The sequence below is a fragment of the Aphelocoma coerulescens genome, chromosome 1, assembly GCF_041296385.1.
Source record: "Aphelocoma coerulescens isolate FSJ_1873_10779 chromosome 1, UR_Acoe_1.0, whole genome shotgun sequence".
Classification (NCBI taxonomy): Eukaryota; Metazoa; Chordata; class Aves; order Passeriformes; family Corvidae; genus Aphelocoma; species Aphelocoma coerulescens.
In genome coordinates this window covers 35,887,093-35,958,702 of record NC_091013.1, presented here as the reverse complement: position 1 = coordinate 35,958,702, position 71,610 = coordinate 35,887,093, and the positions used below count along the sequence as shown (strand labels likewise).

The following is a 71,610-nucleotide window of genomic DNA, read 5'->3' as shown; positions in this document are numbered from 1 at the left end:
TTTTTTTCTCACAGTTAGGGCAAATTCTAATGATGATTAATAGCTACATAATACTAACCTAAGCTAAAGGTGGATTTGATTTAAAAATAAGTGTTGTTATTATTTTCACTTATATTTACATAGAGATATTACTATTACTAAAACATTATATATTATAATAGCTAGATGTGTAAGCAATTGTATCATCTACATCTCATCTGATTTTCAACTGAGACATTTCTTTTATCTTCAGTGTTCATCTGAAGAGCATGTTAATCCTGAAAGCAGTTTATTACATTAAGTTGAAAAACAAGTGCTTTAAAGGAGAGGAAAAAGGGTCATAAACTTGTAAAAAAAATGTGTGCATGTGTGTTCCTGGTTCCTGTTCCTCAACTGTGCTGAAAATTTTAATTTTTATTCTTGTAAATAAGGTAGTCCTTTAAATGATGTTAAATTGATATGCTTGATTAACTACCTCTGAAATGAAGCTAGCAAACCAGCATACACCTATACAAGTTAAACTAAATTTGACATTTTTACTTGCCTTGAATACTACTGACTAATATTACATAAATATTAAGGCATGGTACAAGGACAACTCAGCCTCCTTCCCTGTTATACAGGATTAGAACTAGATCAGTCTTTCAAGCATCCTTGATAATCTATAAACAATTCTTCTTCACAATTGTCATTGCACCCAGAGGTGAAAGATAAATTATTATTTCCACCAGGGCAGGAATGGTAGCAAGATTTTTTGAAATGATGTTATGAACGTTCTTCACTTGATTGGGAATGATTGAGAGATTGGCTGATTCAAAGCGACTTCTTGTGTTGAATTTTATGAGATGGATAGTTCTGTGACTGCAGTAGGACAATGCTGACAGAATAACAACTGCAGACATTTCAATATATGTACAGCAATGCACAGTTAAATTGTGATCAATAGATCTTTATTTCTTGGGAAGAACATATTTTTACTAGATATGATTATTGTCTAATCTACCTCCCACACTATAGTATACATATAAAAAACTGGTAGCAAGCTGGAGAGAAGGAAAAAAAAATAGACTGATGGTTGAGCATTAAATTAAAACTTTTGAGAATTTCAAGATGAACCTGAAAGAAAAGTATTGAATGCAAGCATGAACAAAATGCCCTTGTGAAAACTATGTTTCTTTACACTATTTCCTCATGTGTTTGAATCCAAGTGCAGGCACTAATGGTCTGGATGGCTTGGGAAGAAATTCACACATTTTGATTAACTGAGGGAAGGCAATTTACACAACCAGTTGATCCACTCGACTGACATTGACATTCATCCAAAACAAAGGTTGCTGTCCATCCCCCTTTGTGTTGAGATAAATTCGGTTTTCTTTACAACAGCTGTACTCACTCCCTACATTTTTTTTTCAGTTCCATCCATGTCTTACCTTTTGACCAAGGTAAACTGTCCACAACCTTTCAAAAGCAGATGAACAGCATCACTGCTCTTTTCTGTGTGTGAATTTGTAGTGGGTTGATGCTGGCCAGATGCCTGGCACACAGCAAAGCTGCTCACTCACTCCCCTCCTTAACAGGACAGAAGAGAGAAAATTTAACACAGGTTCATGAGTTAAGCACCAGAAGAGATCACTCATCAAATACCATCACAGGCAAAACAGGCTCAGCTTGGAAATATGCATTGAATTTACTACTAACAAAATCAGAGCAGGATAGTGAGAAATAAAATAAACCCTTGAAAACACCTTTCCCCTATCCCTCTCTCCTTCCAGCTCTACCTCCTACCCCAGCAATGCAAGGAGGCAGGGAATGGGGTTATGGTCAGTTCACCATCCATGGCTTCTCCCACTGCTCACTGACAGGAGTCCTTCCCCTGCTGCACTGTGGGGTCCCGGCCACAGGAGAAACTTCTCTGTGACCTTCTCCAACGTGGCTCCATCTCAAGAGCAACAGCTCTCTGTGACCTTCTGCAGCGTGAGTCCATCCCACAGGTACACAGTCCTCCCAAAAGTGCTGCAGCGTGGGTGACTCTTCCGTGGGGTGCGGTCCTCCAAGGACAGGCTGCTCCAGCCTGGGAGCAGGGCCCCTCTCACCTTGGGTTACCCATCGGATCACAGCCTTCTCTCAGGCATCCACCTGCTCCAGCGTGGGGCTCCTCCACAGGCTGCAGATGGATCTTTGCATCCCCATGGACCTCCATGGGCTGCAGGGGCACAGCTGCTTCATCACGGTCCTCACCACAGGTGGCAGAGGAATCTCAGCTCTGGCACCTGGAGCACCTCCTGCCCTGACCTTGGTGTTTCCATGTTGTTCTCCTCACATGCTCTCACTCTGCTCTTCTCTGACTGCAATTAAAAATGTGCAACAACTTTTGTTTTTCTTTCTTCTTGAATATGTTCTCACAGAGGTGTTACCACCATTTCTAATTGGCCCACCTTGGCCAGAGGCACGTCCCTCTTTGGAGCCACCAGGGATTGGCTCTGATGGACATGGTGGAAGCTTCCAGCAATTTCTCACAGTAGCCACCCCTGCAGTGCCCCCGCTACCAAAACCCGGCCATGCAAACCCAATACAGTATTACATCAAGGGACACAGCTATTCCAGTACAGAATTTTAGGAAATTTGGCCGGAGTTTAGAGATAAGCATGTGTAAACACCATTTCCTCAGGGACAACATTTGTATGCCACTCTGGTACAGGAGACAAGCCTCCAAGACATCTGTATAATCACCACTGCCATCACTCAAGTTTGCCCTCATTCTCCATCTACTTCTGACCCTGAAAAGCTCCTCAGCTTAAATCCACAGCTTAAATTCCTCTCAGAATTGTGGTATTTCTGCAGCTTATTTTCTGTAAAGCTACTTGCTACAGTTAAGTATGTTCTGCACCAGGTTCTGGACTGCACCCACCCAGCCACGGTTCATCAGCCATTCTGTCCTAATTCATTGTTTCAAGTAGTTCCAACCTTAACATTTTTTAAATTATCAGTGGTTTGGGGGGGGATTTTGTTTTTCTGGGTTTTTGTTTTTTACAAGATACTTAATATGAAAGCATTCTGATTAATAGAAAAGACTCCAGCAAGTTACTTCCCTTCAGTTTTAGAACTTTCCAGGGTATTTTTATTCAGAAACATGTTTAGATCAGTGGTCACCAGAACAGGCTGTACTTTGCACTTTACTGGGATAGAAAGAACTGATAAGAACAGGCATTTGGGAATTTAACAGGGAATTTGGTATACCCTTCCATCACTTTTTTTCAGGATGAGGAGAAGCTGTTTTACATTTCTTATAAGATGCATTTGTTATTCAAGTTTAAAGGACTAAAGATCAAAAAATGTGCTAAAACTTTTGGAGATCAGACCCACCCCCAGCATGTTTTTCTTGGGTTACAGTGCTATATCTTCACCCACTTGGTATTTACTGTGGGGAATGCCCTTTTGAAAGTGGGTATCTATTTTGAGAGAATAGCCATGGTTACAAAAAAGGCCCTAAATTTTGCATTCAGCACAGCAAAATGGTCTTCCTTCAAGAGGAGAGATGTGCAGTGACCTTCCTCCTGCAACAACACATAGTCTGGTGGCTCAAACACTTCAAAAACATGACGTGTCATGAGGTTTAAAATGTGTCACGCTATGAAGAGCCTGTAGCTCAAATTACTCACTTGAGAATTCACATGCAACTACACAAATTGTGCTAAAAAGGAGATTTCCTCTCCTTCTGTCAACATTTAAACAAAGGGTCAGGTTTACGAAATGGGGAAACCTAATGTGAAGTTCTGAATCAGGGGCATAGGCTTTTGTATAAGTACTGAACCGTTTTACAGCAATCCTTGGCTCTTTATACAGAGAACAAGTGCCTTACTCAAACATCTGAAAGCACTTCTCTCTCCTCCGGCTTTGAAAGCCTAGGCACCTCACCTTAGCATATTATTGCAAAGGGCCTTGCATTCAGAACATTGTCACATCTGTGTCACAGGCCCAAAATATGTCTGTGTCTATGCACATTCTGGTCCTGAAAGTTTTTCCCTCAGACAGCTTCCACACTTCTCTCCGTGTCACATTACAATCTTCATTGCCCAACTGAACTCCTACAGTTTCTTTGACTCTCTACAGGCTATTTTTTCCCTTCTGCTTAATTCAATATCTCTAACATTTGTCTTATACTCCCTGCTTTTAATTTTGAGGCAGTTGGTGCTAAGAGATTAGCCTGTGGCAGATGTAATTATCCAGCAGCGTATTAGTCACTTGTTACTGCCACCTACCTGCCTCTTTCGTACTAGGGTTTCCACTGGGAAGGGAGAGATTGGAAAGCCTTTCATCTTTCTTATAATTATTTCTTCATAAAAAATAGCTGTGTGGAAGCTAGACACAAAAATCAGAAGTTTAAACCTGAGACTCATCAGTCCTGTTAATCAATAGATTTGAATTGCAGAACCTACCTCATGCTTTGCCTCTATTGCTGGCATCACCAGGTTGACTTTTTAAACTGAAAACAACAAATACAGTCATCTAGTTTAACCTTAGGCTTTCACTATTTACTGCAGACCTGTGCCTTCAGCTAGACTCAGACACATCTTTCAGTAACCCAAAGCTCAAAAAAGCTTATAAATCTGGAGTATAACTGAAGTATAAACTTTACTGTTTAGTTTTTCTAGTACTTTTGCTTCAGTTCCCTAGTTTCAATTTGCAGTCTTTGCATCTCTTTAGCAGGCTCTTCAGCACTGATGTAGCTGAAACTCACAATGCATTTGGACAAATAGATAATGCATCTGAGAACCACTAGCTCTCTTCCACCCAGGGTAGTGGAGTGGATTAGGACAGATGGGTAAGCAAGCAGGTAAACCACCCCAGATCATAAGGATGCTTGGCAACACTGTACAGAGGCTTCCAAACACCTCTGTGTAGACTCTTGCTCACATTAATCACTGAATCACTGACAGAACCTGAAATTACTCTTACAGTTGCTTCCTTGCATCAAGCTTCTGATTTCACAACAGGTTTACTACTTCAGATCCAGCACTGCTTGTGTCTTGGCTCCATTTTCCTCATTCTGCACCAGAAATGGAAAATTCTGTTAGCAAGATTGATGCAAAGTGTTTCTGCAGTTTCCCTCAGATATCCATGACCTCATTCACCCCTCCTCTGCACCAGCCATGCTGGATCTGCACTGGCTTTATGCAGCATCACTCTGGAGGCTCTGTGTCACTCTTCCCAGAGCTCTCAGTAATGGGAATGAGTGCAGGGAGATCAGGGCATGGTTTGCATGCCGTAGTTCAGGAGTTTCTGAATGGCACAGTTACTGACTCGAGTCCCAAACTATGTAAAGTGAATACTTCCAGACACACAGAGCCAGATTCATATGGCACCACACTTGAGTTTAGAAGCCCAGCTCACAGAAATTGGCTCTGCACTGAGTTAGCTCACTTTGCATGGATTAATGGAGTGATTAATCAGGAACCGGATAAATGACCCACACATAATTCACAGTTGATTATAGTTTCTTTTATCTGTCTCTGCTCCTGGACTGAAATTTTATGTAATGCACAAGCCAAGAGTGTTTCTGCTAAATTCCTAGTGGGCATTTGCAATCAAGATACCTTAACACAGCTTGGTACAAATGTTAACTTTTGCTCAAGGGAGTATGGAAATGTTGGGGTTATTGTAGGTCAGTATAAAATGAAACGAGGTCAGAGTAACAGCCCAGCTTCAGCCAAAGCTGACACTGAAATTTTTTAAGAGGTATGGACTTGTTTGGTTTTAAAAATGAGCCTCCAACATGGAAAAAGACAAAAAAGCTTCTTCACTTTCTGATTGAAACACATTGTCTGAGGAAAAATGTTTCAATTGTGCAAAACCAATGGCACAAAAGGATGGACATGGCTTATAGAAAACCTGTGCTCTCAAGTGCCCTTGCAGCTCTTTATTATTTCGTCCCCTGATGTTAACTCAACCAAAGATCCTATGGGTCTTACCTTTGCCATGTTTGAGCAGAACTGATAGCCAACAAATTATTTCGAGAAATAACACAACCTTAATTAGAAGATTCTGTGAGAAGAAAAATTACTTTTCTAAATTAACTGCTGGTTTTATGTACTTGAAAATAACTGTACAGCCTCCAAGAAGATGGCTCATTTAAAGACCATGCTGTGCTAGACTAATATCACAAGGGGAACAACCTTTAGACATATTGTATTAATGTAGTAAATGAGGGCAAAAAGGCCTTTAGAGACTGAAAAATAACCTATAAAAATTCACAGAACTCAGGTTTGCAGCTGTGCCTATGAGCTGCTCGACAAATATGTTTACTGCTTTATCACTCTTGTAGGCATTTGAAATGCCATGGTAACTATAATTTTATGGATAAACTTGCCCTAAATATCTGCTGCTAGCTTCACCCAGAATCAACTGCAGCCTAGAAGCTGGTAGACATCTTGCTGATTTTATTACCCATTAATTATACTGCCCCTCATCTTTCCTCTAGAATCCAATATGAAAGATGACATCAAAATACACCTCCCCAAAGGAAAATATAAAGTAGCTGTGCAGGGGGAGCTGCAGCTGATCACAACATCTCACACCCACTGTAGGAAACATATGTTCATACTCATAAAAAACTACCTCTGACAATAGAAGCAGGTATCTCACCCCCTGTTTTTCACATTGTCCCCATGACAGGAATTCATGGCCTTGTGGAGGTTCTCTCCCAAGGGCATGAGGACAGAAAGATGCAAATCTGTCTGAATGCATGTAAAGGGAAAATGAAGATGAGTGAAGAATCCATCGCAAAACACCACAGAAAGGTATCTTTTCTACATGGGATCTGCGCAGTTTCCTTCATAAATCACCTCATCTTATTGGCTGCATGCAACATGTATACACACATGTTGGGTTGGGGGTATTGCCGTAGGAGCAGCTAGTCTCTAGTCCCAGTGATTTTGGGATTACACCCAACTGATTCTAGGGCAAGGTTGAGGCACAGCTCCACGTGTGCAGAAACAGCAGTCTTGGGCCCCTAGTGGACTCTGCAACAGATAACTCTGTTATCAAGATTCAACTCATCCCAGTCTTAGGTAGCCACTAAAAGAGGATTATCACAATTGCCAGTTTGCTTTTACCTACTTAAATTCGATTTAGATCTTGCTTTAAAATACTTCTTCATATAAAAGGCTGTGGAATTAAAAGACTGTGGGATTTGTGGATGAAGACCACTCTGTAAGAATTATGTGATTTGAGTTATTTTTGGTAATATGTCTATAACTTGTCCATAAATGTCCCACAAGAAGTTAGTGCTGTAGTCTTGTGGCAAAGAAACAGGAAGCTTTGAAGAAAAAGAAGTAATAAGTACTCAGTTTTCTAATCTACAAGCTTTTAATACATTTACAGTAGTCGATTTCTTGCCCATTCTACTCATGTTCTTATTAACTAAGCTGCAGTCCTTCTTGGAAGTAAATATTTTATTTTAATAGCACATACTACCACCTGCTGTAAGCAACTGAAATTGCCTTTGCAATTTCAGAGCTTTTAAAGCTGCATAAGACAGCCAGCCTTAGATTTAAAACACAGCTAGATTGTTGGCATCTCTTTCTGATGCTAATTTAATTAGCTACTCATCCAAGTATTTTCTAACAGTAAAAGTTTCTTAGTTATATATGATTTGTAATATCAGGGGCTCAGCAGTCTCTAAGATGCATGGAAATTTAGGAAACAGTTCTATTGTAAATATGAAACTGATAATAAATTATTTAAGTAATAATTATGAAGACTAACTATTTCCAAATACAGTTAAGAAATTAGAAATTGATTCAATGTGAGCAGAATTTTTTAAATAAATAAAGCCATGAGGGATAAAATATTCAGAATATTAATTATGAAAATATTTACTTTTTTTACCCAGTTACCCACTTGATTCAAAAAAAGGCTAAGAAACGTTCAGGAAATGAAGATGTCTCTTTAATACTTGTTAGAATATTTTAGGGGCAAGGGATACACTCTATATGGATATTTCAATATGTATTTCTCTGTTTTGTTGGGGTTTTTTTCTGATATATTTGTCCAGCTCCAAAGAAAAACCTAATTATGAGTAAACAACTCTTTCACCAAATCCTCAGAAGGTATAAATCCATGTAAGTACTATCAAGGCATTGTCTTAGGCTGCTTGTTATAATCTGGAAAATGGTTTTTTATGTCCACTCAAGATTTTGGAGGAAGAACAAAAAAAGATTAAGTCTAGGGTAGAAGAGAAAGAAGGCAGAAGGAGGTTTATGTTGTATCAACAATTTGCATGTGTATACGTTGTGCTTATGCTACATTAGAAAGTACAAGTACAGAAGGAAATAGTAAACCAAACACATTGTCCTGCAGCAAATCCAGGGTTTTTTCTAGCTTCTACAGCTTGCTTTTTGTCAAAAAAAGTCATCTTGTCCCTGCTGCCAGTCATTCCAGCACATGGCTGTCTTTCAGCCTGTATAGAATTGTCTTTCTTCTCGGTCTGCACAGGGAGCCCAAATCCACACCAGCTGTGGGCTGCCAGGTGGTGATGCAGAGCAGAGTCAGCCCCATGCTGAGATGACCTTGGCTGGACACTTGTGCTGCACTGTTGTCTGGAGCTGAGGAACACTTTGTGTTTCCATGGTGTAGGAAAGTTTTGCCTGGAATGCAACAGGAGCCACCAGAGGCATAAGGACAGCAGGAGGCAATGGCAGCTCCCTCTAGATTCCCTTCACCTGTCCATGGCAGCAGCCACTTTCCAACAGTGAAACCCAGCAGGGAAAACTCTTTCCTAACAGCTGGCACATCTGGTGTCATAGCCACATCAGCAGACTGGTGGGAACAGGAGGAGCCTGTGCAATGCATGCCCAGCTACTGGACTTGCAGCACATCTTGCACTGGGGGTGATATAGGTCGGGAAGCAGAGAAATGGTTCTCCTGCTCCAAGTGCAGCATGAGCACACGCACAAGGGAGATTTGGGGTTAAGAGTAGTGCTAGAGCTGGGCACTTTTCTGCCTCCTCATCTCATGACCTAGGCAGCCCCACACTGCAGGAACACCAGTTCCCTCACCAGACCATGCAGGTATTCTATGAGGTTTTACACTGGTTAGAGTATAACTAAGTCACAACCAGAATCTGGCCCAAAACATGGAAAGGATTTCCCACCCCAGTGCAACCTACTGCTCAGGCCATTGTGCTCTTTTTCACTATCTACCCATGCCAACAACAGGAACAATCTGTTTAGTTCTATGTGCTATTATTAATAACAATGAAAGTAATTAATTATTCCTTTTCCTTGTTATTTATTTTGGTTTTATGATCACTGGTCTTGTCACTTTACCTTTTCTTTTCCTTACCAGTGACATTTGCTCTCATTGTTTTACCCATTAACCCCACCAAAAGTACTCCTCTTTGTCTTTTCTCCCTTTGTTCAGGTTGGGCAGCCCCTGGACATATTTTCTTGGTAATATCAGTCATTATTTCAGGCATAGCCTCTACAAAACCAAATGTCTTCTTTTTTCCCCCTAATATCACTGTTCTGTTTTTCTTCTTTTTTTCCCCCCTTTATATTAACAGACTCCAAATCTTTCAGTCATAACCATTATCTTGCTAGACTTGATTGATTTCCTCATGGTTTAGTAACTCTCAAAGCTCCCTTTTTCTAACTGTTACAATGTCAAAACATTTTGCTGTATGTTCGTGCATTGCTTTCAAAAGCCCCATTGCCTTCTCCTTTGAGCAGAGCCTTTTTGTATGAATACCATCTCCAGCAGCAGTGCTAGCATCTGTCATCCCTGGAACGGCATTGGAACACATCTCACCTGGGACTTGTCTATCCTGAACATTGTGGAAAACTGTACCTGCTGCCTGGGATCCACTGCACCAGGAAATGTAAAGGTCTCTCCTTCCATCTGTTGGGGAATGGGGAGAGGCAAGGCTATTTCAGTTTGCTTTACTTGCATATTTCCTTCAGTGCCATGCTGTGAGTCATCCTTCAGTCAGAATTAGCTTAATAAACTGGAGTAAGGAAAGATTCAAGAAAGATTACAAGCAAAGGGTCTGCTGGGGGACTCCAGGTGATTTGTGCTTCTTGCACCCTCTAAGATAGTTCTGTCAATAAGACTTTTTTGTAAGAGAAGAAATTATGGCTGAAAATTTTAGGCTGCCAAATTAAGCTGAGGAAACTTCCCTTGTAGGATAAGATGTAATGGCATTGCTGGCCACGCCTCCCTTTCCTAGCCAATAATGACAGTAATTCTTAACTTTCTGATGTCCTTTTGATGCAGTTTTCCCCATTTCATTACTGATCTGTCTCTTCCCAATATGTTGGTTGCACTGTTCCCCCTGCACAGGGATCTGGACAGGCTGGATAGATTGGCTGAGACCAACAGCATGAAGTTCAAGAAGGCCAGGTGATTAGATATTAGAATGGGCTGTCCAGGGAGGCGGAGGAGTCACCCTCCCTGGAGGTGTTTATGGAAAGGCTGGACCTGGCACTTAGTGCCATGGTTTAGTTGATATGGTAGTGTTGGGTCACAGGCTGGACTCAGTGATCTCAGGGGTCTTTTGCAACCTAATTTATTCTGGGTGATTCTGTCCCTAAATTAATTTCCTTCCTTTTTTCCACTCTCTCCTCCATCTTTAAAACACATGTTTTTCAATTATTTTTCTTATCTTAAACATGAAGCCTAAAACTACTTGTTCACTTAACACCTGCCCTGTATTTTGACTGACTTAGTCTGGGAATAAACCACATGTTTATTTATTCCAGGAAACAACTAGTGCTACAAACTGCACTGTCCTAGTAACAGATGCAACAATTAATTTTTCAGATTTTTTGAGCATGAAAAATAGAGATTGAGATATTTTGGTATAAGATTCTTTTCAGTTAAATAAATAAATAAATAAATAAATAAATAAATAGATAAAAGAGTTACTGTAAGACAGTGCCCCAGAAATCCCAACATGGAAATTAAGAAAACCTCACTTCTTTCTTCTTTAGCTATTGTCTCTGTCTTACTCTAAAAAATCTCTGCCTCTCTGGAGAGATGCCATACCTCTTTAACTCTGTAGGACATTTCTTGTCATCTTGTTGTCACTTAATAAATACTGTGTTTGTGGAGACATGTCTTGAAGCATTTGCCTTCTCTTTCACCTCTTTTTACATGTGTCTTATAATTTTTGAGGCATGTTTGTGTAGGTGCCTCATAAATTCAGTATTTTCATATTTATGGGTACATGTGTTTGATAACACATCAGTGGCAGTATATATACTTCTAAAGCAAGTACCCCTTCTTTCATTTTCAGACAAACACGTATACAAGATTAGTCAAGAGAATCTCTCTTAATGACATTCTTTCCATCCAAATATTTTTATCTTACCTTGTATTTTGCCTTGGTTTAGTCAAAACAGAGTGGCAAATAGTCTGCATTTCAGTTTTACTGCTGCTGTCTCTGTTCTGCTGAACTCTGCAGGTTGTCTCCTAAAATACTGTCTGACAAGGAAATTGTTTCCACACTGTTTTGTGCTTTCACTCATAGAATCTCTCAACCAAATCCACCAAAAACTGACTCTGCTGTAAATTAAACAAAACAGTTCGATCACAGCTAACGTAAAATGGTACCATTCAATCAAACTGTGCCAGGTTGACTTTTGTAAGTTAAAGGGTTGGCTCAAAATGTCACTTGTGTATAAAGATGCCCAGAATAATCTGTGCATATCAGGTGTGAAAACTAAAATTTAAATGCTTGAATACATGCCTTTTAAAAATGAATTAAAAAATACATGAGTCAGTAGAACCACTTCTACGCTTAAAATTAACCCCATTTTTAAGCAGTTGGCAAGATGAGAGCAACAAAAATGCTACAAGCCAAAGCACTGAATTCCTTTGCCATTTTTGATGGCCTTTGATCTTTTATCTACTATGAGGATGACACGTGAACAAAACTGTTTGCTCTTCATGCACTAACTGACACGGGGTTTTTTTGCCTGTGTTGATTTGACTTAGCATAAAGAGCAAATGCATTTTCAGCAATAAAAGAGCAAAATACCTTAAGGTTTTTTAAAAAGCAGAGAACAGAAAAGGTCAATTATTACTGCAGATGCACTGCTTCTTCACAGATGATATCATCAGAATAAAAGTGATGCTCTTGTCAAAAGTCAGCATTTTTACACAAAGCAACATCCTTCTAATTTCAAAGAAATATTTATACAGATGTGCAAAGCCATAAAGAACATGATTATCCAGATATGTTTCTCTCACCTTTTGATTTTCCTTTTCTTAAAATGTCATTTTTATAAACACAGTCATTTGGTTTTCTGCATGACACTAAGGTAAATTTTAACTCTTGATTTGTATTTCAAATATTCTGCAACTCTTTCTACACGTTAGTAATAGTCAGATGGGGCTTCTCACTGAATATTTCTTGAAAGCTCTGAGTATCTGTAATCCCTCTCTTAGTATTCATACAGGCATAAGGAAACAAAATTATACACAGGTGCATATAGAAAAAGGATTGCTTTTTCTATTTTGACTATGAAGGAGGCATGACACAATAAGCAAGGATGTGGGTGTGCCTGAGAGGTCACCTACCTCCAGGGCTTAGACACAGGACTCCAGGCTACCCAGAGGCATTTCCATCTAGTTAAAAGGGACAGCTGGAATGTCTTCTGGAGGAGGACACCAGTTTAATGTATGTGTACCTACATATACATATATACAAAGTTAATAGGTATATACCAGATATACATATGTGTGTGTATATATAAATATATATATAGAATGACAAATTAATCCATTAGCTTTGTGTTGGTTTAGGATGCAGAAGCTCTAAACTGAATCTACAGGTAAAGTACTGTTTTTTACATTCGGCATTAAGCTGTTACTGGATGAAATATATAACCAGCTCCTGAAGCAGAGCTGGCAATGCAGTGCTCCTGCACAGCTTCCACAGGTAAGGTAAAGAATGCCTGTAGTATATCAAGGCCTCCAGCCTGCTCACCTGGGTTTCCTCTGGAAAGTTGGCACAAGTGAGTCTGTAGCCTCTCAGCCACAGGATATTTAACACAGGTCACCCACATCCTGCATGTTAACATCTGTTATAACAACAACCAGCATCACTTTAAAGAAACAGTGAATTTCATTGCATACCAGGCTGAACCACAGCAGCAGGTTTGCTGGGAAGTGGTAACTGAGCCGAGTCCTTATGGAGCGGTGGATGGATTATAATCAGCCTTCATCACCAACAATGCTCAGTGATGTGAAAACTGACATACTGCCCTTCATATTCAGTAGCAGGAGACAAAATATTTTTTTTAAGATAAGGTACCAAGGAACTTTGAATCACAGAATCACAGAACAGTTTTGGTTGGAAGCTATCTAGTCCAACCCCCCTGCAATGAACAGGGATGTTCTCAAATAGATCAGGTTGCTCAGAGCCCAGTCCAACCCGACCTTGAATGTTACCAGGGATAACTTACAAAGCTTTAAAACCTTTTGGTAGTACTTAGAGAGGTCTTGCAGATGCTAATTGGAAGTCTAAACTCTGCCTAAGGTGAGTTTGTAACAGCTAAATCCTATTTTTGCAACTTTAACAAAATGAAGATTAAAAAGGGCTTTTGTGAAAAAGGACTTAGAAAACAAGAATGATACAAGGTGAAAATTCTCACATCATTGGAACTACTGGAAATTAGGAGGTAAAGGCCAGCCTATGCAAGCTGATTGATATCTTTCAAACATGCATTTTCTCATTAAATGTTTCACTCCAGAGGTGCCACAGATCATACTCTGGTCTTGTTCACTTCTGCACTTGGGAATGCTGACTGATGATTCAAGAACTGTGGATTGAATACCTCATTTATTTAACCTTTACAGAGACATGGTAATTTCAAAAACATAGAGTAATATCTTTGCTTTATTTTTGTGCTCAGGAAGTTAAAGTTATGTTTCTTCAGCAGATTTTTTTCCGTTATATGTCAGCTGAATTTTCATGTACAAATGTATTCCCTAAATTGAGTGATCATAAGACTTTAAATGTCAACTCAGTATTCATGAGGAATCTTTTGTCTGCATTAAGAGCCAGCTGCTGCCAGTGATATTGGGTTACAGAGCACAAGAACAGCCAGACAAAAAAAATAAAAAAGAAATCCAAAGTCATTGCTTGATTTGATTGTTATTCACTTTTAAGTACTTTCATTCAACTCTGATTGCTGTGGAATTTGTCTGCTTTATGAGTGTCTTTAAAAGGAGACATTGATGTTTTATGCTGTCTTAAGTGCTAACAATCATCACTGCTAATGAACATGGACTCATTAATGTCTAAATCATTCACAGCACAAGGGTGTTTCTTTCCCTCTTGAGTTTGCTTTTCCTGGGACAATTAATTTTTATATTAGCTACTACATCTGTTTCAAATACCCTCCATGAATTTTAGTTTGTCCTTTGGATCACAACACTCAGTTTTTCACTGTAAAGGTAGAATTTTTTATTCAGGAGAAGAATGTTTAGAACTCGCCTCTATCCATAGAAATATACATTTTTAGTTTTAGTTTTTGTTTAATTCTTAAATCTATGACTTACAGCTCTTTTAACTATTCCTTAAATGAAAACTAATATTATTTTAGTGTAAATAACATTACACTGTAAACCATTAAGGAAACAGATATACCTCTTGAGCACAGGACTATTAAAACTGACAATATTACACAATGAGATTATCAAATCATGTGGGAACAAGTTAAAGAAGAAATTGTATCAGCATATCTGTTTTTATATTTGGATCTTATATTTTGGATCCTGAAGAACAAAGCTTTCTTTAAAAAGTGATTTTGGTGACATATTATTGTGACCATTTCAGGAAAAGCACAGCACTGCCAAAGACTTGGACTGAACTATAGCTAAAATTTCTCAAGAAGAAACTGCAGTGTCCTGAGAAAAAGGAATATTCTGAAAACTCCATTACCAATAAAAATATAAAATTAATAGTTTTCCTGTAGGGTTGGGGAGTGCAGCAACCCTTCATGTCACACATTATCTGGTAACTCTGGTGAAGCATGGGAATACCACCTAAACCAAACCATAATCAAATCACAGGATTTTGATGGGGATGTGTGTTGGTGATCAAATCACTCTCCCTATGCTGTGAGCTTGGCAATGATGTAGTTTTTGGAACTAAAAGGAACAATCTGTGGAACAGTTTTTTGTCTATCTGTCTCTTTTCCTAATCTTTGGCTCTTTCTGTCCAGGTAGAAATTGCCTTCTCATTTGAGTACTCTTCTTTTATTTCCATCCAATTTAGATTCACTGAATATTCATAAAACAGATGTGATAGCATTACATTTTTAGTATCTTTCTCACTAAATAAAAATGACAAACAGCACCATATTACAGCAGACAGTAACATAGCAGGAGTGTGCTGGGTTCTGAGAGTCTGAATAAACAACACAAATAAAAATCATGGCATTTGCAAGAGTGGTGCACATCAGGATATACATCACACACTGCAGCAATGCTGAACATGCAGAGTTCTCTAAGCAACAGAACCAGATGAGAGTGGTTTCAAAGAGTTTGGCAGATTAAGGATTAGAATCTTTGATGCCTAATGAAGAATGAGATTTTCATGTGACTGGGCATTCATTGTTCCCTCTTCACGTGAGCACTAAGCAGCAGACTGGAGCAGGAGAGGTAGAGTCACAACCAAAGAAGCTTGTGTTACTCTATCTGTGCCTTGGGAGGATTGACTTCAGGAGAAGATGAGAAAACTGGGGGAAGTGTTTTTGTCACCTGAAGTATTTTCTTCCCAGGATAGGTACACAGACTCTTTCCCTCATAGAGGTCATTATCGCCTTCTCAGGCCTCTACCACACTGGAGCTTGGGCAGAGGAGTGGGCAGAGAGAGGGATACCACTATCTCTTTGTAAAATTTTGATAGAATTGGCCCATTGGTTCATAAGTTACTGTATATGAATAGACACAGACACAGGCATTCACACTTTGATTGCTCGATGTTCATTCTTTTCAGGCACCTTGATTGAAAATGTGAAGGGAGGGAGAGGGAACAAGTAAATAATCTGCTTTCTGTATAAAGAGGTCTGACTCCTAACAAGCTGCAGTCCTCTTCATTTTGCCTCTGATTTCTCACATAAAATTCTCAGAGGGAGAGGGAGAGCGGAAGGGGAAGGGGGAGGGGGAGGGGGAGGGGGAGGGGGAGGGAAGGGAAGGGAAGGGAAGGGAAGGGAAGGGAAGGGAAGGGAAGGGAAGGGAAGGGAAGGGAAGGGAAGGGAAGGGAAGGGAAGGGAAGGGAAGGGAAGGGAAGGGAAGGGAAGGGAAGGGAAGGGAAGGGAAGGGAAGGGAAGGGAAGGGAAGGGAAGGGAAGGGAAGGGAAGGGAAGGGAAGGGAAGGGAAGGGAAGGGAAGGGAAGGGAAGGGAAGGGAAGGGAAGGGAAGGGAAGGGAAGGGAGAAAAGAAAAGAAAAGAAAAGAAAAGAAAAGAAAAGAAAAGAAAAGAAAAGAAAAGAAAAGAAAAGAAAAGAAAAGAAAAGAAAAGAAAAGAAAAATGGAAAAATGATTTTACTACACACAGAACATAATGCATGCAGCTTCTCCCTGAATTCAAAATAAGTGGTTGTCTTGCAAGTTCCATTAAATATGGATATATATGTTTTATGAATGTATCTCCTTCATACAACTTTTCCTCCCTCACAGGATTTCAGCTGACTGTGTTTCAAGTATCCAAGGCTTACCTCTGGTAGAGAAACCTGGCTCAGACTTCTGAGGAAATTGCTAAGTCGGAAGAAAGAGCTGTGACATCTGCAGAGTAAAACTATGCAAGATAAGAAAGGTGAGGCTGACAGCAGGGGTAGGATTATTGAAACTGGGTCTGTGAGTGGTACAAAGATTCTGAAGGAAAAAACACCAAGGTGGAAAAGAAAAAACTCTGAAGGAAGAAGAAGGAAGTAAAAGAGAACTCAGGAAGAGATGAAATCCAGAGAGCAGCAAGGGTCAACCTTAGTGCCTTTACCTGACTCAGGATCTTCCTGACCTGACTTCATTATTGATTCCTGGCTACCAAGGAGTCTGTGAGTGTCACATGGGAAGGGGTGAAGGCTGAGCACACTAACATTTAGCTTAGCTCTTTATTAGGTAGCTAACACCCATACGTGCCAAGCAATGAATAATTGCTATATACTCTATAGCTGTATGTATTATGCTGTCATGGTCTCTTTGCAAATAGCTAAAGGTATCCAAAGTGTTACAAACTGTTACATCAACTGGGTACATCAAACAGGCAATGACTCAGCCATGCTGAGTTTCTGTGGATGACACCAAAACCCAAACAGACCAAAAGTAATTGGTGGCAGAGCTTGGACAGGGAGAGAATGTTGAGGAAAGGAGTTCAATTATCTGTGCTCTCCACTGCATGGTCCAGTCTTTGAAATCTGACTGTTGAAGGGGAAGGTCTAATTGCAACTGCTCAATACGGTAATTTGTGGCCAATTAATGATCTGGAATGCAGGGCTAGAACGCCTAACTGCAAGAAAGGGTTAACCTGTCTGGAAGCAGGAATGCCAGAGACAGATGGACTTCTTGCAAGGGAATAAAAGTTCCCTGGACGATGAGATGAGAAACAATGTCAGCATTGCCTTCTAAATCATCCTGGAATGGGAGCATGCAGGGGTGCAAGCTTAGGGACGACCTTTGGGCAGCAGAGCTGGGCTAGGGAACGGACCCACAGCTGGGCTGAGGTGCTACCTGCAACCACTATATGAGGATTAGTGCTGATGCAAGAGTTCATAAAGAACCTGCTTACAATGCATCTATAGAGACTCCATGCAGAACTGCAAATAGTGGCAGAACTCTGGCCAATGCTTTACTCATTAACCGTTTCTCTTTTATATTTCAGCACACATATGTGTTTAATTCAACTCTAGCGGTACCATAAAAATTCCTCAGCACTGTATATATCCCATTTTCAGACTGCACCCCTGTACCTTTCAACACTTCCTAATCAATCAGGAGCAATATGGTAGCTGACAGGTAAGCTATTTCCCCAAAACTGAAACTGTGACCTGACATTTTGGAAACTTATAGGTGTTTTCAACCAGCAGAAGAACTGTGGTATGTGAAGTCTCTCTCTTTTAATTGAGGACTTTATTGGAAATACAGTATTCACATCAGCCCCAGACTTCTCACTACATCCTGTGAGCCAAGGGCTGGGGCGTTTATAGGGATTGCTGTGTCAGTTCCTATCATGATTTCTCTATGGTGTCAAACAAAGAAACAGCTTTGAGAGCAGGCACTGAAACTTTCCATAGCAAAATACTTTATTCACGAATCCAGGTTACAAAGCCATTCTAAAATCTTGATGTTTACCAGTCCTTTTCAAAGAATAGTTCACCCAACTTTTGGAAGAATTGAAGCTCTGTGCCAGTCTTACCTTAGAGATTTAAATTTGGAGGAGAAAAGAAAGAAGTAAATTTCTTTCAGTTAATAGGATTTTTCTTTGCCCTTAACAGTGTGTTAAGATCCAATTATTAAAATTATTAGAGAGATGCCACTGCCTGAATTAAAGTGTAAATGCAACCATATGCTGAAGTCAATAATACAGATTTTTATTTAACAGTAATTGTGAGGTAGAGAGATAGATAGAAATAGGAAAAAGAAAGAGAAAGAGTAGAAAGGTCTACAGTCACACTGGATCCTGCCACAAGACTTGATTGTTTCAATTTTGAAGTCTGTTGCTCAAAGTGATGGCCACTGTCTTGATCCATCAGGGGTGGGGGAAACCCACAAAACAGCATCCACTGGGTTTATATGTGCTCAGGTTCAGGTGGGAATGCCCAGGTACCTTCCCTGGGGCATGCAGGTAGGATTTCTGGAATTTCACACTGAAGGTTGTAATGCTGTGGATCACAAGACACTTCAGGAGTCTGACAGTTTAAGACAGTACAGCTGCCTCTCAGGTCAGCACAGCTGAGTCAACAATAAACTGTCAGAAGGAGTGAATACCTTCAGGCTACTTGTGAATGTCCAGATACTTCCGTGGAGGGGAGTGTTCATACCTGAGCCATTATGTAAGGGAGGACACTGGCATGATAAAAAGCACTATCCCACCTCGTGGAATTTGCCTCTTCCCAGCCTTCTCCCTTATCTTCTTCAACACCTGGCTGTAGCCTCCTGCGATGGGTGTGCACTGCCCTCTGCACCTGGGCAGTTAAGAGGTCGATTGTTTGAGTCATTAACCAGTCCAGTCTCTCACATAGTGTTTCATGCAGTTTGTGGGGTTTCTAGAGGCCCCTTCTCCATTAGTCAGAGAACCAGGCAGCAGGATGTTTCAGTACAATACAACAATAACATGGTCCTCTTATTCCTGGAGAACACTCAAATCACAAATTGTAATTTAAGTAGGTGGAATATATAGAAGGGTGAAAGGTCTTTTAATTGTTCTCCCAAAACATGGATCCATGCATGATTATGAAAGTCAAGGAGAAAGAGGTGTGAAGAGCCAAAGGGAATCAGATTGCACATTTACAGATTTCTTTGGGACAAGTTAAGACAGGCTTTCTACCTCTGAATTTCTGGGGTATATGTTGACCATTTTATGATGAAGAACTCCTGGGAAGATGCATCACTTTATCTTAGAAAGTCTTCACAGAGCACTAAGCTGACAGATGCAGTGAACAGCCTGGACACCCAAATCAGTGAACTGCATGATACCATGGAAGTGAGGGAAGGTTTTGTACAAGTAGCTGGAGACAGGTGGACCTGATTTCTCTCTGCAGATCTCCAGAGGCTGTTTAGCAAATTTAAGCAGTTCTGCTTTGAAGCTAGATGTACATAATGTTGATGGGTGAACATTTAATTTAGATGGATATATTGTCAAAACTTATTTCTTCCTTGTGATCATCTTGAACCTGGCTCACAGTACATTCATGTATGTAACACAGCCAATCCAGCCTATTTGTCTTGTACATGGAAATCATTTCACACCATTTTCAGCACTGCACATACTGCTTAATGTTGGTGCATAAACTTCTTTATTTGTATTGAACTAACTTCCAGGTCATACTGATGAACATATTAATTGAAATAATTTGTATCCCTCTTTCAACAGCATTTAAAACAAGACCTAGCGCAGGATCCTGCAGGGTGCAACCCCACCTAAAAGGAGTAAGTGGAGGATAAAAGAGTCTGGGGCTGGAGGTGGTTGTGGTGTGGAGGGGGAAATTAGGCTGACTAACAATGCCAAGGCTGTTCCTGCTTGAATACTGATGAGCCAAGTTATCTATGCTGGCCACCTGCCTAACTATTTATTTCCTGCCAATGTTTGATTGCTTGTGCTGATCTTTGGGGAACCGTTATTATGTGAATGCTGCTAAATGATTTTAATCTTTATTTTAATTCCTGTAAGCTTTTAATATAATTGTAAAAGATAATATGTGATTTGTGTGTTGTCTGATTGCTAAAACCTTTGGGCAGTAATAAATGAGTATTGAAATTCCCGATGGAAATTCTGGAATATAGCCAAAGGGCAGATAACTGTGGGTGAAGGCTTAACTGAACAGCAGCGAAGTGTTGCCACTGTCCTTGCTGGAGATGCACACAGAACGCTTTGGTTATGTCAACATAGCACTCTTTATCTCTCCTCAGCCTGCGTAAGAGGCAGCTTGGTCTGTTTTCTTGGCCTCTGTGCACTCATTCTGTTTTGACATTACCTATAAGTGCGTAGCCAACCGTGAACACTTACAAGTCTTCCCATGAGCTCAAATTCCCACAGCAGAGCTGTACCCATACTCAGGGACCACAAAACCCAGCCACTTCCTCATGTTTCTTCTCTGCTCCCGAACATAATCTGGGGCATAGCATGTATTTCCCATGGTCTCAAGGCTCTTCTCCATGTCAGATGCTGAACTCAGGCTCAATTCTTCATCCTACAGATCAGTGGCGCAGGACTGCCACTACCATGCTGTTGTCCATAATGCTGCTTGGTCTGGACCAAATAGCATTCTCCAAAACAGTGATGAAGTCCCAGCTAGAAAGGCCAAACCAGGGCTAAGGGTGCAGCTTTTACATCACCAGACTATTTTAAGAAATGAGAACTTTTGCTGTATGAGTGAGAAATAGCTGGTGATGGTTGACAATATAGTTTAAAGAACTGGAACTGCAGAACCACTTCTGTTTAGTGTAAGTAGCAGAATACGAGAAATGGTCTGTGCTGAGTCCCGGGAACTTCTTGTTTCTACTGACCAAGTAAAACTTCCACAGTCCATTTTCTGGATGGGGAGGAAAAGGTCTGTGTGTAAGGCACAGTCATGCCAGTGACTGTGTGTAGGTGTGTTAACCCGGGACACTCTGTAGGTACGAATTCTGCAACATTCACAAATTCTTGTTGTCTAGCCTTCCCATCCACTTCTGGGATCTCTAATAATATTACTCAGCATTGCCAAAGATGAAGGAATAATAAAAACTGAGGGCAGAAGAGAGCCATCATATGTATCACATAAATCTCTCCTCCTCTCAATATTTGTACATATATTTATATATATGTGTCCACAAACACATATATATACACACTATTTATGTGTGTGCACATTTACACATGCTCTAGCAGGTTTTGGCTACTCTGATTTAGAAAACCCCTTCCCCCCATGCAATTCCTGGAGCTCACTCACATGCTGAATAGACAACCATGCATTTGCAGAAGTCCAGAGCAGTGTCATGACTGAGCCACAGACCTGGGCAGCCATCCAGTCCAGAGCCAGCCATCCCTGGGCAGCAGCCAAAACATGGGCTAAGGGTTCAGCACCCCAAAAGAACCACAGAATTGTGTAAGTCAGACCAGAATTTATAAACAAAGACAACCCAGTACAAAGCATGTAGAAAAATATCATGTAATTCTAAAAGCATTTTACACTGAAAGCAAATGTTAGCATGATTTTGGAAAGGTGAAATTAGCTGTGTGTTGCAAAAATACAGGTCAGGAAAGCAGGTTATCCAAAACATATACAGCAGAATATTTCTCCAGTACCATTATATATTAAGACCCAGATCTCTTCCTAGTGGTAAAATGTTTATTTATATCTCCCAGTCACTAAAAAATCTTAAATATTTCAGTCTTAAAAATTTAAATATTATCTGCCTTGCACCTTTGATGCCTTTACTGAGTGCCAGGAACCTGCATGAGATCTGTACACAGCAGTTGTTCTGTTTATATAGCTCTTCATCATCAAGCATAAGAATTTAGATATACAGTAAAAATTTATTCCAGAGTTACCACATAATTCAGAGGAAAAAAACCAGTAAAATTATGGTTTTTTTCTTAACTGTCTTTTATTTATTAACTTTGTTCATGTTGTTGATGCATGTGACCTCACTGCTCTGCCCTGGTTGCTGGCTACAGCAGCGTGCCAGGCACACTCCCAGCACCTGCTGTGTTTCAGTTACAGAGAGATGTAATCAGCAAAACTGGCTATCCTGTTTATTTCTCTTTTCTTCATACAACCATGTTCAGAGACCTGAACAATGTGATACCTATCATCTTCATATTTACTTTTACCTTGAATAGTCTTTAATTTTTTATTACTATAATAGCACTCAGAGATTTTAAGTAAAATAAAAATTAACAAATAAAACTACCAAAACAAAAACAACCCAACAAAACCCCCAAATCCCAGATGGTTGTAACTGTTTGGTGTAATTATATGTGAACGTGTTTACAGGGCAGACTGAAGCATAACAGAGAGGTATGCAATCTAGCTTTAAATTGTACGTATAAAATCATTCCACTTTGGCAGCACACCGGTTTGACATACAAAATCTGTAATACACTAGTCAAAAGAGGCCAGCTCAAAGGAGAAGCTGTGGGAGACTGAGAAGGAAAAAAGCAACCACAAAACCTAAGCTGAGACTAGCGGTGTTACACATCTATTGCTGTCTTCTACTTGAATACATGTAGCTATGCACCGACAGGAACCCCTATCCAACTGCCTTTGGCCAGACAGTTACTGCATTAACTGCAGGTGTAAGATGCGCAGGCTGAAAACATGGATTTCAGAGAACATGTTGCCTCTAGTTGCTGTTGTTGCTGCTGTAGCAGAGTCTACTGAGGCTGTAGCGTATTAGCTGCAGGAGGACGCTTCCGTGTGCAAAAATGTGGAGAAATCCTACCTCCTCCTGGGATCCATAGTGTTTATGTTTGTAAAGTCTACCATGACAAGAAAGAAGATGTTACTTTAGCACCCCCAAACCACAACTGGGCAGTCAGATGAAAGTAGTTAAATTACTGAAGCCTGTTTTCACTTTCACAATTGGTACAGTTATGTATCACCTCAAATTGGAAACCAGCTTTTTGTTCTCTCAGACATGGCTAGTATTTAAACATTTATACACACCACTTAGAAAATTCTTTCCACTGCTCAGGAGACTTTGAACAACCTTGATGTTCATGTTCATTGTAACTCAATTGGGTTTATGCTTTGGGTTTTCTTGGTTTGCTTTGTTTTTTACTCCAGCTTAATGCTTAGCTTTAAAAGTCATGCTGATAAAGAGAGTTAGCTATACTAGTATCTGTTGCCCTGCAAATAATAAAAAAAGTCCATTAAATTTGCAATGTATATGTTACCACTTGACACTTTGAGCATTCACAAGATACCTAAAATCAGAATGGGAAATTCAGTTCAGACCTGATTCACAGGACAGCTGAGGCTGGATGGCATCTGTCAAGATCATCTAGTCAAACACTGTCCAGTTAAAGGGTCAGGTAGAGCAAGTTCTATCTGAATGCATAATGAATGTCACCAAGGATGGAGATTCCACAACCCCTCTGAGCAACCTGTTCCTGTGTTCCATCACCCCCACAGTAAGAATTTTCCTAGCTTTAAGCAGAAGTTCCTGTTTCATTTTGTGCTCATTGCCTCTTGTCTTGTACCTCGGCTGCTGATGACAACTCTTTCAGCCTGGCATTTCAACCAGCTTTCAGTCCACTTCCCTGTCCATTCACCTAGCCCATACTTCATTAGCTAGCTATGAAAATATTACAGGACAGTGTCAGAAGGCTTCCTAAAGCTGAGAAAAACATCATCTAGTGTTCTACCTTTCTCCATCAAGCTGGCATTCTACTATAACAAAACACAAAATGTTAGACAAATTATAAAAATTTAAATTAGAAACAAGGACTTCTACAAAAAATGAAAAAAACAAACAACCTTCTACCTGAATCTATTTCAAAAGGCTAATTTGAACTTCATAAAAAGCTATAGTAATACTGATTAATTTATTCTAACTAGTACAACTCTATACAGAACTAGACTATGTAAATTCATTCTATTCTGGGAAAGACTAAGGATGAGAGAATGGAATATACAACCCCTTACACCATACCCACTCATTTTGTGTAATAATCCTTGTTTTTCCCCTGGTATCTTATTTCTGGCAACTTTAGCCCTCAAAAACGTATTTTACTTTATGTATTACAGGGAGAAAAATGAACTCTGGTTTCATAGCTTTACATAGCTGCTCTACCTGTAACATTAACAAAAGAATATATTTAAATATATTTTGTCACTAATCTAGTGATATTTATACACGTTGAAACATTCTTATTACATCAGTTTTCAAATACAACCACATATGCTGTGAACATTAAGCTTGCAGTTTGAACTTAGATTATCCTTTATATGTTCTCTAAAATAATCTTCCGCGAAATTGCAAAGAAAAGCTATATCTATTAAAAACATACAAAAATAATGCTAAATATATTTTTTCTAAAATAAAATAATTTTGAGGTTGATGCCTTTTAATTTCCTTGCTTCTAGAAAGCAACATGGAGAAACATTTTAATTATACCTACAAGTTCCACCTTCACTGCTAGGTTTGTATAATAAGCCAAGCTCACAGCAAAAAATAGTACCATAAAATTTTATAGGCCCATCTACTGTTTAGTGGTACAACAGCTGTTACCAGCTGGAAATGCTTTATGCTCAGTTGAACTACATTAAAAGGCATTTCCCTAGTCACCTTCGAATGAACATTTTTTAGTCCTTCTCATGACATTTAATAACTTCATGCACCTCTTTTGAAAGAATTCAAACTGCAATTACATACAGACTGGAAAGATTAAATCACTTTTGATTGTATTTTAACAGAAAGAGTGACACCAAGTATTATAAAAACCCCATAAGCAAACTACAGAGCTTTTTAAAATCTCTCACCAGATCATTGAGATGCCATTAAGAGAACAGTACATCTTACCTGTCATTTACTACAGCTGAGAGATTTTGACTGATTTCACCTGAGTAAGTGGGCCTTCTGCTTGTCGAGGATATTAATACAGACTCTTGAAACATACAGATGTACTCTTTCAGAAAAGAGTAACTGGAGACTGAGCAACAGGAATCATATAGTTTTTAAGTGTTTCACCAAACAGATGTACTACAGTAAAAAGGTGACAAGCTTTCCACAATTTTTTAATTTGGTTCTGGAAAGGAGTTCACATCCAAACTAAATACCAGATGAATATCAGGGGGACAAAAGAAAGGTGAGGATCTCCATAACAGAGAGAAGTGAGGCTTTCCTTCATTCATTCAAATCCTGGCTGTGTCAAGGGATGCAACTGGGCTGCTCCACGAGGGAAAGCATGCTGAGGAAACAGTAAGACAGGCACAAGGCAGTATCCTCACCAACAAAAAGCACAGTCCCACCACACAAGCTGCACCCAAGAAAAAGAGCAAAGCAGGCCTGGTGACAGGAAATACGTGGACAGTGGCTATTACATTTTACCTACTGACTACACCTTAAATAATAAGGGAACTGCTGATACACCAAGAGGTATCAATACAGTCCTCCCAATTAACATTTCATATAACATTTCCCAATTCTTTTTACAGGAACTTTTGTATGAACATGACCACGGAAAGCTCTGAAGAAAGAGCTCAGCTAAAAACTGACTCCATGTGTTCTGCCCAACTTCACTTCTGTTTGAGTCCAATGTTGACATAACAAGAAACGAGGCCTCAACTTTTCTCCCCTCAAAGTTAATGCATTAATTATCTAACAGTAAAACAAGAAACTAAGTTTTGTGCTTTTCAGAAGTTACTGCTTACTAAAAATAAATACCAGGCAGACTTTAAAAATAGATTTTATTTAGTAATTGGAAAAATATACATTGAACTGGATATTTGGAAATTAATCCTACAATAGACTAAGAAGCATTTTTAAAAGATAAACCGATGGTTAATTGTAAAAGCCTAGTCCTGTCACACCTCACAGTTAAACTGTAATGAGCACAGGAGGTTATTAAAATTTTTAAGTAATTGATTTGGATTTCATACACATATAGATCATTATTAATTCATTATCACTCAGTGAAAAGTTTAGCTTCTATTGTACAAAGGCTATTTACACAAAGAAACGTGGAATCTACACAGTATCCTAAAATCAAAGTGCTTCTGAGGCTGTGTGGTGCTCAATGCTAAAACCAATGTAAGCAAATTAAAATAGAACAGATTAAGTTTATAAATTACTGAATTCTCTGGCATAAGGAATACATACAAAACAAGTCTACAAAAACATGAATGTGATGGCAAATTGATAATTAAACGATAAATAGCAGAATCTCCATAAAATAATAAATTAATGTCTCCACTTTGAACAATGGAGGTAAGCATTATTAAAGCTAGAAAATACTAGCCAGTTTCAAACATATTTTATTTATTTAAAATTTTAGATCTCTCCTCAGACCTGTCTGTGGATTAAAAGGCTTAAATTATTTATCTTGTGGTGGTTTTTTTCCCCTTCAACATAGCTTAGCATCCTCTTGCTTCCACAACAATAAAATTAAAAGCCTTCCTCCTCTGATTTCAGCAATTCAGCGTTATTCTTTAGCCAGAGCCAGCTTTATAAAGACATGAAAACACATGAAAAATTTAGGATAACCTCACAAAATACCAGTCCAATCATGCCTTTGCTCCAATCTTAAAAGCTGCTTTAAACTAAGTACTGATTTTCATTCTTTGCGACTCCTTCCTCCACTGAGTGTGTTACCCACAGCTCAGATACAATTTTAAATTTTTTCCGAAATGTTCTCCTGAGCACTTTCATCTCTTCTACCCGTGAATGATCTTCTCCTACAACAACATGGGAGACACCCTCTTTGAGCTGAGAAACTACTTTTGCACCATAAAAACGGAGCTCCAAAGCTCTAATTGATAGTGTATTTCCAGGGATTTTGCTTTTGGGCTCATTAACAACAGCGTAACAGTCCACATAAATAGTGCTTCCTCTGAATATACCGAGCTGACAACTGTTCCACCAGTAGCGTTCTTCTAGCTCTGCAATCAAGTGCAGAGGCACTGCCTTACTGTCTTTCATTCTTGAGAACACTTCCTTGAGCTGTGCAACATCTGTGTTTGCTGTGTAACTGTCTCCATAACAATCATACTCACGAGCAAAATGTTCTTTTGTGTCAGGAGACATGTGAATCATAAAGGCTGGTTGCCAAGGCACCAGCATTTTGGTTTGAAAACACTGAAGGAGCCACTCTGCCCTCACCACATCATATTTGTTGGAAGCAATGATGTTTTTCACTCTGACATTCTCAGCTCCTGCAATGACACAGTAAGTCTCTGGCCCTGGGTTCTGCACCACACTGCCACCACATTGGGCTATTCTGCTTTCCAGCTCCGACTTTGAGTATTTTCCCGTTCCTGTCATAACACAAAACTCAACATCTTCAAATACATTTGAAACCTTGCTTACACTAGAAAGATCAGGAGCTTTAAATTGCTCAGCTATGCCAATTATCTTCCTCACCTTTGAAACAGTTTTCCTTTTTTTCTCATGTGGCTCATCATGCTCATCTATATGAAGGTGCTTAGATGCCAGCTTTCCTTGTGCTTTGCTTCTGAGGTCTTCTAACATGTCTGAAGTCATGCACTCATACCATTCTTTGTCTTCCCTTATCTTCTCAATTCGGGGGAATCTCAAAGTACAGTCAGTTTTGTACATATCACTGTCAACAATCTCAGCTGCCTTGATCTGAACTATGACAGAGTTGCAAGGTTCAATGTACATTTCAGGTTTTTCAGTTCCACACAAAATGTTACCAGGGGGGTCCTTCCTATGGTAGGGCTTCCAGTATTTAGCCAGTTTCAAGCCTAGATCATACAACTCTTTCATAGTGCAGCCAGAGCCAACACGACAAATGGAGTGGAAAATGGTCGGTTTTTCATTTGGAGGGGGCGTCTCGGCAATAGCGCATAGAAAATGAGACATCATTCCACCACGAGACCCCTTCCCCCAGTAACCACCAACAATTAAAAGGTCCAGTTCATCCATCAGTCCATTGACATATTCTGGCTTGATTTTTAACCAGCCTTCCCCACGTTTGTCAGGCTTGTACACGGACATGGGATCTTTTACCATAATCCCTTCCTCTCTGTTATCTATTGCTTCATTTAAAGCATCAATTACTTCTTTTCTTGTTCTGGCACTTCTCTTATGGACAACATGTATCCTGCCCTTTACTGGAGTAAATACACTACTTAATATTTCATATCTTTTGCTTAGTACTTCATGCCCCAACTTCTGATCATTAACCATCAATACATCAAATACACAGAAGCAGGTCTGCAGATCAGAGTCCTCCACCATTCTTTTGATGTCAAATTTGTTTCCTTTTTGCATAAAGGTTTGTGTCTCAGGATTGTAAGCCATCATTTCACCATCGAGAATGCAATTTTTTATATTGCTCTTAAATACATTATGAATAAATGGCGTTAATGAGCCTTCAAGGGGTGAAGCACCAAACTGCTGAGTATAGTCAAACCCATTTCGGGAAAAATACTTGTACACATCCCCATCTTTGTGCATCTGCATACGTTCACCATCCAGCTTAGTTTCTATGTAGAATGTCTGGTTACTCATTTGTTTCTCAATTTGCTGGACATCTGCAATAGCAGCAAGCATTGGTTTAAAGGCAGAAAACAACATGATAGAAACATCACTAAGTGAGACAGACGGATCATGCAGTTGTCTGCAAACTTTTTCCAAATCAGTAGTAACATTGTGCAATTCAGCAGCATCAGGATGGAAAATAGAAAATATAGTTTGTTGACTAACACCAAGCTTTAGATCCTTTATAATCATTCGGATAAGCCATTTTTGTTCCAGTGCTGTGCTCTGGGTAATTAACTGAAGAAGACTTTTCTTTAACTGACCCTTGTTTTTAGCAGCATTATTATTAGCTATTGCATCTAAGTGTTCATTGACTTGTTCTATTGTCAGTCTGCCTTGTTTTGGGCTCCTAGGTTTCAGCACAAAGTATGCAATCATTGCAAAATCTCCAGCATCTCCACGTGAGCCTGTAGGTGTTCTGTAATTTAAAAGCTTTGCAGCGTCCTTTCCATCTTTTGGTAAATGAAGCAGTTCAATATAGAGTTTCGCAAGCATAGTTTCTTTAATTCCGTATGCCATCCTTTCTCTTTCCAACTGTGGGAGAATAAGTCGCATAGCTGGGTAAAAGGAATCTGTGACATCCTTCTCTTTTTGATGAAGTGCCTCATGGAATTTCCTCCAGGAATCCAGAAAATCCTTGAAATACTTGGTTTTCTCTGGACGAGATTTACACTTCTGTATTCGCTCCAGAGTAGAACACAGATCGGCAAAAGGCACGTGAGAGGCCACAGTTTTTTTGGGAGGAGGCTGCGAAACAGGTGCAGAAGCCATCAGTCTGTTTTTCACTGGGAACACAACAAAATTGCATAATTATAAACAAAACGCCACCACGTTATTCTGTCTAAAAAAATCCCCATCTCTTCCTAGGATTTACTGTTTTACTCATTTTTCTAACTAAAATCTAACCACTACCTTAAAGGTCACCAGCTGGTTCCACTGTCCTCAGTTAAAGGTCAAACTCAGCAGCGAGGCTGAGACACTGAAACACCGGCATCACCTAGACAGAGGTCTGCACAGCAGGAGAAGGCACCGCGCTCCTCTCCCGCTGCTGCCCAGGCGGGACCTTTCACTGCTCAAACACCGATTCCCTCCTCCGCCTTCCCCGAGAACGCAGCCTGCTCCCGACACCACCCGCCTCGGCCCCTGTCGCCCGGCTGCTCCGTGCCGGCGGGGGGAGCGGTGTCCAGCGGGGACGGGCGCGGCTCCCGTGCTCGTCCCGCGGAGAGGGACCGCACCCCGCATCCCCCACACGGCGCTGCCGTGGCCACAGCGCGGGGGGAGCGGACACCGCCCGCGGGGCACCGCCCGCTTCGCACGGGACCGGACAGCCGGGACGATGGAGGAACGGCCACGCCAGGGGAGACTCACGGGGACCGCGGCTACCTGCGGAGCGGGGTAACACCGGCCGCCCCCACCCCGGAACAGGCGGACCGGCCTGCTGACGCTGCGGTCCGCGCTCCTCCCCCGGGGCGGGGCGGGGAACGGTGGCGGAGGCCGGGGCGGGGAAAGGCGGGGAGAGAAGTGAGAACGGCCGGGCTGCGCCCTGGAAGCGGAACCGCGGCTGCGGTGACTTCCTGCCTCGGGAGGAAGGAGCGGTGGTTGAAGTTGCGCGTCGGGGTCTGCGCTGGCCCGAGGCACCGGCGGCGGCCGCCCGGGAGGATGCGGCGGGTGGGTCTGGCGGCGCCTCGGGCCCGTCGCGGTCGCGGCACGGGAGGGGCGGTCCCGGGCCCGTGAGGCCGCGCCGGGGCGAGTGGGAGCGGGGGCGGCCGCCGGGTTTGGGGTCTCGCCGAGACTAAACGCAGCTCTTCCCCGGAGCGGCGGCAGGCGAGACGCTGTCCCGGGCGGTGTGTGGCTCCTGTGCCTGCACAGCGGGACGTGGCTGCCGAGGAGCTGCTCCCTTGGCAGCGCCGATAAAAGTTCCTGCAGGTGCCTTCCTGCGAAGCCCCGGGAGATCTTTAGCTTCTTGGCAGCAAGGTCTTGGTCCTGTGTTTCGTTTGTCTCCACTGCCATATGGGACAATTCCTGCAAATGGGTGCTTGTAGAAGGTGGGGCTAGTGGGAACTGTAGCGTTCTTAATGGGCCAAGTGATTGTTTTGAAAAGGCTGAACTGGGTGTTTCTCTTTAAGTCAAAAAGGAAATAATTTAGCAAGCTTGAAAATGACTATGTTTTAGGAGCCTATGGTCCCTAGAAAGCGAAGGTTCTAATATGGCCAACCTTGGTTTGTTATTGTTTGGGGTTTTTTTTACCCGGTAACATCGTAATTCAAGACAGTGAATTATGATGATACTTGTAACATTTGTCAGTTGGGAAAAGTATCACGCGAGTTAAGGGGAAAGCATTTTCAGTTGTGAATATATGCAACTTGATGCAGAGCTGTAGATGTTGGCTGTTTGAAATAAGTAGGACAAGTGACTCGTTGATTTTTAAATGTGTGACACTGAAGTTATTCTTACTGTACTTTTTTCTTTTGTTAGGAGTCGCTACTTTGCTGTTGCTTTTCTGTTTTGTTTTTTTTTTCCCTTTTTTTTTAGTGAGTGTCTCTGTAGAATTTTAGTACTAAGGAAAGTATTTTTTTTGTCCTTACTAAGCTTGTAGGTTTTCTTCCGGATCATTTCCCCCCTCTGAAACTAACTTTTTTCCAGTTGAGGACATAATATTTCTACTTACAGATGTCTTCTGAATAAATATGTGTAAATGTAACACTTGTGCAAATCTTCTCTGTATCTGGAGGAGGCAGAGTCTAGGAAAAGGAAGTGGAGACAAACAGATGTCATTAGGTATTTCTTAAGTACACAGAGAAATAATTGATTTTATCTGTTTTGAAATCCAAAGGATTGTAGTGAGTGTTAAGACTTTTTTTTTTTTTAAAGCTCTTTAATGAGGAAGCAGCCATTAAACACCTGATTGTGCTTCTTAGCACTAACTTTAAAGCTGTTTATGCACTAGAAGTTAGTTTTAAGGAGACAGTGTCATGTTTGTTTTTATGCACTATGTATATATGCTATATTATTAAAAATCATTATAGTTATGTATGTATATTACTATAATATTACAGTATTGTTATATACTGTGTATTGTGTATATAGTCCAGGACATTTCATTGTGATTCTTGGACTTCATTATAAGATGTTTTGAAGTTCATCAAATGTTTCAAATAAGCATTCAGCTTCACAGGAGGAGCATGAGATGCACAGTTTCATTAGTGAAGCAGTTGTAACTTCTAGGGGCTTTGGCTCTTATCACTTCTTAATTTTCTTTCAAGTAACAAGATAAACAGTAAATTACATGTGTAATTCAAAACAATATTACTCAAAATTCATAAATGGAATTGTTTTTCAGGCAGAGATGAAGCCTGGGAAATCATCACATCTAAAGGTAAATGTTTTATGATATGATTAGTGTATGAAAATGGTACTTTTTAATATTAAAAATGCAGACAAAGACAAAACAACAGAACCTGTGGCAGATACAGGAGTAATTTCAGCTGCCATTCAAAATGAACAATAATTGTTCCCCGATACTTTAAATATACACTTGAATTTTTGTGATTTTTTTTTGTTTTGCTGACAATGGCATTAACCATTTAAAAATAGTACTAGGGCAAAGCAGAATATTGTTAAAACGCATTGATCATAAAGAGTTTATTTTTTCTCAAACTTTTTATTGTTGTGAGTGATTTGTATTTTCAGTAATTACCTAATTTTGGGATGTGTAGCTCATCTGGTAAAACACAGAGGTCTGTAGTAGTTCCTAGGCTGTGGATTTGGCGGTGGAGATGCATCAATAGAGAAATGTGTTTATATCAACATAGGTGTATATCCCAACACAAAGCTGAAACTCACAGCTTCCAAATTTCCTTTCTGTTTTGAGAGACAGTACAGTTCTGAGGCAGTTTAAGCCACGGGTACAACAGCATCTGGTTAAGTCTTACTTTCATTAGGTCTTAACATTGAGTTGGGCTGCATTGCTGTTCCTACGTGGCAATGGTTTCCACAGTGAAGCTTTGTATTTCAGTACTGTCTTCTGCTGGTCGTTTAAGCTTATGAGCATCACCAAATAAATACTTGTAGGAACTATCAGGATTCTGAAAGGTTAGCCTTTTTAATGCACATTGTCAGAGGGACAAGAGGAAAATTTTTTTTCAAAGTGCCCTTATGCTTATTTACCTAGCCTTTAACTTAGTTTAAATAATCAGTGATTGCAGTGAATGCGGTAAAATGGGATGTGACTCCTTGTTACAGGAAAATCTTGTTGCTTTCAAAGTTGCAACAATTACTTGAAATACAATAGTGCCCTAATACATTATTTCTTCCAAAAATTATTATTTTTTTAATTGAAGCAAGAATGTCCTCCAAGAACTTAAAGGGGTGAATGCTTCTTGCTATAACTGGAACATCAGACAGTTATGGGGCAAGTCCATGACTGGTTCTTGTAGTCTAGGAACAGAAGCAGTCTTGTCTAGAGAGAGGATCAGGTTTGTCAAGGTGGTGGGTCTGCTCTGTTTCTTAAGTTGACCACATCAGTACAACAAAGTACACTGTCCTCCCACTCTCACGCCTTTTCCAGATTTTTATGGCCCCCTATTAGTCACAAAATTAGAGATGCAAGAGAAATACAACACATGCTCTACATAATTCAAGACAGAGTATTTCCAGCATAAGATGTTACATTGTAAACTGCTTGAAAGGTTTGTAATTTCCCATCCAGTGCACCAGGAGTGGGAAATAAAGACCAAGAAGAGAATTCTCTGTGTGTGTGTGTGTTGTCTTGCAGTATGTTGAACAGTCTCAAGTCTCAGAATTCAAGAAGTGCTGACCTTACTGCTCACTGAATATTACTAAATTAGCTTACCCTTTTTATTTCTGTCCTTCAAGTGGAAATTTTGTTCTGTTTGTATAATTTTCTACTGTCCCAGATAGTGTTTGGAAGGTCTGTTGCTTTGAGTTCCCTAGAAAGTGTGGACTGTAGCTTTATGGAGAATGAGCTTGTATTGATTTGGTTTCAAGCCTTTTCTAGGCCTGTGTACTTGTTTGAGAAACCATCCTTTTCTGCTCTAGTGGTCTTTTAATTGGTATTGTAAGGTGGGGAAGAACCTAGGAGAAATTTTATCTTAGTTCCCCAGCTAATAAGTCTTGCAGTAAGATGTGAAGGCCTGGAAATGATTGAACTAGTGAAGTTTCACATAGCTGGGAAAAAAACTGTAGTAAATAGTAATGTAATTGTTCGGTACTACAGAGTAGTCAGCTTTATTTAAATATATAGTGAGTGTGATGACACATTTGTGGCTGTGTAGTTTGCCCTTCCTGCTAACTACTTGCTGTATGTTAAATTTTAGTTGTAGGGTGTAATGGTTTTGCAACTCCAGTAGCAAAGTATTTATATATATATACACACCTATATATATATATATATATATATAAAAGAAGTAATCACACAGTAGTAGTATCTCAGTAGTATAGCATTTTGATAATATTAGCCTGCTGAAATAAAAATGGGAGTGGTGCACTTCTCATGAAACCAACATGGCTTATAAAATCAGCTCTGGGTATCAGTCTCCAAATAATAATCCTTAGTGTATGTGGGATAGCCATTGCAAAACTTAATCACTTCAAGTGAGATTTTTATTACTTCTTTGTCTCTTAGTAGTTTTGTTTAACAGTGGGTCTCTTACTCTAGTGAATATCTTGCTGAGAAAGCATTTTTAGAGTTCCTTTCATTTTGTAAGAAAGTCAGCAAAATGTTGAATAGTGTTGGTAAGGAGAATGGTTTTACTGTCTCATTATCAATGTTCTTATAGTCTTGAAATGTAATGCAGGAAATGTTTGTTAACTTCTTTAGGAAGTTCTCTTAGAAATTGAAGTAGCTACTTTATATGTCTCCTAATCATTGTGAATTCTTTTTAAGGGGAACGGATCACAAGAATTATATTTTCATATAGACAATATTTGTGCATACTTGGATGTGGATAGTAAACATGACCTTGTAAATAATATAAGACAACAAAGTTGGGATAACTTCTCTTTTAGACTACATTTCACCAGTTTTATGTATTTGAAATAGATACACTATATAAAAGCTTAATATCACATTGGTTTTGGTTAATACATGAATCTTAAGATGTGACAGAGTTATTTTTATTTCTGATTTATTTCTATAAAATAGTTAGAGATGGCAGTTTTTCCTGGTCAGATTGGGTGCTCATATCTGTGGAATGCAAAGGCTGTAGCTGCAGAGCTCACCTTCTGTCACTCGAGCCTACCATTATGGTTGGTGTAAAATGCTTGGATGCATCTCTGCATGTCAAACTCCTTTGGAGTTTGAATTCAGATTATTGCTGTGCTATATCATTTTAGGAGATTATAACTTTGTGTCTTTTACTGTAGTTTTTGTGTAGGTTTGGCAGTTTTTGTTTGTTTACATATGAACCAGGAGTGAATACTGTGAGATCCTGTATGGATGCTGGGAGACATAACTATCTCTTTTGGTTGGAAAGAAGGTTTAATCTGTTGTCATTAACATCACTCTCCTCATTTTATGCTGTATGTTTTTGTCATGAATCTGTTTTCATGTTTGGTATTTTCAACAGTGCTTTTCAATGACCAGAGAATAATGTAGTTAGCTGACTGTTTTCAGTGGTCTTGCATGATGATAAAATCTTCCATCCTGCTAAGGACTTAATGCGGATTACTGATCTGATAATAGAAAATGATTGTTATAAATCAGAAGCAATCAAAATATAGCAAAAAAATCTGTCACAAATGTAACTACAATGGGGTATAGAGTATAGAGGTATATAGTATAGAGGAGTCTCTCTTCTGAGCAGTTCAGGTGTTGCTCTGTAACCACAGTTGATTGAGATGCTGAAAGACAGCCACTAACCCATAGCAGTGCTGGGATGTGTGGTGAGCCTTCAGTGGCTGCAGAGTGACGTGCACAGGCTTACTGTGTGCTACTTAGCAACTTAGAAATAAAGGCTATTTTTGTTTGTGTTCTCTGACTTCTAGAGTTACTTACATGAGCAGCTTTGACAAACTGGTAGTACAATCTGTATGGTTGTTCTCTTGGCTAGAAGGAAAGTCTGAGGGAAAGCAGAAGTTACTGTGGTCTCAGTCAACCAATCTTCTAGTGCTGTTAATGGACTTTGCCATCAGAAACACTGTAAGTGGGATTTTGAAGAGTTCTAAAGCCTTTCCCTTATGATTGCTTTTCTGCTTGTTTTACACAGTCAAATGGTTTCCAAAAGTTCAAAGGGAGTTTGCCACCAAATTTTATGTTAATGCTCCAATACATTGACTTGCCATTAATCTCCTGCAAGTACAAATGCTTAAATTGCTTTCTTTTTCTTTTCCCTATATTTATATCTATACATTTGGGTTCTTTTGCAGGATTTACTTGGAGTAAAAGATCAGTGACTTCTACAATGGAAAAATCATGGATGCTTTGGACCTTTGTTAAAAGATGGCTACTAGCTTTGGCTTCCTGGTCTTGGAGTCTCTGCCGTATTTGTCTTTTGCCCTTGATAGTGACTTTTCACTTGTACGGAGGCATTATACTACTTATATTAATATTTGTATCAATAGCAGGTATATTATATAAATTCCAGGATGTTCTGCTTTACTTCCCTGAACAGCCCTCTTCATCACGCCTTTATGTTCCGATGCCTACTGGTATACCACATGAAAACATCTTCATCAAAACCAAAGATGGAGTTCTTCTCAATCTTATTCTGCTGAGATACACTGGGGACAATGCAGCGTATTCTCCAACCATCATTTACTTTCACGGGAATGCAGGCAACATTGGCCACAGGTTGCCAAATGCTTTGTTAATGCTGGTAAACCTGAAAGTAAACTTAATTCTGGTTGATTATAGAGGGTATGGAAAAAGCGAAGGAGAAGCAAGCGAAGAAGGCTTGTACTTAGATTCTGAGGCTGTCTTAGACTATGTGATGACTCGGTCTGATCTTGATAAAACAAAAATTTTTCTTTTTGGCCGTTCCTTGGGGGGAGCAGTAGCTATTCACTTAGCTTCTGAAAACTCCCATAGGATTTCTGCCATTGTGGTGGAGAACACCTTTCTTAGCATCCCATACATGGCCAGCACTTTGTTCTCTTTCTTTCCGATGAGGTATCTTCCGTTATGGTGCTACAAAAATAAATTTCTATCCTACAGAAAAATCTCTCAGTGCAGAATGCCTTCTCTCTTCATCTCTGGGTTGTCTGACCAGTTAATTCCACCAGTTATGATGAAGCAACTTTATGAATTGTCCCCAGCTCGGACTAAGAGATTGGCGATATTTCCTGATGGAACTCACAATGACACTTGGCAGTGCCAGGGTTATTTCACTGCACTTGAACAGTTCATCAAAGAAGTAATAAAGAGTCACTCCCCTGAAGAAATGGCGAAAACATCATCTAACGTAACAATAATATAGTTGATATTCTTCTTTGGGGTGGGGTGGGGCAAGTACCTGCACTGTACCTTGATTTGTGATAAGTGGTAAAAGAATGTCTGTTTTTAAATGTATGTCATGTCTGTACTTGCCTAAAGAGTGAAATTAAACTTGGAAAGGTCTGATATTTTATTAAGGTGTTCCAGATAACTTTTACATTTGCAGCATTGTAAATGAACCATTTTATGTCTTTCTCATACTTTTTTGGTATCTCTGTCCATATATTCCATTTGTTTGATATGTACAACAGATGCTATTAAAGAAACTTGCTACAAAAGTAGTACAGAATGTATTTAGAACAACGGGAGGCTCTTCAGTATTCACTGCTGTACGTGTGAGCTTTTTGGACAGCCATGGTTAGCACAATGATTTGTTGCTTCTCTTAGAGTTTATTTAAAGTGTGCCATGCATGAGATTAGTGTTTTATTTCTTGAAATTTTATATTATGCAAAGTGGGAAATCTTTAATGTGCTAAATAATATAAAATAACAAATGATAGAGTATACTTGTAGGTATACTATCCTGGGTTATTACTGGTTTTTATGGTTATGCAAAATTACATATGTCAAACTGCAGCTGAAGATGAAAAGATACTTGCCTTGTTTTCATTTACTGTTTTTATTATAATGTGCACAGAAGGTTGTATGTGCCTAACATCGTGACTTCAGGATCTTACCCAGGCAATTTTTCCATAGAAAATAGAAATAACTTTCAAAAAGAGATCAGTGCAATCTAAGCTCCTTTCTGCCTCAAGCTCTCCTCTGTAATATACAGGCAAACTATTTGTTATTATTAGTCTGCTTGTGCATTTGAGGTGGTGTTTCTCAAGGCAAAATGAGTGGTCATACAAGGTAAAAGTAGGTTTTTGTGTTCAGACTTCTACTGGTGTAGTTAAATGTTTGTGCCCTTTATTTATACCTCCTAAAGAAACAAATTCAAATAATTACTAGTGATCACATGATTAGAGATTAATGTGTACAGTTGTTACAGTAAGGATAATGAAAATGAGCAGAAGTCCTAGGTGGCCATATCCTTGAGGGTAGGAAGGCTCTGCAGGTACTGACTGGCTGGAGCAATGAGCCAAGGCCAGCTGCATGAGGTTCAGCAAGGCCCAAGGCCGGGTCCTGCGCTTGGCTCACAACAACCCCATGCAGTACTACAGGCTGGGGGAAGAGTGGCTTGAGAGCTGGTCAGCAGAAAAGAGACTTGGAGGTGCTGGTCAACAGCCAGCTGGATGTAAGCCAGCAGTATGTCCAAGTGGCCAAGAAGGCCAATGGCATTTTGGCCTGTATCTGCAGTTGTGTGGCCAGCAGGACCAGGGCAGTGATTGTCCCCCTATATGTGGCACCGGTGAGGCCACATCTCAAATCCTGTGCTCAGTTCTGCGCCCCTCACTACAAGAAAGATATTGGGGTGCTGGAGCGAGTCCAGAGATGGGCAGTGGAGCTGGGAAGGGTCTGGAGCACAAGTCCTGTGAGGAGCAGCTGAGGGATCTGGTGGTGTTTAGTCTGAAGAAAAGGTGGCTCAGGGGAGACCTTATCACTCTCAACAACCACTTGAAAGGAGGCTGTAGCAAAGTGAGGGCTGGCTTCTTCTGCCATGTTTCAAGTGCAAGGATGAGAGGAAATGAAATGGTCTTGCATCAAGGAAGGTTCAAATTATATATTATAAAACAAATTTCACTGAAGGAGTGGTTAGGCATTGGACTTAGTTGCCCAGGGCGGTAGGTAGTGGGATCACCATCTCTGGAATCATTCAAGAGACATCTGGATGTGGCACTTGGGGATTTGGCTTAGGGGTGATTATGGTGGTGTTAGGTTGATGATTATACTAGATGACCTTGAAGGTCTCTTCCAGCCTTGATGACTCTGTGATCAAAGATGTGCTGTTAGCTCAGTCTCTAATGGCGTTTGGGAGCTGTTCAAATCTCTTCTGCAGGTTTAATTTCTCATCCGCTGCAGCTGAGTTTGCCTCTTCTAAATATTTTTTTTTAATGGAAAGAACAAATTGGAAAATCATCCACACAATCTGTAAAGTTGCCCTTTGGATTCAAAATTTTAAATAAACTTTTCTGCCATGTTGTCCTGATTCAGAAAAGCATCTCAGCACACACTTAAAATCTGTTTCCTGAGGGACAGTCATATTTTAAGCTTGTGCTTAAGTTTTCTGGTTGAATAAAACTGCTTTCCTGAACTGGTGCCTTAATGATTATGCCTCCTAATGGAATTATAGTTCTTACATACACATGGGTAATAGTTGTCAGCAGTTTGTAGATAGGATGATACATCTTTTCATACGTCTTTTTTTTTTTTTAATTTTTAAATAAACATATACAGACCAGAAGTTGCTTCTTTCTCTGGTAAGTATCTTTTGTGATCCTATTATTAAGATTTTCGTAGAGTTGATTGAAAAAACTATACATCTTTGTGGATCTATAGACCTAAAAACATAGAGCATAGTTTTGAATCTGAGTGAAACCAAAACTATTTTTTCAGCCTTACAGTGGTGGTATTTTTTTTTTTTTCCTTGGTGAGGGGGGCACATGGGCAAGGTATGGTGGAGAAGTTTGGCTGGGGGTTGGGAGATGAGGCAGTGTTTGTATAGCAGAAAGGAGTCGATAGACATAGTATTGCTTTTCCCTGATGTATTCTACAGTGAGATGTGAGCTGCTTGCATAGATTGTTTCATCTACTTTACATTGCTTTAAAATAGAGGTGGAAGGAGAGAAGGAAAATTAGCAGTCAAATACTGCTTTTCTAAAAATCAGTTGATAAAGCCAATAGAATAGATTAATTGTTGGAGACAGAATGAAGAGAAAGTAATTGTTTCAAAAGTTGTCATATCTTGCCATTAAATACCATTGGGGGGGAGTTTCACAAAGCATCAATTTCTAAAGTAATATGGCATTTAACCTCTCTTTCCACCAATCAAAACAAAACTCTGAACCCCAGAATACCCCTAGTATTCTGCGGTACTTGCATACAAATGAAGTATTCCTATTTGAGCACACAGTTGCTAGGACAAAGTCAAATGTGTGGTGTTAGATTATGGCAATCTGAAACTCTTCAAAGTGGGCTGTATCTAAATACTTCCATTATCAAGCCATATATTTTCACTATATTGTCTGCAGGACATAAATATGAAACTTTGATTTTGCAGATACTGGGTATGAGTTGACACAATTGTCATATATGCATCCTTTACACTTAGATGGTTTCTTCCACCTTCCACATCTGCACAGATTTACTTCTCCCTTAATGGGTTGGCCACATACACTTGTGAATGGTTATCCATGCTGTTTTTCATTGCATTGGTTATGAGATCCACTGAAGGAAAATAGGAGGGAAGTGATTTTTTATGCAAATATTCCACTGCTCTGCATACAGTTCTTTAAGGGAGGGAGGGTGGAGGGGGCAGAAACCTCTTCTGACAAGTTGAGACTTGTTTTTATTTTATGGACTGTGTGGTGGAAACCACAGTTATCTGCTGCTAAAAACTGAACTGCAAGCAACATAGTAATAATAACAACTTTAAATTGCCAAAAGGTGTGTTATGATACTGTTGCATTTGTTTTATTTAATACATTATATGTTTTCCCATAACAGTTATCCATTTGTGTATAGATGTTTCCCAAGTATTTGTCCTGTACTTATAAATTTCTAGTTTGGGAAGGAGTTCTTTTCACAGGTTTGTAAGAAAGCCTCTTAGTTTAAATATGCTCGTTAAAGGAATTTCCTCTTTTTGTAAGAGGAAATTTAATTAAAAAAAAAAAAAAAAACAAAACTAAAAACAAAGTTCCAGGAGAGGGGGGTCAGGAGTTGAACAGCTGTAGAGTTCCTTGTAAGGAAGCACAAGACCGTGTGTGTGCACACATGTGTATGGTTTTAATTAGTGGAAATACTTGAGGCTTCCTACTAACCCAAGTTTACATTCCCAGGATTTGTTTCTGAACTGTGAAGTGCAGAGAGGTAAGCTGTGCTTTCTTCTGGAGAAACATTAACTGGTTTAGCAGCCCTCATCTCCATTTCTCAGGTAAAATTAGAAATAGAGCACAAATGCATTTGGTAGGCTATGGACAATCTCTCAGCTGAAGGGCAGAAGGATTAACTATTTATACAAAATATGCATATCAGCATCTCTAAGCTAATAATTTGGGTCACGTTGGATGTTCACAGTGAAGAATGCAAGACTGAATTGAGAGTCCAAGGTAGGGTCTTTTCTGTTAGCAAAAAGATGCAGACGTACCTCCATTTGTATTTCATAATTCAATTATTGGAAAATACATTTTTATTTTTGTTAATGACAGGTGATTTTGCTAGGGGCACTCCTGCCAAATATTTAATCAGTGCCTCTTGCATGTAGTGGGATCAGCCTGATGTATCCCATTAGGTATAATTTGCAATGCCATCCTGCTTGTATAATTTAGAGTAGAACCCCGCAGAAATGTAAATAGACATAGCATATTGAAGTTCTAAATAACACTTGTGTTTTGAATTCAGAAACAGTCACTGATTATGAGATGCAAGCTTTTTATTTGATTTTTCTTTAATATATAGTTAAGGCAAAATTGTCTTATAAAGTATTCTTAAGTTTTGTAGACAAAGCATAAATGTTATTGTATATGTGCTAATTGTGGCAAAGTTTACATTATCATTCTAGTTGGTTTTTACAATAAAGTTAATTTTACAAAAAACACTTTTCTATTTTTATGTACTGACATATGCAATAAATTGATACATTAAAAGTGCTGTTAATGTCTTGTTCTAGTTTGTGGCCTGTCTTCCGCATCTGTGAAGGGGTAGTTTTGTTTGCATGGTAACAGATCAACCCCAAGGTATTGTTTTCAGTCACTTACTAAAGCCAGAGCACATGGGCTAGACATCTGCACTGTCAGATGTGCCATTTGTGGAAAGCTATTACAGCAGAGGAAAAAGCATATTACAAATATATTTCTAAGCTTTGTCATGTATCCTTACTTTCAGGAAGTGTTAGTAAGTAAAACTGGTATGTGGTAGCTTTCCATCACTTTCTAACACATTTTGCATTTCAAAATTTCTGTTGTCTGGGGGTCTGAGAGATGGTCTAAATTCCTATTCCATTAGGAAGTATTTTGAAGTGTTTCTGACTAGTTTTACCACCTATGCTGGCAATATTTGAAATGTCAATTTTAAATCCGATAATGCCACTCAGATTTATAGTTAATTCATATAGCCGGAGTGGGATACTCAGTCTGAAGCAATTTCTACTTTCTTACAGAGAAATGCATTACTAAGCTTATATCACTTCTGCTCCCATTCAGCATGGTTAATATGAAATACCCAGAAAATAAGGGCTTACTGCTGTCTTTTCTAAGGCTGCAAAATTTGTGTCCTCTCCTGAATTACTGCAAGGCTTATAGTTCATTTTTAACCCAGTACCTAGGAAACGGGCCTGTGGGTGTGGGGTGTATGTGTGGTACATTTGGACACTGTTCAAGATACCTATTAATTTGGAATAAAAAAAATAAAAAACATACTTCTAATTTTTGACAGGTTGCTGTCTTGTGAATTATATCACTAAAACTTACTTGCACTGTGCTATTCTGGAGAACATAAGTCTTGCATTTGCTTTTTCTTACTTGAAAATTGATAAGCAGCTGGGCTACAAAGTGCAACATAAAGTGTGTCCTGGAATGTCTCATGATGTTATATTCATTTGCTTAGTAGACAGGTATAGGCCTTCATATCAGGCAAAACACCGTATTTGAATTTTTGTCTGAATTTGCAAGTACTGATTAAATCATAGTAAACATTCATGAGGGCATATGAACATCTAAACTAAAATTGGAGCAGCCCTGCTGAGAAGGAGTTGAGGGGGCTGGTGGATGATAGGCTGGAAATGGCCTGGTAATGCGAGTTTGCACCCCAGAAAGCCAAACATATCCTGGGCTGCATCCAAAGCAGCATGGCCAGCAGGGCAAGGGAGGGGATTCTGCTCCTCTACTCTGCTCTGGTGAGACCCCAGCTGTAGTGCTGCATCCCGCTCTTGATTCTTCAGCACAGAAAGGACATTAAACTGTTGGAGGGAGTCTAGAGGAGGGTCATCAAACTTATTAGAGGGATGGAGCACCTCTTCTATGAGAAAAAGTTAAGAGAATTGGGCTTGTCCAGCCTGGAAAAGAAAAGGCTTTGGGGTGACCTAATTGCATCTTTACAGTACCTGAGGGAGGCTACAAGACAGATGGAGAGGCTTCTTACAAAGTCATGAGTGACAGCACAAGAGGGAAAGGCTTAGAATTGAAAGAGAGTAGGTATAGATTAGATATTTGGAGGGAGTCCTTTACTGTGAAGGTGGTGAGGCACTGGAAAGGTTGCCCAGAGAAGTTGTGGATGCCTCATCCCTGGATGTGTTCAAGGCCAGGCTGGATGGAGCTCTCAGCAACTTAATCTAGTAGAAGATGCCCATACCTACAACAGGGGTGTTGGAACAAGGTCCCTTCCAACACAGGCCGTTCTATGACTCTATGAAATGAAACCTAGACCAAAGGCTTGCTGTCTGTTAAAAAGGTTAAAAAGACAAAGTAGATAAGGTTTTGAGAAAATGCTGAAACACTGTCTTAGCAAAAATTATTTGCTGTAAAGATATTGAACATGCCTGAGCTTTAAATCTCTTGTTGGAACCTATTCAGGGTCTTCATTTTAGACTTTGTACGGAGTTCTGTCTCTGTAAGTAGATAAGGAAGATACACTGATTATTTTCTGGATCTGTTTTGAAAACATTGATGTGACTAATTTGTTATGCTTCAGCTTGGATGGGGGCAGAGTAACTCTTGTACGGCTTGGAAAAACAGCAATTTTTTTCTCTGAAAGGCAGTGCAGCTTAAGAGCAGACTTGGTTTTACTGTATTAAAGAACATGGTTTCACTCCCAACTGGAGATACGTACTTAATAATCTGAAGCAATGAGCTGAATAATGCAAAGCTGCAAGGTGGCTGACAGAAATGTAAGTATGTTCACGTACCAAGTTCAGAGAGATGTTGCCGCTAGCTTTGACAAGTAACTAAGGAACGGATTGTGCTGCTTGAAGACAGATAGAAAGGAAGTTCTACAGCTGGTTTGAATTACACTTAATGTCTGGTATGGGCTAATTATTTACAAAAATTCAACGGGAAAGGTCAGGCAGAGAACCCTTTCCTGCCTGTCCTCCAGGATTCAGGGACAGTGTAGCAATTACATACGGCTGCGAAGAAATAACATTATGATTTGAAAATACTTGAATCCTTGTCCTGTGCTCTCCCTTGAAGGTCTCCAGACTGTAGCAGCAGCAGAGCGGCCACTCCCACATGAAGGGCCAGGGCTCCGTGTTTATTTTGTTACCATACAAATGCATTTTTAGCCCATCTGTGCAAAATCTCTTAAGTTGCATAGTGTCAAAGAGGTGGAGAAATGCAGTTGTCCATGTTGCTGGGTAGCAAAGCCAGTGAGACTGTAAGAGAAGTGGGCTTCAGCTGTATGACAGAGCTCCTTTTTCCCTGAGCAGTAAGAAGCAATTGCTGTAACATCATGGGGGGGGAGGGGGTGAAGGGGAGAAGGCTGGCATTTAGCTGCTGTCGCATATAAATCCTAGGTTGTCTTTTTATATTTTATATGTTTTTAAAATTATTTTCTAGCTGGCTCTGCTGCATACTTTGAAAGACACCTATAATAATTGCTTTTCCTTTGTGTCACTTCCTTTTCTCTTTGAAAGCACTGTAATAACCATATAAAAAGTGACAATGGCTGCAAGTCAGCTGTAGGTTTACTTTGTATAGTGTGCATTTGGACCCAAATTGTCTAGATATCTAGAGAAATAAAATATTGCAAGGAATAAATCGAGGATGGCATATCTAAAATGTGCAGAGACATTTGTATTATCCTCAGCAGTTTTGAGGCAAAGAGAAAAGATTACCCTTTTTGCTTCAGAAAAACCTCATAGAATTTTTTGTTTTCCTTTTAATAAGGTAATTTAACAAATAAGGCTTTAACTGTTTGTATAACACATCCTTTACTTGCAAGGTATTCAAGAGCTTACAGAAGTTAAAATAATAAGATGTAAGTTATATAGCCACAGGAGTGGAGTATCCAGAAATGACTACTTTTTGGATCCATTTGTGAGGCAGAACTTGCCAGGATTTGTTACCGTATAAGCTGTAGTTAATGGCTGAAAGAGCTAATTAAGTGTTCTTGAAGGGAATGTGTGCTGTTTCAGAGGGATATCTCTGAAAACTCTTAATACAGATTTCTTTAATAGCAGAAAACTATAATACAGGATTTATTCTGATCTCTTTCAAAATAGTACTCCTATTTTGTCCATCTTCAGAAAGGACTTGAAATTAAATGGAAAATTTCAGAATGGAACCTTTGCTTTTTCTGTGCTCCTCTATCTGTTCTGCACTGTCTTGAGTGGTAAGGCAAGATATCATGGTCTCTTTCTTGTAATAACCGCAGGGACCATTTTGTGGCTGCTGCAGAAGTATGTGAAGCTGGACCCTTGCCACTGGAGACATACTTTTAGTGTGGCCTTCGACACACTTGCCTGGATCTCTGGGTTGCAGCATCTGCACAAACTCCTTTTTAAAAACAGAACATTGGCTTTTAAGCAAACTTTCATGTTCATGGGTTTTTACCCAAGCCTTCACAGTCATATCAACTGCTTCTCTTTTGCACATTAAACTTCATTATGGGTTTTTCCTCCCCCACAAAGAAGATGCTTTTGTGGTTAAAGTGCATAACTGGATTTCAGGAAATCAAGAATTCAGTTTCTGGTTCAACCACAAATTTCCTGTATCACTGGTTACTATCTCTGCCTTGGTTCCCCACAGAGGTAATGTTGATTTTTTTATAAGTTTTAAGGTTAGCAGGACCTATCTTGATAATTTCATCTGATAGTCTGCATAATGGAAATGAAAAAAGTAATTCTCTGCATAAAATTACAGGGCTTGTTTCTGCTGTAACATCTTGGAAATTTTAACAAGCCTTAATTTTGTTCAGGAACTCATTTTCCTGTGTTTTCATGCAACATTCTCACCTTTAAGAGTCTTCAGTAGTAATGTGTTGAATTTTGATTTTCATTTATTTATCATTTTGAATTTTACCTAAAAGTTTTCCCTTTTCCCTAGAAGTAAAAGACTTGGTTAAGTAGAATTCTTTGAGTAGCCAAGGCATTTCTTTATAGTTTTCCTCAGCTAAATTAAAGAAGTTTTTTTGGTCAGTTAATCTGAGTGTTCACCATAGCTCATCCTTTGGGTTAAGGATTCACTATGGTGTATGCACAGATCATGTACTGTGCATGCAAAAAGACCATATTTTCAGGATACCTTTTTTATGAGCATTTATTCTTATTTGCCTGCAGAGTTAGATGCCCAGGGCTAGGTTTCTGCAGTTTAATGCAGTGACATTTTCTTTTGTAGAAATAGTTTGAGAAAATGCTGCTTTGAACTGGTCTTGAGGCAGCCCCTAAGGTTTTTCTGCCCACATGTGTCTTGAGTCAAAAATTGTTGATGTGGTACAAATGTTTGCAAAAGGATTTTCAGGAAGGCTGTCCAGTAGAAGCAGGCTGCTAACCAAAAACTGAATACCCTTTTTGAGATTAGTTCTCTAGGTCTCTTGTATTCATTCTGGATTTTTGACCTTTTTCACTGTTCAGTTTTGTCAGTCTTAGCTATATGCAAATAGGTTTGTCAATATAAAAGCATGATGCTGTTTTCCCCCAGCATGTATATCCAAATAGTATACCTCTGTTTCAACAAGAATATTGCACTGAGAGCTTGTGTTCAGCTGAAATCATCACCTTCCCGTGTCTCCTAATGGGAGGCTGATCCGAGCACTCCTTGGTCCTCTTTAGTCACACCTTGGTTTAAAACACAGCAGAAACAGCATGTGCTAATCTTACTGACTTTGCTTTAAGCAGGCTAAGGACTACTTTGCAGCTCTGCCAACAAGAGGAATCATAAGGAGAGTATGTTATGAGAAGACATAGTGGCAAGCATTGAGGCATCAACTCCTCGGGTTCTAGGCTCTGCAACTAGCATGGGGTTTTTTGTTTGGTGTGGGGTTTTTTGGGAGGGTTTTGGGGGTTTTTTTAAGTAATTTTTGTGATTTAATTTAATGCAATTAGCAATCTGCAATTAACTGAAGCTCCATTTGATTATATTAGAAGTTGTTCAACTAAGTCTATTTCTAGGTAACTCATGCTCGTTTTCACGATTGACATCTTACTGTCATTATTTACTGTTCCCATTTTTGTCATCACAGAAGTTGTCTGAAGTTGTATTTTCTTCTAAACCACATAACTGCTTATAAATCTACAGAACAACATAAGGTTGCCAACAGAGAGATCCCTTTGATGCTCAGCTACAAATGCCTATTGAATTTAACAATTTCCCATCTGTGGGCTGTTGTGATTTTCCTCGTCTCCCCTTTGAAATTCTCATTGATTAGAATGATAAGCAAGACAGAGCCAGATGTCTTACAGAAGTCCTCTATGTCACCACAATTATTTTGTCAGCCCAAATAATGACCCGATTTAAAGAGGCTGTGGAGGCTGGGAGCAGCCTATTTTCTCTAGAAGTGGCTAGAGCACTGCTATTTATACACTGATCTGTTATTTTCTGATACATTAATGACTGCAGAGACCTCACTGGCCAATAGTTTCTTGGTATTCCTGGATAGCTAGTTATAACTTCCATTCTCTCACTCGGTTTCATTTTCTAAAATAGCACTTCTTTTCCAACTGTCACATTATTTTTTATTTTTGGAACAGTCAGTACTAGGCTGGTAATGTTCAGATGTCTAGAGATACTTGAAGGCATGTCTGCTTAGTTCTAATAATTGCTTATTCTGTTAAAAAAACCCTACATTAGTTCGCATTAAATTTACTTCAAAATGCAGCCCCATTTACAGCTTAACTTAGCCTTGAAAATAGGAGCAGAAATGGTATTCTGGTTTTTCCACCCCACACCAATTTCTGTATAATTTCTGACAGTATGTATGTGGCTTCTGGGTGCAGGCTAAGATACACAGTGTATTTGTTTCCTTTGCATTTGGGAACAGATTTACTTGTCTGTGCAGGATGGTGTGGTTGCAGGAGGTGACAAAATAAGGAAAAGAGCGCCTTGCATCACAACGGAAGATGATAAAGCTTATAATCACACTAAATTTCTTGTAGCCTTAAGAAACAGAAGAGGAAGAGGCTACGGAAGTTTTTACTCTATTGTTGTTCCTTCTTCCTTCTCCTTCCCAACAGAAAGAACTTGATCTGAACTACTCTGATAGGTGTTGTCATCAGGATTTATTACACAGTATTTGGGCTGACCTGTAAAAGGTCTTTTGCAAAGATAAAGTTTACTTGTATGGTAAGAGGGGTTTATCTGTTGATTTTAGCCATAATGGTGATACTGTTTATCTTTTTTCTTCTGTCCCAGACCACTGGAGCTTTGAACAAAGTGATAAAAGTTGAATTTTGTGTGAGAATAAAAAAATTATATGAACATGTGTGGAATATCTAGGTAGCCTTGCTGTTGCAAAGAAAAGAATTCCTAATATAGGGTTTTAAGATGAAAGGACTTACAAAATCTTAAAAGATGAACTTAATCCAGACACTCAGGATTCACCTGAGTGTTGGCAGCATGCATGTTGAAAGTTTTGCATCAGGTTTAATTTTTAAATTCGCTAAATAATTATTTGCCCTTTCCCCTTGCTCTTATTTCCCCTCTCTTACTCTTTTCAATCCCCTAGTTTTCACCTCTTCTAGTTCCCCCCTGCCGAATTTCCTCTCCCTGCTTCTTCGTGTTCCTTTCTGCATAAATGAAGGTTCTTGAATTCTTTAGAGAGACTGTATTTATTAGAAAGGTTTAATAAAATGTCATCCCTTTTCAAGTTAGTTTGATGAACTGAACTGCAGAATTTGCAACTTCATACAACTGAGAAACCCATAATTTGTGACTCATACCTGGGAATATTTTTCACTTTTGTTTTCAGGAAAGGGAAAAAATCTTATTTTGAATAATTTGTCTCCTCTGTATGCATATTGGCACTTTAGATATGAATATAAATGTGTTAATATAGATGATATAATGTATATACAGAGTACATCTATATGCCTTCACACACACAGAGGCACATGCCTGCCATACGTGTATGTCTTTTAAGGAGCACTGGATGAAATGCTGCCAGGAAACTTTACATGGTTTCTGCACTTCTAGATAAGGCTCGAAATTACTGGTGGCTCTGGCTGTGCCAAAATTTAAATATTATGGGAAATGGCTATAGCAAGCTGCCACATAAATTACTAGTGGAAAGTGAAAGGAGGAAGGTAGATTGAACAACTAGCTTGTGAGAAAGTATTCATTTCCAAAATGCAGCACAGAGAGGTGAAAACAAAGGGAAGACAGCATCTTAGACGCTCACTCTGTACATTAAGTTTAATGGTGCTATCAACGGCTTCATATGACAGGAAATGATCTGGGCGTTTTGTTCACTTATTCTGGATGCCCTTAGTTTCAGAGAGCAACTGGTAACATGGATTGCACCTCGGAAGGGGACAGCTGAACTCTCCCTCTGGCTTTAGTAAGGAAAGAGCAGCGATGAAATCCGTGGACTGTGTGCACGTCATCCAACAGAAGGATACCGCCTCCTCTCCCTCTGCCCTCCCTGGTGCTGTTTCAGGCGCCACGGGACTTTTTTCTGTCACATTCCTGTGGCTTGCAATGCTCCTGTCCTCTTGTCTTGCAGCAGTGTCTCTTTACCATGTTATCATCCTGAAAACAGAACTAGAAGCTCTGCGCAGCGAGCTGATGTACAGCGTCCAGGCACGGTCTCCGCTAGACCAGCCACTCGTGTCCCCCGATGAAAATAAAGCAGGTACCCCTGTTTCTTCCTTCCTGCAAGTGTCTGCAGCTGACGCCAGGCAGGTAAGCTGGAGGGGTGGGTTTTGACTCGCAGGGCATGGGCAAATGTGGGGCTGCTTTCACTGACTGTTGCTTCTCCATGATAGGAGAGCAGGCTTGCTGGTACTGGTCCAGTTGAGAGCTTCCAAAAGGAAATCTGGAACGGGAGTAGAAACAGGGGCAGGCGGTCTGTTGCCAACACAGAAGAAAAAGGTAAATAGCAGTTGATGAAGTGGGTTGGGATGCCGCAGTTGGATCCTGTCTAGAGAAAAGCAGGAGTGTTTGATTCATGTCTTCTTTCTCCTCTCAGTTTATCCGTGCTCCCAGAGCCCATTCTGGTTTTCAAAATTATTGGTGGATGAATGGTGTTAACCATGGGCATATTCTCTTAAAGGATAGAATATTGAATCACAGAACGTTTTGGCTTTGAAGGGACCTTTAAAAGGCCATGTAGTCCAATGGTCCTGCAATGAGTAGAGACATACTCTTTAAGGTACCAGATATTTATGCTATCTGCAGGTTGAACTTTGAATGTTGGATCCCAAATCTGCATGGGGCATTAGAGTTGAAAAAGGCAACTTCAAATCATTCATATTTTCAATTGTTCAATTCTCTCTGATAATAGTAGGGAGGGAAATCTATTAATAAAAATGCCAATTCATTTTTCTGGGAAACAGAAAAGAGAGAAGTAATGAGAACTTTAGGGAAATAGGAGCTTTCAAGGAGAAAGGCTGGCTTGTACTTGGCAAAAGAGGGAGACTACAAGGAATTCAGAAGTTTAGCATCATTTCTACATTAAAACAACCTATCAATAAATAGTAAAATTAATAAAGGAATTCCTATCCAGTAAGATTTTTTTTTTGTCATGGTTCTCCTTTTTAAAAGGTTCTGCAAAGAGCACTGACGACTGTGCTCCATAAAAGGTCTCCAATGTATATTATAGTGTTGACATAATAATGGGATATATTTGTTTCCTTTGGGGATAAAATACCTACATTTCTTTCTTTTTCCAAACACAATGGGACCTTATAAGATGAAACACAGAATTTTATTATACCAGTTTGCACACATACTCTAATTGCACTGAGTAACTAAAAATATTCCTGAGCTGCTAAATCAGTTCACTCTTCCTATGTATACTTTTATGTTATTTTAACTGATATCTTAAACTATTTAGAGAACTTGAAATGGAGTAAATTATTGGTAAAGACTAGATGAAGCTTTGCTTAAAATGTGTTACTCCCTGGGCATCTAACATGAAATGTATTTCACTTGAGCTTCAAGTAAGCTAAATGAAATTTAAGTTCTAGAGTATAATCACTCTACTTACTTCAAATATTCAAAAAACCCCCATTAATTTAGGACATCACCTAAAATCCACAGGTTTATATGGGATGTATTCTATTTCATTAGTAGTCTTTGATTCAGGATCTTGGCTAAGAAAGATTTCGCAAACTGAGGTCATGATTGCTTAAATTGTATTTCTTGTAGCCTGTTTCCTATCACAGGAACCACAGAGTTCCCCTGCCCTCCCCACCCTAGGAACTCCCAAATAAAAACAAGTGATCTAAAGTACAAATATCATAAAAAATAAGGAGATGTCTTTTCTTTAAATGAATGTTAGAGCATCAATACTCTGCAAGCAATCCAGTTTCCTTGACAATAGCTTTCATCTTTAGCCTTATTGCTCTTTGAGGTGAGCAGTGTTTGGGGCTCCTCAGCTGTGCTTCAGAGTAGACTTTAGATTCTTCTCATCATGTAGCCACCTCTGATTATACCTCTAACACTAAAATTTCAATTAAGCTACTTATTTCTGTAAACATTTTTTAAGGTATAGCTGTCTTTAAAGTTGCTTAGGATGGATGGCAACACAAAATATGAATATCCATTTTAAAGGGAAAAGCTACATCAGTTGACCTATTACAAAAATTTTTTTCTAACATGGACCTCATATTTTTATATATAAAAAAGAAAAAAAAATAAATTGCAAACCTTGCATTTATATAAAAAGTTGTTAGAATTAGCTTTCTGCCTGCAAAAAAAGTACAAAAAAATTAGCTTTTCAGAGTTCAGTAAGATACTATATTTTCTCAGATCAGATTTCACTGATGACCATGAACCTACTAGTTAAAGTTAGATTTTGTTTTAGCAGGGTGAGTTAAATAGGAGAACATGGTGTTGTTCATGGTGCTGAATCCAGTCTACTACTTGGTCATGTACACAGAATTACAGTCCCTGCATTTTGATCTTTTGACATCCACATCTGGGTACCAGAATCCCATCAGCCTCCAAACTGTCCTGCTGATGTGTGGCACTCATTCTGTTATAATGGCAAATAAATTAGAGTATTGAGTGAGGTGCCTGTTCTTGTCCTACTTCTGTTTGCTTCAGCGAGGTCTCAAAGTAGAGTCTGATTTCATGATTATTTGTTGACCCATCATTTTACTTTTATATGGATCGATTCCTTAGAAAGTTAATATTTGAAAACATCACTGATATATAATTGCTTCTCTTGTGCTTCAACAGAGAGCAGAAGTAAAATATAGAACTATTATTTTTTTTTATAAATATTGTTCAGTTCTGGGGTTTTTAGACTTTAATTGTTAAATTCCCGGAACGGATACCCCATCACTCTTTTTTTTAGACCCAGCACATCCTTTCTTGAACATACTGAATTTCCATTTTAATGCACGCAAGTGGCCACAAATTAGCATTTTGATTAAAAGGACAATTGAATGGAAGTGGATTTAACACAATGTTGTTTCTTATTTTATGGGGTATGCATTTGTCTGTGCTGATGCATAAGGCTATTAGTCATCAGTAGTTGCACGTTTTGTGTCTTGCGAAAATTCCCAGCTTGGGTAGGTTGAAGGGAAGTGTTTCAAGCATCAATTCCAAATAAAGCTGCACTGCTAGCAGTCAGAACCAGAGCTCTTGGTACAATGAGTAGGAGGTAATGGGTGATTTTGAAACGTGTGCTTCTGGCAAATGTCATATCAGGACACGTAACAACAGATACACTTTTTCTTTTTATCTTTCTCTCTATAAATTTTGTGTGTGGAGGAAAAATGGTCCACGACATAAGACCTCTCCTGAATTTTATACTCTATTCATAATTATTGATTGTGTTGCCTGTGTGTTTCTCTCTAAGCTGCACGTGCACTTGAGCCCAGGAATAAGATTTATGTACCGTTGTCTAAGCCAATGTACAAACATCAAATTTCATTTTCACACTCCCTCAGTGCCTCATTCTGATGATTAGTGTGGGATTCTGATTCCCATGGCCTAGGGAGGTGAGAATCAGGTCTTCTGTAAACTCAAAGGCAGGTGACCTGCTGGGATCAGATTGGAGCCCCCATGGACTACATTTACTTTGTTGTATTGAGGTTGCCCAACTCCTTGCATGTATGTAGGAGCTTCTATGTAATTCCACAAATCAGTGAGGCAGGGTAACCTGGCATGTCACTTGGCAATTGTTTTTCTTACTAGCAATTCTCAAGTTCCACTCCAGTATCATTTGTGTCCATGGGAAATAACTATTGCCTTCCAAGAATGGTGTGAGAATTTTGCCATCCCTCTTGATAAAATTGCTGTACTGGAAAATTCGTTTGTTGGTTGGAAGTGTTTTGACTCTGTATGTTGTTGCTTTAGATATCTGAGACAGAGGGATAGCAAGAAGTTTTACAAGTGGTACTTGACTTTAGTGATCTTTGAATTGAGACACAAGCCTTTGTTACTAGCTTAAACAAATGCCACATATAAAATTCCCTTACCAAATATTCACAATACTCCATATTTTATTGTTTGAAGAGGTCAAATATAAAATAAAAATTCAAATCGAATTAAAAAGAAAAAAGAAAGGCCTACTTCTTGAAAATATATGTTATCCTGATTTGTTTCTGCTGACAACAGCCTAATTCAAAAGGAAATAGACCCTTCTATGCAAAAGGATAGAAAATTACTTAAAGCAATGCCTGCAATTTCACATGAAGAATTTCACTGAATGGATGAGTGAATAAATCAGTGCTGTGCATTATGCAGAACACTGCACAATCAAAAATACACCAAATAGGCTCTAATTTTTAAAACCAACATTCTGCTTTAGACTTCATAATAGAAATCTGAATTCCTAGTAAACAATTCCCTTGTTTTTCTGATTGTAACATGTTATTGGCAATTCTATGAAGGTCAAAATAATGCTACCAATTCTTTGAAGATATTTATTAGATCTTAGTCATACCTGCAAGGTATGATCAAGGCCTTTTAATGCAGGGACTGATTGAATCCATAATTAATGCCATATAAAGACATCTCTATTAAAAAGCACCAAATTAACCAGTTGTCCTGGTTTCTGCTGTGATAGACTTCATGAACCCCAGTTTATAAAAATGGACAAGCAAAAACTAGAAAAATATCTGTTGTCATGAGAAATCAAGAAGTTAAGGGAAGAAGAACTGCAAATGGTTCAAGAAAATGCTTGTTCCTTACGAATTAAATTGTCTAGTGTTTAAATGTGCTTTGGGAATCCTACAGAGAACAGATCTAGACAAAAAAGGAACCTAAATAAGCAGGTCTGAGGGTTTTTTTTCAAGGTCAGGGTTTTTCCTAGGTTTTATTTCAGCAAAAATTGGCACAGATGTCTTAGGCCTCAGATATCAAAACTTTAAATTTTATACATGAGCTCACAAATAGTAAACTTGAAATTTTGTTTGGATGGATCATTAAGTGAGATCACAAAATACTAAAATTATTATGCAATTTAGATAATAACAAAACTTGCATGTGAGGGAAAATTTTATTTTACCAATGCAAGGTCTTAAGTCATGGAGATATGCAGAAAGCTGGGTTGCTGCCCTGCAGCAAAAGCTAGTAGGTTTTTTTTAAATTGTGACTACATTGCTCAACCAGTAGAGAACACATCACTTCGTGTGCTGGCTGTGGTTTATAAAGGCGTCTGGACTGACTAACTTCTTCAGAATTGGGTCTTCTGTTCATGGAATAAGACAGACTCTGAAACGAACTTCTGCCAACCCACAGCCTGCAGAGCAATTAAAATCAGCAGAAAAAAAAGAATGTACGTCAAAGCAAAGCTGTTATATAAAGTCAAAAGCGGGTGGGGAACGCTTTAGCATTCTAGATACACTTTTATACAGCTAGATCTCATGGTGATACTCAGTCTACATATTTTTACACATTTTCAAGATGTATTTTATCAATCCTGTATTCCGATTTCATTATTAATTATTCAAAAAGCCTTTGGACTACAAAGATGTTGCTCAAGTTTGTTTTATACTGGGCTGAAAGATTCAGGTAGAGCTTTTGATTTATTCTTCTCAGTACCAATAGCAACTATTCAATGTGTATTTTGATATACATATATTCTTCATATTGTACTTAAGGTAAGATTAGGGTACTTCTTGGAATAGAATTGGAAGCATTTCTTAACAATGTTAACTTTTTCCTGTTAATTCACTCAAAAAATGTGCTTTGTATGTCCATATCTTCTCCTTAATAGTAGTAGTGTTTACTTGGAATTTGTTTCAATGAATTACTTAATTTTAGGCATGTAAGTAGTTCCACTGAAGTCAAAGTGAAGTACTTGTATATACTGGAAATACTTATGGGTCAACTTTGGATTCAGAACATATTTTTGAAGCATGATGTTGTTCAGTCCCTCAAGCACTTTTTTAGATATTGTTTGTTGTTTGTAGCTTTAGGCAAAATGGCCACTATGCTAGTTTCTGTCACCTTATTGTCATGAAGGACACTATTGCATCCATTTTTCTCAAAAACAATCTTACTATATTCTGTGGAGGTTTATTCCTATCTGCATGTATGAAAAGAGACAGAATTTTTTTTTAGAGATTAAGTGTAGATCTGATGTCTGTAGAATAAAGTAGAGTTGGCATGTGTTTTAAAAAGATGGAGATGATCTCAGACTGTACTGATCTTGCAGATTTTAATTACTGTGAGCAGTTCTCAGCAATGCTGACTAGTATTTCAGTGCTGCAACCAGCTGAAACAGAAATTCAGACCGGCAAAGTGAGAATTAGGATAGTTTCAAGAATGCCCACCAAGTTTGCCGAGCAGTTTTAACAAGAGTTGCTAAAGTAGCCATAAGTTTTAGTGCTTGTAGACACTACTCACTGGTACCCAGCTGGATAGCAGCTGGTTAGTGGGAATCATCACAAATCCTCTCACTGGGTTAGTGGAAAATCCAGTGGCCATACTAGTGGGTTCTTTTAAAAGCAGGAATTAAAATTTTGATTTAGCTTACTGAAATACTAGGGAATCAGCAAATTCCATTCACTAGGAAGGCATTTTGTCCCAAAGAAGAATTAATGTCTTGTGAAATTAATTGACTGATGTGCTGTGTTGTACATCTCCACAAAATCCCATTTTAATTTTATTTAGAAGTTTATTTTCCAGAAAAGTGTTTTGCTCACAAGTGTGATAGAAAAAATGTCTGAATTATAATACCTTTTTAAATTTTTGGTTGGCTTGGGTGTTTTTATTCCTTACCAGAAGGCAGATAATTCAGATGCCTTTAAATTCTTGGCTTGAAAAATCTATAGACTGTAGCACGTTATTGATGTGTATTGATAGGACTCAAGGGCACATTTCAGTGTGGGAGACAGGAGTTTGGATGATAGCATTCCTATTACCATAACTAGGGCTTGCAGGCTGTGATCATTCTGGCACTGGAGCATTCCCAGATGTGCACTTGAATGCTTGTGCGCTGCCAGCTGGCACGGCTGAGTGCTGGTGAACATCCACCCTTCTTCTGCTGTTTTCAAGAAGGACCCCTTAAAAAGGAGACTTAGAAACAGAAAGAGTCTGCTTTCCACCCAAATCCTCTGACTACCTGCTGTGCAGTAAGAGGTTTGTGCTACTGGACACTTGGTTGCTCATGTGGGTACCACTGACAGACATAGAAACAGGATCCCACAGATCCATGGCATTGCCCATTATAGCCAAATCCGTGTGGCCAAATTTGACCCACAGCCTTCTAGGCTGAAATGCGATAAACAAAATGGAGCAATCCATGGCAGAATTTTCTTCTCTTGACTCTTAGTAAATTCATTTGGTCTCTGTCAAGTGCAGTAAATGTTACTATTCAGTTTTCCATCCTTCAAAGTAGCATGAGAACCAAGTGTTTTGATTAAAATGTGCTCCAGGCAAATGCAGCTATTCTTTTTTCCTTTTATCCTGTTGCTTGACACTTATGCTTAGCAGGATTTTTTATCTTTGTTTCCCTTGCAAATCTATATTTTAACATTCTTCAGTATTTTTCTCTGAACAAGCACCTAATTTCTCATTAGTGTCACCAGTCTCTACAGTTTTGAGCAACACATTTTGACAGATACTAAGGTATCTGTTATGTGTGCATTAATTTGCTAGGAGTCATCTCTCTATTTTCCCTCTTAGTCTCAATATAGGTTGACTGAGTGTAGATATCTGTAGTGGCTGATGGAGCCCTCTTTAACTAAAATCCCAAACTATGCTAAACCATGACAGTATCTGAAAACATATTGAAAGTAAATATATATGGATTTTGAGAATTTATTATGAAAGTACCATATAACCAGTATATATGACTAATATTTTATAGCACTATAACTGGAAAGTAATTTCTCTAAATAATATGGCAAACACAGAAAATCTGCTATCTATCATAGCTGGCAGGGTTGGGGCTTTTTTCAAGCTTTTGCTTAGAAAATTAACAAGGCTAATTGACCTGATGATTTCTAGCTCATTTGACTTACTGCTACATAATTTTATTAGGACCAGATATTAAAAGAAGCAGGTGTTACTTGTGCTGCTACCTGAGGCCTCCCACATAGCTGCATGATCTCTGAAAGTCATCTAGCATGTGTTGTGATAGGAATTTTTGTTTTGCACACTTGAGTAAGATCTGTGTTAAAACCAATAGGTTCTGTTTTAAAATAAGTGGTGAGACTGAGAGATTTCTTTCGTGTCCTTTTTTTTTCTTAAAGTAGTTTCATAAGTTTACTCTATTCTATTGTTCACTTATGTTTCTTTGATTTCAAAATGCTTTCACTTTGCAGTGCTGCAGGCCTGCTTGCAACTGATTGCTGACAGCAAAAGTGATATCCAACAGAAAGGTAAGAATATGTGCCATGATTTACAGTTAACTATTCCATGGGATAACTGTTTCAAAAAATTTTCCTAACTTCTAAGCAGTAGAAGTTTTGACTGAGTTTTGACAACAAACTTAAAAATTAAAAAAAAAAAAAACACCAATAACAAAATATAACAGAAAACAACAAGGTCCCTGCATCTGGAAGGTCCCTATATCTGGATGTCTCTTGCAAATATCATCTTTTCTGTGGGGAAATCCAGCTAGTAAGACTGGAAGTTTTGTCTAGAAGTCAGCTTTGTTAATTTTTGGCCAGTGAAAAGGAAGAATATAACCTTTCTGATCACCCAAAATTATTTTTTCTTTTAGATGATTCAAGCATTGTCCCTTGGCTCCTGAGCTTTAAACGTGGAACAGCTCTGGAAGAACAAGGAAATAAAATAGTGATCAAAGAAACGGGTTATTTTTTCATATATGGCCAGGTGAGAAAGCTCAGTTCACTTCAGCATCTGACTTTTGTAAGGATTTTTCAATGCCTCCATACATTAAGTTTGACATTTTCACCTCCTCTATCTGTAGGTTTTATATACGGATACAACATTTGCTATGGGACACCTAATACAGAGGAAGAAGGCTCATGTGTTTGGTGATGATCTCAGCTTGGTGACATTGTTTCGCTGCATCCAAAATATGCCACAATCTTATCCAAATAATTCTTGCTATACTGCTGGTAAATATCTGCATTTTCCTTTTCTTTGTTTGCAAATAAGCTGTATCAAATAGAATCTGTAGTGTTGGGCAATTGTATTGTAGCAGTCATAAAGAACTAACTGCAAAATTACAGAATACTTTCAGAAGATACAGTTTTATATAAAGTATCAACAGTTGGAGATTATGCATCTAACTTGGTGATCTGAACAATTTTGCTCTCTTCATTGACTCTGTAAAGTGGTTAGACATTTTGATGCTTCCAGTTAGATGCCTGAGGCAGAGGAGCACCTACTGCCCTTATTGAAGAACTCAGTTTTACTTAGGAGTTGAATTCCACATTCAGTTACCCCAAGAAAATATTAAAGAGCTATATTTTCCTTTGAAATGTCACATACGAATTTTAGCCATCCAATACGTGCAAACCGTACTGTGATATTTCTCCTCCTTTTAAAGGTTACTGCATTTTTAGTCTTTGGTTAGATGAAAAACAGTTAATTTCTATAAGGTGCTCTTTATGACTGCAGAGATTAGAAACATCACAAAAAAGAACAATTAAAATATTTAATGCAAGTCCAGCAGGCTCAATGCTCAATGTATGTGTATATTCCTGCAGTAGCATTTAAGGAGTTGCTGTCAAGGCCTATAAAACCTCATTTATCATCTCTTATCTGTCTGTCACTTCACCCTAATGGTGGATTTGAGGGTTTTCTCTTTGGTTATTTTCCAGCACTCTTTTTTCAATGTGTTATGAAAAAGTGGGCAACACTGAGTGATGGAGTTGACTGTCAGCAATAAATGGCATTAAACAAATGGGATGTGGCAGGAAGCTAATTTTTTTCCAAATAAAATTAAATTCCAACTAACTAACTAACTAGATACTTTGTCCTGGCAATTGAGGCTGTCCAAACATTTCCTTTAATTTTCTGGCCCCTCAGCCTCACATTCTGGCAACATAACCACCTTCAATTTCATGTATACTCTGACTTTACCCTTGTATTACTGCTCCCGTTTCTTAACTAGGATTTCTATCTTGCCACTTCATGATTCCTGCTTCCCAAATCCCCACTGTTCTGTTTTCATCTGGAAAAGCAGTTCTGACTGCTCTCTCTCATGCTGTTGAGCATGTGTCACAGCAGATGTTAGATGTGTTCTCAGCTCAGCAGCTGCAGCTTGAAGGCAAGATGCTCTTGGTTATATCAGCTGATGTGTGGCTGGCAGGAAGCACTTTTGTGCTCTGCAGTTGCAGTGGATAAGCTGATGTGGTAACTTCATTAGGTTGGTAAAGCTCATAAGACCTCGTCCAGAAGTGTGGGAATGGAGTGGTCTAGGGCCATTAATACTCAATGCTGACTTTTGACTGTCTCATCACCATAACATGAGGAACCTGGGTACACCACTGTTAGAAATTTTTGCAGTGTTTGCTTAAGTGAACTGTGTTATGCTGAGTGCAGTGTGGAAATTAAGTCCAGCTTCACAGAAGATGTTAAGTGTCAGCTTTGGATAGGCTGCAAACTCTAAGATTATGCCTTAAGATAAAAAGCACTCATCACAAGTAACAAGCCATGCTTACATTTGCAAGATGACACATAATGACTTTTGAATACCATTTATAAAATAGTGTATTTGATATATTAACTTAAAAATATTCCAAATCTTTTGCCAGGCATTGCAAAATTAGAAGAAGGGGATGAACTTCAACTTACAATACCACGGAGAAGGGCTAAAATATCCTTGGATGGAGACGGTACTTTTTTTGGTGCAGTAAGACTCCTCTGAACCCTTTCATTTCTGTTATTATGCTTAATGCCATTTTCTTCTCTACCTATGCCTTTGTCAGAAAAAATATTGGATTGTAATAAAGTTTCCAATTCAGCCTCTCCTAATTCATCACAGGCTTCTAAAAATTTTCTTCACTTTAATAAGCAACCCCAAAACAGGAAACATACCAGACATGCTTGTGATATAGCCACCATGTGATTACCAGAAAGCCAATTCATTTTAGACAATGGGAGACTCTAGATAACAACTGTAAAGCAATGAGGTTTTGGCTTTGAAACAATTTGTTGTCCATATGGTAAATCAAAGGAGTTGACCAAAAATAACAGCATGAGCAGGACTGCAGACTATCGAATTGTTATCCATGATTGAAAAGGAAATCTAAAATAAAAGTGCATCTTAGATTTGCATTATTTCATCAATAAAGTATTTGATATATAATGTGTGGGGAAGAAACATCGAACAGTAGATTTCTCACCACAAAATGAAATTGTTAGGTGGGTTCTGAGTTTTGGGGTTTTTTTCTTTTCCCAAAAATACTGGGAAAGGAAAAATTCTAAATGTCTGGGATAATGAAAACAAATATACAGAGTAGTAGCCACTGTCTTGCTTCTTCTGTGTGAACAAAAAGTGAATAAATTACTAAAATCTGTTAGCATTTACTAATTAGAATTAATTTTACTGGAAAAAGGACATGTAAAATGCTTCAACAGCTCAATCTTCAAAGCATTGCTGCTTGTTAAGGAATACGTCTACACTTCTATGTAAACAAGGCTGGCACAGGAAGAAACACAGTGAAATTAGACACAATACCATGAATTGGATTTCTGGCTCCATAATTTCTGCAGTCATATATAGATGTGTATATATATACAGTATATAGGTATATTTGTATATATTTGAAAGTATATACACAGACATATGTCTTGGGCATTTGGGCATAGAATTTTATCTTCTTTTGAACAGTTTATCTAATGGAAATATTACTTCATACATATTTTTTTGTATTTCCCTTGCTTCTTGCTATGATCCATTCTATGCAATATTGTAAAAAGAAAAATCCAATAGATCTGGAACCAGCTGTGCAACTAAGAAAATACACTTGTATCTCAGAGGCTTTTTCTGCAGTTTTGAATATAGTGCTTAACTCTGTTTGACAAAAATATTCAGAGCTGTAGAAAGAATAAACAGATGTCCTTTTTCCCTTTCTTTTGTCTGGCCACTTTGTTCAGTAGATAGTATTTATGCCTTTTTTTCCCCCAAATATTGTATGGTCAAAGGAGCTATTGTACTTTTCCCCCTGATCTTAAAGAAGCATTGAAGTGGTATTGGAATAGATAAAAAGTAAAACCCCAAGTAATGAATTGTACTTAATTTGAAAATATTTTTTAGGACCTGAGAATTGTGGTATATAAGCTCACTTAGTAAAGAAAAGATGCTCTGTATATTGTAGTCTCCTTGTCTGTTTTTATGAATTGTGATTTGATTGATTTCTCATGGTGATAGACAATAAATAAAAGAGATTTGGATCTCAGAATTATACAGCATGGTAAACTAATGAAAAAATTAATTAATCTTCTCTGGGCTTCAAGAAGACATTTCAGCAATAAGCATTTGAGTATTGAATTTTTACACATTTGAGTATTGGATTTTTATGAAGTTTAACTACAGTTCCAAAATATTTGCAAGTCCTCCTTTTTTTAAAATGTTTTTATTTGTGTGTTGTGGAGCTAAAGCTGCAGCTGGTTTTTTGGTGTTTTGTTTTGTTGTTTTTGGTTTTTTTTTGTTGTCTTTTTTATTATTATTGTTATTAAACTTTTATGTGCTGAGTTTGCCAAAAAGGCATTTTAAATCCTATACAGGACCCCTCCGTTTAACCAAGGTTGTGCAATGCTGCATGTAGGTAAAAAAACTGTTAGCATGCAGTGAGTTGTCTGTTATTATTGACATACATTAATGATGCCCAGAATCTCTAATCAGAAGTTTGTTAATTTTAGCATTGATAGGAAAAAATAAGTTGTTACTGTTGCTTTCCCAGAGACTTGGTGGCTAAACTTGCAAATTTAACTTTTATTGTGTAAGCTTCCCCAGTGGTTTTGGTGGGCTTGTGTGTGCTTAGCTTAAGCCATTTCCCTGGCTGTATTTCTTCCTTCTGCTGCTGAGAAATGTGCAAAGTGCAGAAGTTTGGAAATGGTCTGGGGCATGATTTGGCTTGTAGGAAAACTCTTGTCTTCTGAAAGAAAAAATTTCAAAGGTGTTCCCTTCCTTAGAAGGATGAAACTGAACCTCAGGTTTCTTCACCAAAAACTTGAACCATGTTTCTGTGAACCATGTTTCTGTTTCTTCTGAACATGTGTGCAGAGTGCAAGTTGACAGACTGTTCAGATATTTCTACTGACAAGTCCGGCAGTTTTGTTGCTGTCAGATTAGCTTTTTACTGGCTTCATGAGAAAACTTGTCTTCTCAAAATTAACCTGCTCCTGCACAAAGTTGAGTTTAACAGATCAGCATTTCCTGATCAAAGCATAAAGAAAAGGAGAATACTTCATCCCTGATCATTCTGCTAACAAGCTGGTGATACAGAAGGTAGCAAAGTGCACCCAGACCACCATCACACCTACGCTTCAGTGAGTGGGAGTTAGTGAATCATTCTGCATTTGGGAGATGTTATTTAAATAAGTGTGATGGGTAATAATTAGTATCTAGTTGGTTCATACAATATTCTACATTTTTATCAAGGCTATGTAGAATTTCAGACAGGTTTCTGCAATTGCAACAAACTGTGTGAATACTCTGGTTCTTTTTCATGCGGTGTTAAGCAGCAGTGTGGGAAACATAAGGGACTTTTTCTTTCCAGTACATTTTCACAGAAAGTGTGAAGTTGTATCATTCTTTCCTTTTTAATAATGTGCAGTTGGCAGATATATAGCTGCTTTGAATGTAATGTATTTAATGTAACTTGTATCTCATCTCTTTTATGTAATGTGCAGTCACACACCCTGCCAACACACAGAGTATATTCATTACATGACTCTCCTACATCTGACTGTTTCTCAAATTGCTCAGCATTTGCCATTTTAAGACTTCCATTTCAGTGGTCCCATAGTTTTGCCAAGCTTAAACTGCTGGAGTTGACATTTTCTGTATCTCTGGTTTATGTCTTAGGTTGAATTCTCTTGGATAACTTTAGCCCTCAAATTTCTACACTTTTAAAGATGAGGTTAGGAAAAATGCATTCTTTGTATTTTAACAATTTGGCTACTTTTTCTTCCAAGGTTTAAAGACTTTGCTTTGAAAGAAGAAATGTGTGTAATGTGAGGTTTGCTTTGTTTTAAACAGGGTTTTTGTACTTCCTTCCTCTCTTTTTTCTGGACTCATGCTTTAACAGGTATATGCTTTTGAAGAATATTTTATGCTTTCTCATGTTAAGCACATTATATCTCTATGGGACTTTCAAAAAGAAGAGGAAAATGTTCCCGGCAGTTTTGTGTCTGGATTACATCAGTAAGGTCTAAGCTTGTTTTTCAAGGTCAGTCCAAACAGCAGTGAGAAGGAAGTTGATGCAAATACAGGGAAGAGGGAAGCTAAATAATTGATGTAGAAAGACTCTCATGGAGTTTTCAGGTTACATAGATCTCAGCAGTGATGGGGGAAACAAACCAGACTTGGAGCTGGACTGCAGAACTGGAGAGACCCTAGCTAGGATTTGATTGATTGATTGATTGATTGATTGATTTCTAATTCACAAGCTCTCTTATTCGTAGCTCACAACTCGTAACTCATGCACCTATGAGCAAATCTTAGTTGCTGGGCAGAGCTCTTGTTCTTCCTCCTCTGCCATGGCACAGGTGTCCTCTGTGTCACACTATGAAGCCTGAAAGCATCAGCAATTCAGCTGCTGTTGCAACCACTTCAAAAACTGCTTGGGTAAGCTGACACCTTCCAGCTTGGACATTTGGTCTACACCATTCCCAGGAGTTAGCAGGTTATGAAGAGATTGCCAGACAAACAACAGGCAGAGAGGATGGCTGCAGGAGACAGCAGGCTGCAGGTAACATGGCTGCATAAGGACTTTTAGCCCTTTCTGGCCACTGTGTCGTGCCTTCATGTTGCCTTTGCTTTGGCCTAGCAGCACTGACCCCAGCATGCATCAGGGGATAACATACAGCATGTGCCGTGCGTCAGCCAAAATCTGAGCAGGAAGGGAGTGAAGAGTCATACTGTGGGGAATGCATTCAGCCACTGCAGCAGGCTGTTCACAGATTTCCAACACTTCTTTGGATAAATCACTAAGAAACATAGTCTGAATTCAGTGTTGATCCTTCTTTAAGCAGGATGAAGTACAGAACTTCTAAATGATCCCTTTCCCTCGGCTGATTCTCTGCTAAGAAAGCAGGAGATGTGAGGGGCAGAGAAAGGACTGAAAATGATGGGTCAGAAAGGGTCCAGCTGGGGAAGGAAGGGTGTTCATTTCCTGAGTGTAAATGAAACACGGGTTCCTCAGTGTGTTCTTCAACAGTATAAGCAAACATTTATGTACTGAGCTGGGCAGCTTCCAGTTAAGCACAGCAAGCTGCTAGTAGTCATCAGGTACTGCATGACCTCAAACCTAAGAGTGTAAATTGAATCAAACCATGTGGCCAAGTAATAATCTTCATTCACTCTCACAAGTTTCCTTTGACTTTTTTTTTTCCTGCCCCCACCACCCCCACCAGTTCACTCAGTGGATAGAAAGAAGATACTTCATCCTGCGGAAAATGGGATATCGATGGAAAGTGTTTTAAGCTGGAGGCCAGAAATATGTTTCAGAAATATTGAAAGGAAGTAGTAAATGAGGCAGCACATGCAAGAAGAGACATTACAATTTCCTGTTTAAATCAGAATTGTATTCCCTTTCTGTCAGTGAGAGCTGGCTGCAAAGTCACATTTACTTGCCACAGATGTTGATTTTTATTCTTCTTTTAAAGCTGAAGTTGTTTTAGTTTTGACTTAAAACCATTTCTACAAATATTTTTTGGCAAATCTACAGATCCTGTCTCTAATCCTGATGAATGTTAGTTATTCCAACGGCTGCAGGAAGTCCTGTATCAAAACATGTATGTGAGTTCTTCTTCCTGACTGTGCTCAGGGTGGTTACTTTCCAGAGCTTCCTGGCCTAGGGAGGAGCGTTGATGAGTTCCTTTGAATCTAGAGACTTCCACTTTCAATTTCCCTGGCTCAACAGCCAACAGCCCTTCTGGAAGTTAATCTGAGTTCCCCCTAGACATCCTTTTCACTTTCATATGTTTTTTAGTCTGAAATATTTTGAGAACATGCTGGGCTCCACAAACTGTGGTTTTGACAAAGCTCTTCTTTGTCTGAAAATTTCCAGACTTCCCCAGCCTTTGCTGTAGAGTTCCTCAAACAAGATTTTTCACAGGTGGTCACTGAGTGAACGTTCCTCATTCTCTGTCTGTCTGACTGATGCCCTTGTGGTCTCATTTGCAGAAGTGTTGAAACACACAGCTGTAACTGAAATTAGCAGGAGCATGCTTTGAATACACAGAGGGCTGTATATTTCTGCTAGAATTCTGCTGTGGAACTACTGCAGCAACAATTATTCTGAAAAAGCCCAGGGGGAAATAAATTCTGATCTGAAGGCAAGCATAGTTTGAAGTGTGCAGTCAGCCAAGAGGCATGCCTTGGGAAAAAGTGTGAGGAAAAGTTCTTAAATCATTGCTTGGGTACTGGACATTGTGTGCATTGAATGTGATAGGGATCTTAATGGGAAGGGAGATGTGAGAGTATACAAATTAACTTCTGTTACAGAAAATTTTGGCTCATCTTCACTATGAGCATTTAACTTTGCATTGGAACATTGGGTGGAGGTTGGAGACAGAATATCCAGGGGCCTTCTCCTATTTCCTCCATTAAAAAGGGAAGCTCCACTCCCCAAAAACCTCAGACAAACTACTTCATGTAGCTGTGGAAGGGTTGGTGACCATTCTACCTGTGCTTGGGAAGTGTTTGTCTCGACATTAAGGGAACTAGAAAAAAGCCACTTCATAATTCCTGACACCACTGGAGAGCAAACCTAGCATTTTTCAAGGGAGAAGAGAAGGGGGAAAGTTTTGCAGAGGACAGCACTGTCTGGTGGCAAACTGCTGTCTCAGGATTTCTTACCTAGCTTTGTTTGTCTTTGGAATGGGAAAGTCACAAGGGACTTGAAAGAGATTTGAAAAGCTAAATGAGTCTGTTTTGCAATAATCACTGTTGATTATTTTTTCTTTCAAAGAGTAGATTTTCCATCTCCCCACCAGCCCAGGAAGGGGACAATAAGAGCAAAGTGAGTGGATGGGGTGAAGTGCACATCTGATGCAATGGCAAGTGGGAGAGGTAACTGAGATGTGGCTGTGTGGGAGGGGTGTGTAAAGCTGAGACAACAGCAGGAAGACTGTCATGCTGCTGCTGCCTGTCTTCCCCCACTGACTCCGTTGCTCCATGCAATCTTTCAGTCCTGTGTTAGTCTGGCATTTAATCGCAACTGGTAGTTTTTTTGAGAGGAAGTCCATGATGGGTCGTACTTACGTCTCTATTCAATTATCAGTCACAAATACCAGCCAAAATTACCAGTGCTCAACCTGTAAAATCATATTGATGATGCTCTGTTGGGCTGCTACACTGGAAGTGAGTCAGGGCTGATGCAAACCAGCAGAGCAGGCTGATGAGAAATGAGGTTGAGTCTGACATTCTTTGTCTGTAAAATGATGATAGTACACTTTCCTACCTCTTAGGCTGCCAGAAATACATCTTCCACCATCAGAGGATGCAATGAGCAGTGGAAACAGGAGAAGAACATAGTCCGCTACTTTTTCCATCAATTATTTTCTTTCTTTCTTTAATTTTTCTATCCAGAATCCTTTTGTACAGCTTTATTTGTCTCTGTACTCTTTCATTCATCACTACTGTACTCAGAACATGCCAAAAAAGGCGGGAAAAAACAAAGCAGATAATTTTACTGTCTCCATCGTTTTTGGATTTTTTTTTTTTTTTTTTTTTTTTTTTTTTTTTTTTTGGTAACCTCACGCAGTCATCATCATCATCACCGCTCCCAGAGAGGGGGAGTCTTGTACAGACCATCGGTACGGCCGGTCTGTCCCCACCGGAGGGCAGCAGAGCACACACCGTGCCACAGCTCCCGTTGCTTCCCATCTCGGCATACAACAAGCTGCTAATAAAAATTCCTCTCCCCTTTAAACTCAGTGTATCACTTCTGACACTGCAAGTGGAAAATTAGAAAAATAGAAAGGAAAAGAGAAAAAGAAACACAAAGCTTCTGGAGCACCAATGCCAGTGAAGTAAGCTTTTCTGCCAGATTCTATGATGAATTATGAATTAGTTCTATGAATAATCATAGAATCATAGAATATTCTTGAGTTTGAAGGGATTTACAAGGATCATCAACATCCAGCTCCTGGGCCTGCTCAGGACAGCCCCAAGAATCACATGATGTGCCTGAGAGCAGTGTCCAAATGCTTCTAGAACTGTCAGGCTGGTGCTGTGACCACTTCCCTGGGGAGCCTCTTCCCATGCCCAACCACGCTCTGGGTGGAAAACCTTTCCCTAATATTCAACCTAACCTCCCCTGAGACAACTTCAGGCCATTGCCTCGGGTCCCATCACTGGACACCTGAGAGAAGAGATAGGCACTTCTCTTACCTTCGTAAGGAAGCTGTAGACTGCTGTGAGGTCTCCTCTCAGTCTCCTCCAGGCTGAACAGACCAAGTGATTTCAGCTGATTGACATACAGCTTCCCCTCAAGGCCCTGCACCATCCTCATCCCTTCTTTGGGTGCTCTCCAACAGCTCGCTGTCTTTTCTACATTGCCATGATCAAAACTGCACACAATATTCAAGGTGAGTCTGCCCTGCAGGACAATCCCCTCCCTTGCCCGGCTGGTGATGCTGTGCCTGATGCCCCCAGGACACGATTGGCCCTCCTGGCTGCCAGGGCACACTGGGGACTCATGTTCAACTTGCCATCGGCCAGGGCCCCCAGGCCCCATCTGCAGTGCTGCTCCCCAGGTATCATGGCCGGGTCTGTACACACAACCAGGGTTGCCCCGTCCCAGGGGCAGAATCTGGAACTTGTCTTTGTTAAACTTCAAATGGTTTGTGATTGCCCAGGGCTCTAATTAACAGAGACAAAGCTGTCTCTAAAGTATTGCATTTGCTTTTGAGCAGGGAAAAAACCCAAACAACAGCAATAAAAAAAAACCACAACAAAACTGCTTCCTTGAACTTTCTTTGGTTTGTCTAAGGAAAGAGAAATATTTCTGGTTCCTTTTTTGAAATCCAGTACTTAGCTGAGAGGAAGAATTTGAAAGTAAGCGCAGTTGCCACACAAAGCCTGGAGAAAACTAGTAATTTTGAAGAGCACATATATGGGTTTTACCTCCTAGGCCCAATGTCAGAAAAACTGCGGGTTTTAACATTTTAAGAATTTTGGTCACTATTCTGATACGGATTAGGCCCACCTTGTTATTAATTCTCACTTCCCTCTATTCGCATACCTAAGGCTACACACTCTCAATGTACATGTAAGCTTGTGGTAGTCTATTTACCCACTGCTTTTCTTATTCCACATTCTTCCCCGCCTTTCCCTTGCCCCTAGCCCTGGCCACTCCCTCGGGTCCTCCCTATTGGTTCCTGTACCCCAACTCCGCCCATGTACCGCCCCTGCGATCTGAGAAAATCCCCCTGCATCCTAACCACCGGGTCTCAGCCTCAGGAAACCACCTGGACAAGATGCAACAATAAAAGTCCTCTGAGGCTGCCATGAGGGTCCCTTCTCTGCCTCCTTTGCTGTCACTGTGTTACAGAGCCCAGCTGGCTGGAGCAGGAGCTCAGGGCCATCCAAAAGGACTATAGGCGGACAGTATGGCTGCCCTGCCCAAAGCAGCCCCGCTGTGCTCTCCGGGAAGGCTGCAGCTTGCTAAACCAAACCTAGCACTGCAACATAAGCTCACCCTGGTATGAGAAATTATAATTTATTCACGCATACTTTCCCAGCATTAATGGATCCTTGTCCAACCTCTGAGCAGCCAAATGCTTTGTTTTGTTTTTCCTGTTAACCAGGTTGACAAACAAGGGTGGAAAGAATAATATTTTTTCTATAATTTAGAAGGTGATGCTTTGAGAAATTTTCAATAAGTCTATTTCCTCACCTTGATTTAATAGCATAGAGGCAAGAAGAAAAAGCAATACTTGTATTGACATAAGTATCCTACTTCTTCGAAGGTGTTACTTGCATGCCTGTAGCTATCTTCACATTTTCGTTAGTTTTTAATATACATTTCATATTAGCTGAAAACCTCTTTTCTGTTAAACTGGGAATAATGCAAACCCCATCCCTTTGATCCTACTCTCTAATTCACAGCTTTAGAGCTGATATGTTGTTTTAGTGTGCTCAAATATTTGCTCCTTTGGGGATGGTGATTGCTTATATATACTCATTAGTTCTCTTCACAAAGGAATTGTACTAAAACTGATCCCCTGGGATGCACAAACTTCTGGTCTACCAGGCAGAATGGCAACATTATGCACCATTTTGGCTAAACAGTGCCTTATTTTTCCATTTTCTTACCCTGATGGTTATGAATATAGGAGATCACATTGACTTTTTTTAAATGAAGACTTAATGAAGACATCAGCATCTGCCATGAGGAGGCCTCCATGTTTTGAGGTAACAATCTGGTACCCCACTATAGCCCATGGGGAGAAACAGGCACTTCTGTGTCAGTTGACTTTTACTTATGTAAGTGATTAATGGTTGAGGTGAATCATACTGAAAAATACCTTTTTTTTCTTTGTGACTAAAAAACACTCAAGTTAACACCTCACACAGTGTAGCTATCCAAATTTAGAATGAGCAGGTAATGGCATATAAAAACAAAGGAAAGAGGATAGTCTTCATGGCATGATTTGTAACTTGGCATTTAAGGGGATAAACAGATCAAGAGCAGCCTGGCTGCAGAAGGACTTGGGAGTGGCGGTGGATGAGAGGCTGACTTGACCTGTCAATGTGCACTCACAGCCCAGAAAGCCAAACGTGTCCTGGGCTGCATCCAAAGCAATGTGGCCAGCAGGGCGAGGGAGGAAATTCTGCCCCTCTGCTCTGCTCTGGTGAGACCCCAGCTGGAGTGCTGCATCCAGCTCTGGGGTCCCCAGCACAAGAAGGACATGGACCTGTTTGAGCGAGCTCAGAGGAGAGACACCGGGATGGTTGGAGGGATGGAGCACCTCTCCTGTAGGGACAGGCTGTACCAGCTGGCATTACCCAGCATGTTTAGTAAAGAGGGGAAGTATGCAAGCATTCTCAACTACTTGTACAGTAGTTTACATATAAAAATTAATTTTTTGAAACTCTAAATTATTTTTAAATATTGGACCAACTCCAAAGGTGCAATAGTTTCTCTCTTTTTCTTTCTCTCTCCATTTTTGTTTTTATTTAATTTTATTAAAGTGGACAAAATTAAAAACCCCAGTCATGTCAGACATGCATGGATAGTTATAATACTGCTTTACCTTGACTTTGCAAACAAATAGTGCCTTTCCTTCTGCTTAGCAAGAAAGGTTCAGGCCTCAAGTACAGTTTGGGGGTATACTCAGCAGTGGCGAGTTCTGCCTGTGTCTGTCTACTCACCTCTGCTATAGTAAGGCAGAACCTTCTCCTTAATCCTGTTACAAAATCCTTTCTCCTGCAAAATTGAGCC

The 71,610-nt window shown here is 39.3% G+C and overlaps 3 protein-coding genes across 10 annotated transcripts; 2 read left to right on the top strand and 1 right to left on the bottom strand.

The window, feature by feature from the left end:
- Nucleotides 1-26,047: 26,047 nt before the first annotated feature.
- Nucleotides 26,048-30,396, bottom strand: LIG4 (DNA ligase 4). 3 transcript variants are annotated; one of them, XM_069007388.1, is made up of 2 exons: nt 30,296-30,396; nt 26,048-29,659 (listed from the first exon to the last, which is right to left on the bottom strand). In XM_069007388.1, exon 2 carries the CDS (start codon nt 29,465-29,467, stop codon nt 26,945-26,947), a length of 2,523 nt encoding a protein of 840 aa, XP_068863489.1. In that variant the 5' UTR covers nt 29,468-29,659; nt 30,296-30,396; the 3' UTR covers nt 26,048-26,944. The 3 variants fall into 3 exon arrangements, with proteins under 3 accessions (XP_068863489.1, XP_068863476.1, XP_068863481.1); XM_069007375.1 differs by having other exon boundaries at nt 26,048-29,697; nt 30,296-30,375; XM_069007380.1 differs by having other exon boundaries at nt 26,048-29,697; nt 30,281-30,335.
- Nucleotides 30,397-30,434: 38 nt separating this feature from the next.
- ABHD13 (abhydrolase domain containing 13) lies at nt 30,435-39,558 on the top strand. 5 transcript variants are annotated; one of them, XM_069007428.1, is made up of 3 exons: nt 30,435-30,580; nt 32,253-32,288; nt 36,299-39,558. In XM_069007428.1, exon 3 carries the CDS (start codon nt 36,334-36,336, stop codon nt 37,345-37,347), a length of 1,014 nt encoding a protein of 337 aa, XP_068863529.1. In that variant the 5' UTR covers nt 30,435-30,580; nt 32,253-32,288; nt 36,299-36,333; the 3' UTR covers nt 37,348-39,558. The 5 variants fall into 5 exon arrangements, with proteins under 5 accessions (XP_068863529.1, XP_068863501.1, XP_068863511.1 ...); XM_069007400.1 differs by having other exon boundaries at nt 30,503-30,580; nt 32,257-32,288; XM_069007434.1 differs by lacking the exon at nt 30,435-30,580 and adding an exon at nt 30,940-30,957.
- A 5,218-nt stretch (nt 39,559-44,776) lies between these two features.
- TNFSF13B (TNF superfamily member 13b) lies at nt 44,777-62,333 on the top strand. Of its 2 annotated transcripts, XM_069029295.1 has the most exons (7): nt 44,777-44,882; nt 49,881-50,293; nt 50,377-50,482; nt 58,339-58,395; nt 58,740-58,852; nt 58,950-59,100; nt 60,745-62,333. In XM_069029295.1, the coding sequence occupies exons 2-7, from the start codon at nt 49,967-49,969 to the stop codon at nt 60,855-60,857; spliced, it is 867 nt and encodes a 288-aa protein (XP_068885396.1). In that variant the 5' UTR covers nt 44,777-44,882; nt 49,881-49,966; the 3' UTR covers nt 60,858-62,333. The 2 variants fall into 2 exon arrangements, with proteins under 2 accessions (XP_068885396.1, XP_068885394.1); XM_069029293.1 differs by lacking the exon at nt 44,777-44,882 and having other exon boundaries at nt 49,775-50,293.
- The last annotated feature ends 9,277 nt before the right edge of the window (nt 62,334-71,610 follow it).

Coding starts and splice junctions, on each gene's coding strand:
- LIG4 (XM_069007375.1), bottom strand. CDS start 29,683: ATGGCTTCTGCACCTGTTTCGCAGCCTCCTCCCAAAAAAACTGTGGCC.
- ABHD13 (XM_069007428.1), top strand. CDS start 36,334: ATGGAAAAATCATGGATGCTTTGGACCTTTGTTAAAAGATGGCTACTA.
- TNFSF13B (XM_069029295.1), top strand. CDS start 49,967: ATGAAATCCGTGGACTGTGTGCACGTCATCCAACAGAAGGATACCGCC. Junction 50,483..58,338: donor TGCCAACACAGAAGAAAAAG/GTAAATAGCAGT, acceptor TTCACTTTGCAG/TGCTGCAGGCCTGCTTGCAA. Junction 59,101..60,744: donor TAATTCTTGCTATACTGCTG/GTAAATATCTGC, acceptor ATCTTTTGCCAG/GCATTGCAAAATTAGAAGAA.